The sequence below is a fragment of the Macrotis lagotis genome, chromosome 2, assembly GCF_037893015.1.
Source record: "Macrotis lagotis isolate mMagLag1 chromosome 2, bilby.v1.9.chrom.fasta, whole genome shotgun sequence".
In the NCBI taxonomy this organism is placed as follows: domain Eukaryota; kingdom Metazoa; phylum Chordata; class Mammalia; order Peramelemorphia; family Peramelidae; genus Macrotis; species Macrotis lagotis.
Genome location: NC_133659.1, coordinates 104,426,207 through 104,498,295, shown reverse-complemented (window position 1 = coordinate 104,498,295; position 72,089 = coordinate 104,426,207). Strand labels below are relative to the sequence as shown.

The 72,089-nt window shown below is 36.4% G+C and overlaps 1 protein-coding gene across 5 annotated transcripts; it reads right to left on the bottom strand.

The window, feature by feature from the left end:
* Positions 1-25,420: 25,420 nt before the first annotated feature.
* On the bottom strand, positions 25,421-64,364 carry MDM4 (MDM4 regulator of p53). Of its 5 annotated transcripts, none has more exons than XM_074222458.1 (11): positions 64,213-64,356; positions 58,562-58,668; positions 55,711-55,785; positions 46,732-46,865; positions 46,257-46,306; positions 43,256-43,323; positions 42,424-42,523; positions 39,224-39,384; positions 38,225-38,371; positions 34,000-34,080; positions 25,421-31,482 (listed from the first exon to the last, which is right to left on the bottom strand). In XM_074222458.1, exons 2-11 carry the CDS (start codon positions 58,634-58,636, stop codon positions 30,910-30,912), a joined length of 1,464 nt encoding a protein of 487 aa, XP_074078559.1. In that variant the 5' UTR covers positions 58,637-58,668; positions 64,213-64,356; the 3' UTR covers positions 25,421-30,909. The 5 variants fall into 5 exon arrangements, 4 of the variants coding, with proteins under 4 accessions (XP_074078559.1, XP_074078560.1, XP_074078561.1 ...); XM_074222459.1 differs by lacking the exon at positions 64,213-64,356 and adding an exon at positions 63,761-63,930; XM_074222460.1 differs by lacking the exon at positions 55,711-55,785.
* Positions 64,365-72,089: the final 7,725 nt, after the last annotated feature.

Below are 72,089 nucleotides of genomic sequence, written 5' to 3'. Positions count from 1 at the left end.
AAGCTGTTACTATTCTAAGTACCCACTATGCTAACATCCTTCTCTGATTCTTTAACTCAAAGATTGTACTAGTAAAGTATAAGGTCTTCATGCTCTATCATGATGAAAAGGTTTCAGATATGCAAGAAACTACTATATCTATTGCCCAAGCATCAGATTAGTTGAATTAGGAATCAAAATCAAGTAATCAAGAACTGTCAGGGACCCTGTAGGACCTGTGAACCAACCTGCACCTGACCAACAAATGGTCATTCAACCTGTATTTGAGGACCTCTACAGAGAAGAAACTTCCTCCTCCTCCTCCTCCTCCTCTTCCTCCTCTTCCTCTTCCTCTTCCTCTTCCTCTTCCACCTCCTCCACCACCTCCTCTTCCTCTTCCTTCTCCTCCTCCTCTTCCACCTCCCACTGCTGTTGCTTGTCCTACTGCTCCTGCTAGTCTACACTGCTACCATGCTGCTGTTTCTACTACTACTACTACTGCTGCTGCTGCTGCTGCTACTACTACTACTATTACTATTACTACTGCTGCTGCAGCTACTACTACTATTACTACTACTAATATTGCTACTGTTGCTGCTGCTGCTACTACTACTACTACTATTACTACCACTACTGCTACAACTACTATTTCTGTTGCTACTGCTCCTCCTGCTGCTCTTCCTGCTCCTTCTGCTATAGCTACTGATACTATTTATATTTTTATGCATTTTATTTGTTTCTGTTTCTGTCTGTTTATATAGCTCTTAAGGTCTGAAAATAACTTTACACATGTGATTTTATTGAATAGTTAGCTACTAATCATTTATTAAGTGCTCATTACACTGGGAATATAAAAAAAAAATATGCCTGCCCTCAAGAGGCTCACAGTCTAACAGATGAGACAACACATAAAAAGCAACTGAAAGTACGTGAAGAAGGGAAGGCAGCTAGTGAGGGTCATGAGCTCAGATGAGAAATTATCTGAAGAGTTACAAGTGTCAGAGTTGATTTCTTCTTGCTGAAAGATGAGTTTCTGGAGATTATGAAATCCAAGAGGTCAACAGAGTAGGGAATGATGAGATAAATTCTCTGAGTGTTCTTATTAAATGATAGACAATTAAGGATAATAATAAAAGTGATTATGTGATCTTTTCCTATGGCAGCCCATCTCATTTTTAGACAGCTTTCAGTGTTAAAAAGTTTTTCCTGACTTAAAATCTATATCTTTCTTTCTTTTTTGTTTTTGTGAGGGAATAGGTTTAAGTGGCTTATTCAAAGTCACACAACTAGTAAGTTGGTCAGATTTAAACTCAGGTCCTACTGAGTCCAGGCCTGGTGCTCTTTCCACTGCTCCACCTTGCTGTCCAAAACTATATTTTTCTATCATAGATTTTCTTTCCTCATTCTTTTTATGGCCAAGCAAAAAAGTCTAATAACTCTTTCATCTGACACCCCTTTGGATATTTAAAAACAACCATCAAGCTCCCCCAGACAAAACATGCCAGAATCCTTTAACCAATTTTCTCATGGCATAATTTCAAGGCATGTGGTCACTAGACTGATCACCTCTATCTAAATACTCTCAAACTTATCAATATTCTTTCAAAAAAAATGAGGTACCCAGAACTTAACATCAGCTGCCATGTTATACTATTGACTTGATTGAGTTCACAGTCCATTTATCTTGGGTTTCAACTATTAAACAGTTAAATAGCTAAATTTGTTTATTTATAAACACTGTGCTATAAGTTAACTATTACTATAAAGTTTATTAAAAACTAAAATGAGTTATTATATTATTGATAGATTTTGTATAAATATAATCAGTAAAGATATCAGTTAAATAAGAGTAAGAAAAGTGAATCAAATATTATCAATGGCAAATATATCCAAAATATATAGGGAATTGGCTTTTAAAAGTAATTTAGCATTAACAAAAGTCATTCCCTAATAAATTAATCAAGAAATATGAACATGTTCAGAAACTAACTAAAACTGTAGATGATTAAATAAAAATTTCTTACAAATCCATAATAATAAGAGTAACGCTAGACACCATGAGAATTGAAAAAAGTTATTAAAAAGGGGAAATGTTTGATGTTGAATGGGTTGGAGAAAGAAAATTTAGAGCTATATAAGAAAATCACATAAACCATCAATATCTATGATCTGATGCTCTACTTACTGGGCAAATATATATATATATATATATATGTGTGTGTGTGTGTGTGTGTGTGTGTGTGTGTCCAAAATTTCAGAGAATCAAAGCTACAATATAATCCAAATATTAATTTATATCACTTTTCGTAGTCAATGGATTGACTGAGGAAACAGTCTTCCTCTGCAACTGTCGCTTCCAGTTGATCCAATGCCTCATAAGAGAAATCTTTATTTAACAAGGTCTCTTTGCACTTAGTTGAAAAGGTTTTGATTGATTTGATTCAACTGAGATGCATTCCCACCTGGCTAAGGTTCTAAGGGACAGCCATTTATCACTTATTGTAGGTGAGGAAGGGGTAATTTGATTGATTTACTCAACAGGACACCCCCCCCTTATCCTTATATCAATCAATACATTGACAGCTAGTTTATTATTTAGTCTCTTCTGAGTTGTGGTATTTTTTAAGCATTAATCTACTTCCTAATAAAGCTTGGTCAACCTTGGGAAAACTGACAATTTTTCCAAAGCCATAAATCTAAGAATTAGATATTAAGTCCATGAGGACACCACAAGAAAATGTACATTCCTTCAGGTCTAGTCAGGAAACATACCAAACATTACTACCCTCCCAAAGGAAAATTATATTCTAGTTTCCCCAATGCAGCTGTCTTTCTTCAGTCCTTTACATTCTTCAAAATCTTACACAATTAATATGGACTAGCAATCACAACTACCTTTTCTTTGAGAATTCTGGGGTACAATTCATATTGACTTAATGACTTAAATTCATCATAAGAAAACTAGATGCTTTTTTATTTTCTCTCAATTCCAATTCATCTTGGGAATTGACTCCCTTTTAGTCATTTTTGTTCTATTCTTTCAAGTCCAAAAAAGTATTCTCCTTAATTGAGAAAATAAAATAAGCATTGAGCAGACCTATCTTCTTTGTGAGTCATCATCATCTTCCCATCCCTTTTTTTGTTGGCATTAATATTCATTTCAGCAACTGCTCATTTCTGAGCTTTAATGTTCATTATACTATTCTTGTAGGACTTGGACAGGCCTTTGTCCTAATCCTTTATCATGAGACCTTACATCTATATTCTGTATAACACTTTCAAAAATTCAAATTGGTCAAAGGTCTTCCTATGATCCTTCATTGTTTTCTTTAGAGAACGCCCCCTTTTTCCTCTTGTTTCTTTAGAATGACTGACTCTTCTTGGCTGACTTCCTATATAGAATTTCAGTTAACTTTTTTTAATCTCTTGGCATCTGCTCTCCAAAAATCACAGTACATGTCAAGATTATGTTTAGCTTTCCTCTTTCCCTACCACAAATTTTAAGATGACATGATCTCTTTCCCACCAAAGTTTCCATCATTTTTACTTCTGTAGTCATCTCCTCCCTTATTCATTAGAGTTATATGCAGAAAAGCAGGTCTCCCAATCACTTTCTCTATCTCTTATAGGATGAAAATATCATTAAAGCGAGTCAAGAAATTATTAGTTGCTCTGCTTTTGGAAGAAAGAGAAACAGAGAAAAGTAGAGAGGAGGGATGAGGGAAAGAGACAGAGAGAGAGGAGGAGGAGGAGAAGCAGAAGCAGAAGAAGCAGAAGAAAGGAGAGGAAGAAGAAGAAGAAAGGAGAAGAAGCAGAAGCAGAAGAAAGGAGGAGAAGAAAGGAGAAGAAGAAGAAAGGAGAAGGAGAAGAAGAAGAAGAAAGGAGAAGGAGAAGAAAAAGAAGAAAGGAGAAGAAAGAAGGAAGAAGAAGAAGAAAGGAGGAGAAGTAGAAAGGAGGAGAAGAAGTAGAAAGGAGAAGAAGGAGAAGCAGAAGCAGCAGAAGCAGAAGCAGAAAGAAGAAGAAGCAGGAGGAGAAGAAGAGAGGAGGAGGAGAGGAGAGGGGAGGGGAGGGGAGGAGAGAATGATGAAATAATGAAGTCACTAATCACTACTATATCACATGCCTCCATATCAGACTTTTAAAGTCTTCCCCAACTCATCATCCACTTTCTCCTTCTGACCCCATGGTCTGTAGTACACTATAATAACAGTATCACTGAGATTGAATAGATAGTGTTAAACTTAGCTTTTGGAAAACCTGAGTTCAAATGACCCAAGATACTGGCTAACTGTATTACCTTTAGAAAGTCCTTGAACCTCAACTTCTCATCAATAAAATTGGCCTAAAGCTCTAGGAAAAACCTACCTCACAGGTTTGTTGCAAAGCCTAAGAAAAATAATTTTTATAAAGAACTATAAATTTTCAGTACTCTATAAATTTTAATTATTCTTATTGTTACTTTTCATTTATTGATCTTTACTTAAGTGCTTAGAGCAACTAGGTGGTACAGTGAACATTCAGGCTCAGACACTAGGAGTGTATCCCTGGGCAAGTTACTTTAGCATGTTTGCCTCAGTTTCCTCATTTGTAAAATGAGCTGGAGAAGAAAATGGCCAACTAATCTAGTATTTTTGCAAGAAAACCTCAAATGGGATCATGGAAAATCTGTAACTGAACAACACTACCTAAGTATACTTTCCACCATTATATTCATCATGTTTTTTGTAGAAATACCAATTTTGTTTCATTGCAAGGGAAGGATGATAGCTTTTCTCATCAGATGGAGGTTATAAGTAATATATAGATATGGATGATATATAGATATCTTGAACAGTTCACAGAATTGGAAAATAACTTAGTCCAATTTAATTATTTTATAGGGGAGGAAACTAAAGTCCCAGGAGATAAGGTGATTTTCTTGGAGTCATCTAGCCAGGAGGTAGCCAAGCTAGAATTCAGTTCTCTATAATGCGTGGCTGAGTTCTCTTTTCCTTATACCATACTTCCACAGTATGAGTTGAGCTCAAAAGAGGAGTAGAGGAAGAACAGTAGAGTTTCTAACAAAATGATGTCATTGATCCTGATCTAGTTCTGATGGCCAACAGAAATTCTGTTCAGCAGGGGCTGAGTAGTGAGGATAGTTTCTTTTTTGTTTTTGTTTTTGTTTTAGGTTTTTGCAAGGCAAATGGGGTTAAGTGGCTTGCCCAAGGCCACACAGCTAGTTAATTATTGTATCTGAGACCGGATTTGAACCCAGGTACTCCTGACTCCAGGGCCAGTGCTCTATCCACTGTGCCACTTAGCCGCCCCGAGAAGGATAGTTTCTAGCCTACATGAAATTTCCCAATTGGACAAGATAGGTCGTCACGTTCCAGATTGGAGGTTGTTATCTCAGTGCTATCCTGGCTTTGAGGTCCTGCTCTGGGGACAGAAACTGGGAGTAAATGCAGTAGTCAGTGTTGGACTGTCTCATTCCATAGCTTCATGATCACTTGCTTCCCATATTTGCATGTGCCATATGTGGGCTTAATGGCAAATAACTAGTATTTCTATAGCATGGCCTGGGTCAACACAAGAGAAGACCCCGGGGTGGCTAGGTGGCGTAGTGGATAAAGCACCGGCCCTGGACTCAGGAGTACCTGAGTTCAAATCCGGTCTCAGACACTTAATAATTACCTAGCTGTGTGGCCTTGGGCAAGCCACTTAACCCCATTTGCCTTACAAAAACCTAAAAAAAACAAACAAACAAAAAAAAAACTCACTCCCCAGGGCCTGGTCCAGTCCCTTATTAGAGGGTGATGTCAAAAATCAATCCCTTTGGATGGTGCTGGATAGGAGGGGACATTATTAGGGGCAGCTAGGTGGCATAGTGGATAAAGCACCGGCCTTGGAGTCAGGAGTACTTGGGTTCAAATCCGGTCTCAGACGTTTAATTATTACCTAGCTGTGTGGCCTTGGGCACGCCACTTAACCCCATTTGCCTTGCAAAAACCTAAAAAAAAAAAGAGAAGACCCCAACTAACATTTAGGTGCTTTCTAACCTCTCCCAGACTCTTGCTCTTCTTTATTCCATTATCCCAACATCATGATTGGTTCATAAAAGGCATATTGTTATACCATAAGAAATTGACAAGATGGACAGTTTCAAAGAAAACTGGAAGAACCAGGAAAACAATTTATACAATATTAGAAAGAAAAACAACTTTGAAAGATTTGAAGGGGCAGCTAGGTAGCACAGTAAATAGAGCACCAGCCCTAGAGTCAGGAGGACCTGAGTTCAAATTTGACTTCAGATACTTAATAATTACCTAGCTGCGTGATCCTGGACAAGTCACTTAACTTCATTGCCTTGCAAAATCCAAAAAGAAAAAAAAAAGAAAGATTTGGACACTCAGATCAATGTAATGAAAAACTATAATCCCAAAGAACTGGAGATGAAGCATGCTGACAAGAAACATGTTAAAGTCAGGAGGCAAGTTGAGACAGACATTCTGGAATGGGGTCAATGCAACTATTTGCTTTGTTTGCCTATGAATATTTATTACAAGGATTCTGTTTGTTTATGCATTTGGGGAGGGAAAGAGATAAGAAGGGAGGAAAAAAATGTCTGTTGTAAAAAATAAAATTAATTTTTTAAAAAGATGTTACTGCCTCAGTCACAGGGACATGAAGCTTCCTTAAAAAAATAACCTCAAAATTGTTCCCTGATACACTCTAACCAGGAAAAAAAAAAGCATGACCAAGTTCTCTGAATTCTGAGCATTTCAGGGCTAAACCTGCCTGATTTATTGATGTGAGCTTCTTAGGGCTGGGAAATAAGACAAAGAATGATTCGATTCAATCCAATAAACATTTATTGAGCATCTACTGTATTGCGCAGCAGTGCTGGGAAACACAAAGATGAATTAGATTCCATCCCTGCCCCTTCCTGAGCAGCAAATAGTTTAGGAGAGGAGATGAGACACACAGATAACTATAATGCAATGTAAAATGTATTAAGGATATAACAAAGGGTTATAAAAGTTCAAAGGTTAGATAGAACACTTCAAGCCAGTAGGTCTTAGACTTCATGGAGGAAGTGATGGTTGAAATGTACTGTGGGGGCAGCTAGGTGGCACAGTGGATAGAGCACTGGCTCTGGAGTCAGGAATACCTGAGTTCAAATCCAGCCTCAGACACTTAATTACCTAGCTGTGTGGCCTTGGGCAAGCCACTTAACCCCATTGCCTTGCAAAAACAAAAAAAAAAAATGTACTGTGAAAGAATTTCCACTGGTAAAGATGTAGTCAGATGGAAGGAAGGGAGGAAGGAAGGAAGGAAGGAAGGAAGGAAGGAAGGAGGAAGGAAGGATTTATTAAGACTTACTATCAATGTGGGGGAGGGAAGTAAGATTACGGGAAAAATTGTAAAACTCAAAATAAATAAAATCGTTAATAAAAAAAGACTATCTGTAATGCACAGTGTTAAATAATAGATATATAAAAAGAAAAACAAGACAGCCTCTGCTTTTAAGGTGTTCACATTCAAACAGAAAAGATTTTAGCATCAAGTCAGATGGAGGGACCTTGTGGTCTTTGGGATGTAGCAGTAAAGCAGGTAGAAATGAATCTTTTTCTAAATGCTATTACAACTAATAAAACCATATGCATTTCTGCTATTCTGCTGTTTAGTCATTCAACAGTTTGTCAGAACTGAGGACTTCCTTTTCCAGATTTTGGGTCACAGTGACTACTGAGATTAAAGGAAAATCAAAGCTGCAATAAACATAATGACTACAACTTTATAAAGGAAAGCAACATTAACATTAAATATAACAATACTGAGAGAAAAAATATTGGGCAAGATTAACACAAACATAAAAAAACCACAGCTGTCTTTTCTTTAAAAAAAAAGTCATAAAAGCACTAAAACATAAGATTGCTGGTTCTAACAGTGGTAATCAATGTCTTCTGTTTTTTGACTCAATAGTGAAAGGGGTATGGATATATTCATTTTGGGAAACTACATTTCCCATGAGCCTATGGGGTCATTTAGCTATCTTCATCCTCCCCTCTTCTAAGGCTCCCCTGTTCCACTCAATCCCAACACCTGCTCACACCGGTCAGTCAGAACAAGTCTAGAATGGAGATTGGGGCAAGAAGGGTGAATGGGGGCAGAGGCATGGTGGCAATGGGAAGAAATATTCTCTAGAGACAGTCTGCAATTCCCTAGCCTGTAGTGACATTACAGACACTTGCATTCCATCAGTCTGCAATGCAGATGCAAATTGAACCTGAATGGCAGAGATGAGCAGATAGAACAGAACACCACTAACAGTCATGGAGCCAGTGGAGGAGGTCAATGGCTTGGGGTGTTTGGTCTATGCTGACCAGTGTTCTCTTCTTGTTCAGCCAAAAGTTAACAGCAGCCCGGGTTCCAAGCACTAGCACCTATCCATAAGTTAAATGCCTGTGTCCCTCTCTTGCTATATATATGAAATGCCCTGGATGATTAATCCAGAAAACCAATAAAGTGCCAGTAAAAGCAATGCAGCTGCTGCTGCTGCTGCAAATGCTAATCTAATACACCAGCCCAGCACCCTGCTATGAGTGACTTGTCAGTGCATTCATTGCTCCTGCTGTGATGTAAGGCAGCATGGGAGACTGGCACTCCCCTAGAGAAAAATGGCATGGGAAGGAGTTAGTCATTTGGGAAATGAGTGCTGAGAATTTTCCTGCTTGATTTAACCCTCGGGTTTTTTTTTTTTATTTCAAGTAAATATCCTCTGGTTGGACTGCTAAAAGGAATTAAGGTCAGGGCTTGCGGGCTATAAGTTTTTAAGCGAATGCTCACAGAAAGCAGCTTTCAGAGGCCCTATGACTGAAAACAAGTCCAAGCTATGACTATTTGAGAGATAATGCATCTCTTAAGGTTCAATTCTGAGTTTGTTGGGGTTTTCCTGAGATATGGCAAAAAATATTGAAGTGCATATATATATATATATATATATATATATATATATATATATATATATATATATATATATCTTACCTTCTTAGATACCCATAGCAGGGTTCAATCTCCCCAATTTATAGAGAAAATTCAGGGACAAGAGAGGTGAAATCATTTGCCAATGGAAGCAAAGCTGATTCATTAGAAACAGATATGGGTCAAGGACCCTTGAGCTTGGTTCAAACTGGGTTCTAGCACCCCAGTTCAGTATTCTTTCCAATATCAGAAGAAATGTTAAGCTCACAGATTTAGAACTGGATGTAATCATAAAGGCTATCTGGTCCCACTCTCATTTTACAGATGATAAAATTGAAGCCGAGAAATGTTAAGTGACTTGACCAAGATCCATAGGTAAAAAATGACAAAATTAGGTCCTCTGACTCCCAAACCAATGCTCAATCCATTATATTACCCTGCTTCCCAGAAAAGATTGTAGGGTGTTATTTCCCAGAGAGAACACAACAAGGAGGTATGAGACCAAAGGAAAATTAAGTAACTTGGGCCAGTCCTTGATCTGTGATGACCATTTTTCTTTAATTTTCTCACCAAAAAAAAAAGAGGAAAGGCAGGGAGGTGATACAGTGGTTAGGGCATGAGCCCTAAAGTTAGGATGACCTGAGTTCAAATCCAGCCTCAGATACTTATTAGCCATGTGACCCTGAGAACCCTGATCCCTTGCCCTTCTTAGCTGACACTGCCATCCAACTCTGTCCTAGAAAAGAGAAAAGAAAAATAACACTTTAAGAATTTCCTTCAAGACTTTTTGAAAATATTACTTTAGACCTGTCTGTTTATAAACACAAAAATGGGAGTAAGGAGAAAGACTGTCAACATTTTTCTGAGTTTTTTCCCTCCTCACTAGATTTTGGAGATGGTATAGGATGCTACAGAGCAGACTGGATTTGGAATCAAACAAGCTAAGTTCAAATTTGTCTTGAGATGATGCTTTTTGTAATGTACCTAGGAAATTTAGGGGGGCAGCTAGGTAGCACAGTGAATAGAGCACTGGCCCTAGAGTCAGGAGGATCTGAGTTCAAATTTAGCTTCAGACTCTTAATAATTGCCTGTGTGGCCTTGAGCAAGTCACTTAACCCCATTTCCTTCCCCCCCCCCAAAAAAGAAAATTTAACGGGAAATCCAGTGAAGGCTGACAATGTGTATATAGAGGAAAGAACACTAGATTTCGAATTAGATGTGGGTTAAAATCCTAGTTTATTAGTTTTGTGACCTTGGCAAAGGCCCTTGGTCTCACTATCTTAAAGTTGTCAGTGACTTGGCCTTGCCTCATCTCTAACTCTGAGTTGATATTGGTAACTGATGTCAATTATCTATCAAATATAATGAAGCTTTTCAACATGTTATAGTCCAAGATTATTACCCAAAAAAAAACTCCTCTCCCTTAAAAGGTTACTAACCAGGGCGGCTAGGTGGAGCAGTGGATAAAGCACTAGCCTTGGAGTCAGGACTACCTGGGTTCAAATCCGGGCTCAGACACTTAATAATTACCTAGCTGTGTGGCCTTGGGCAAGCCACTTAACCCCATTTGCCTTGCAAAATCCTAAAAAAAAAAAAAAAAAAAAAAAAAAAAAAAAAGGTTACTAACCCTTGATCTAAGGGATCTATCTCTAAGGTCCCTTTCAGTTTTATCATTCTATGATAGTTTCTCCTCTGGACTCACCCACTCTACCTGTCTCAAGGAGAAGAAAGTGTAGGGAATAATCATTTATTAATATCTGTTCTGAGACAGTGTTTTACAATTATTCTCTCATTTGATCCATGAAAACCATGTTGATTTCAATAATCCTGGGAAAAGATTCTCATTAGAAAAAGAGATCAATTCTTCTAATACCTGGCAAAATGGGAAAGAAAGAACAAAAGCTTTGTTACCTAGGTGGCTGGACTCTCTGATGCATGCTTTATGATAGAAGAGAGGTAGTTATTTCTATCATAAAAAGTCTTTATGGACTTGCAAAGGCCAAACTCTCTAAAGTCCGCTCACTCAATTTGACACACATGCTTGGGACTATGTCATTTAAACACAGAGAATATCTCTTTCACCCTGCCCTCCTGTGAACATGGAATTACAGACTTATATAGTTAGAGGGAACCTCAGAGACCACCCTAATATAACTTCCTGTGCTGAGCAGGAATACCTTTCATGTTTTCTTTGAAAGGCATTATCCAATTTCTCCTTGAATGACATAAAATTAATTAATGATATGATGATGTAAAATTAATTAATTAACCTGAATTTTTTTTAAATCACTGAACTGTGAGTGAGACCATTTCGGTTTTGTTATATAGTTGATCTTGAGCAAGAAGACCACTTTGATTTTCTGGATCTTAGTTTTGTGTGTGTGTGTTTGTGTGTAATGATGAGTATGATCCCTTCCAACTATGATGTTCTAGGAATCTACTTCCAAAGATAAGAAACTTGCTACCTTATAAGGCAGCTCACAATAGTTAATTGAACAAAAGCCCATGGGTGAAAAAAACAATAAAATTACATAATAAGAAGGGTTCTCAGAGTTCCTGGCATCCACTACTATCTTTTCCTTATCTAGTCCACCTCCTAACTGAAGCATTAATCCCCTTGACAACATCCCTAGTTGAAAGTTAACTAGATTCTGTATAAGAATACTTGACTGTCAGGGCAGCTAGGTGGTGCAGTGGATAGAGCACTGGCCTTGGAGTCAGGAGTACCTGAGTTCAAATCCAGCCTCAGACACTTAATAATTACCTAGCCGTGTGGCCTTGGGCAAGCCACTTAACCCCCTTGCCTTGCAAAAACTAAAAAGCAACAACAACAAAAAAGAATCCTTGACTGTCATGAAAAAATTAAATTTTCCTTTACATACATTATATATACACACACACATATATGCATTATATACACACACATATTATATATGCATATATATGAATGTATATATATATATATACACACACAAGTACATGTACACACAAACCTCTAAGTTATATGTATATACATATTTGTGACATATACATATATATATATATATATATAAATAAAATAGGTGTTCATATACATTCATACATTCTTTCTTTTTTGTCATTTACATCCTTAGGACAAATGCCTCTAGATGGACTGTCTGGGTCAAAAGATATGAACATTTACTAGGTTTCTCAGTATAATTCCAAATCACTCAATAATAGCAGGGAAAGACGGCATTCATGCACACATGACATGTAAGGGCAATGCTTTGGCTGAATTCAGAACCATCTTTAATGTAAAAATGGTTATTAAACAAGTCACCTTGGAAATGAGTGACAAACAAAAAAGACAGATGTTAGGTACTGACAAGTCCGTAAGGTTCAGGACCATGGACAGCAGCAGAGCAGTTCCATGTGAATGCAAGGAAAATCAAATTTTTGAAAAGGTTAAACAGTTATCAGAGAGCAGAGTAGGTAGGAAGGCAAATCAGAAAAAATCTTGCCACCTCCATCAATACAAAGCACTAACAATCAGAAGACTTGGGCGGAGGAGGGTTGTTTGTCACCCAGGCAATGTTCTAGATTGGCCTGGGGATTCTTAAATACTTCCTAATTGAAGGTGAACAACCCTAAGCTGACAGAAACATGAGAATGCCTAAGTGGAAGGGAGAACAAAGGGTTTCCCCACTCTTAACTGGCTTATGTTGGATTTAAGGATCTGAGGGGCCAACTTTGCCAGGGAGCAAAAAGGTAAGAAAACCTTGGGCTGGGAGCAGATGGATCAGACCTGGAAGCCAGGCCCAGAAGAGATAGATCAATGTTTTCAATCCAAGTTAAGCTATTTAAATGTCACAATACTGATTTTGAACCTGTAACTCATCTTATCTGGAGAGAGCTTGTACCTGCAAGTCCCTCAAGTGTAGCACTGTTGTTTACACACCTTATACAGACAACTGGAAACTGCACTTGTGGGTAATTCCCTTCAACAGATATTGAAGGGGAAGTAGCTGTGAGTACAAGGACCTCATGTTTGGACATGGGCTTCCTGAGCTCTCAGGAGGGGCAGCAGAAAGTGAGCAAATGACATGAAGGGGCTTGGGAGATTTTGACATAGAGGTTTTACTAAGTCCCATGTTCTATTACATTCTCTGATCAGAACTTTCCTCTAATTCAGGGGTTTTAAACCTAGGTCAATGAACTTGTTTGTTCATTTGTTTTTTAAGCTTACAGGATCTTTGTGAGGATCAAATGACTTAGTACACATAAAATGCTTTGCAAACCTTAAAACACAAGACAATAGGTCCCAAAAAGTCTTAGTGCAGTTTTAAGCTATATTATTTTCAAACTTAAAACTATAATATTTAAACTTCACTAAGACTTTTGGTACATCTTATGATATTAATATTTTGATTCATTTATGTCACTAACCTTTGGATTCCTTTGTGATCCTATGTATTTTATTTTTTGCACTTAAAAACATTATTCCAGAGTGTCCATTGGATTCATCATTGGGTCTATAACACACAAAAAGGGTTGAGGTAGAGCTATGGTCCTCCTAGGACAACTGAAGCTGACCTGAGCAAAGACTCCTGGGACAGAGGATCAGCAAGAGTGATGGCTCCATGCTATGGCCACTGAAACAACAACACACCCTGGGGGCAGCTGAGTTGGGAGGTAGCTTCAACCTCAGGGACAGGAATTCTCACATCACAGTGTGGGGGGATATCGGAACTAAGGAAGATAGAAGGATCCTGTGCTATTGAGGAACATAGTCCTGGGGCTGCAAGACGAAAGAAATGGAACCAGAACACACATGATGAGTGCAGAAACAGTGTGGGGGAGGGGGACTGCTACTGGTTACAAGCATCCAAGGGAGAACTGAGTTCTGGGTTTTGGTTCCAGACTAGATGGTAGAACTAAAGGCTGCCATCACTGGAGGGTCTGCAGGGGGCAAGAGCATTTCCAGAATAGTGTACCCAGAGATCATGTTCCCAGCACTCTAGCTGTGGTTTGGAGGGAAAAGGAGTGCCAAAGTTGGACCCTGGACAAAGCTCAAAAAAATAACAGAAAGACCAAAGTCAGAGGCACCATCCCCCATATCTCATGACTAGAGGTGGTTATAATAACAAGCTACTAAAAATAAATAAAAGTAAAAATGAATAAGCAAAAGAGAAAGAGTCCAACCATAGACTGTTAGCTTTTATGAGGATAGAAAAGACCTGGGTTCATTTTCAGAGGAAGATACTGAATTTTTAAAAAAAATTTTTAAAAAGCCTCTCCCCCAAAGAGTAGCATCAAATGTTTATATGCCCCAAAAGAGCTCTCAGAAGAACTTAAAAAAGAACTTTAAATCAAATAAGAGTTGAAGAAAAATTAGGGAAAAAATAAGAACAGTTCAAGAAAACCTAAGAAAATTATAAAAAGAAAGTCAACAAATTGGGAAAAGAGATCCAGAATCTTAAGGAAGAAAACAATTCTTTGAAAACTAGAATTGGGCAAGAGAAAGTAAATGACATTATAGGGATACCAAGAAGTAATAAAACAAATTTAAAAGAATGAAAAAATAGAAGAGAATGTGAAAAATCTCAAGAAAAATAAGTGATCTGAAAAAAATCAAAGAGAAAATACAAGAATTATTGAAGTATCTAAAAGTTATGATCAAACAAGGAATTCTGATACAATATTACAAGCAATAAAGAAAATTGCCCTTAAGTTTTAATACAAGTGGGGAAAATAGAAACAGAAGACACCCACTAATCATCACCAAAAAGAGATCCCAGGATGGAAACTTAATTGGAATATCATAACCAAATTTCAAAATCCCCAAGTTAAGGAGACAATATTATGAGCAACAAGAAAAAATACAATTCAAATACTAGAGGATCAATATTAGAATTACACAAGACCTAGCTGTTGATACACCAAATGATCACAAGTCCTGGAACACTAAATATCAAAAAGCCAAAAAATTGGGATTGTGGCCAAAAAGTTAAGAATAATCTTGAATGAGAAAAAAATGCTCATTTAATGAACTGACAGATTTTCAGATTTTTTTTCTCAAAAAGATCAAAATTTAATGGAAATTTTGATATATGAAATCCAGAAAAAATAAAAGATAAACATCAAAGACCAATTATAAGAAATTTAATAAGGTCAAACTGTCTACTTTTATATGCAGAAATGTAAATTGAATTATTAAGACTGTCATTAGTAATTGGGTAATTTGAAAGAAAGATTAGGGATGAGTTAAGTGTGGTGTAATGATTCTTAAAAAAAAGCAAAATTGTGTAGGAAAAGGCAAAAAACAGCAATTATCTCATACAAATAAAGTGAGAGGGGAAGAATTTATACAGAGGAATCAGGTGACAATGGAAGGCTGGTAGTATTGGAACCCTACTCTCATCTGATCTAGGTTAAAAAGGGAACAAAAAAAGGGCAAAGAAATTTTCTAAATTTATAAAGAAAAAAAGATGGTGAAAGAACAGGATGTAGGAGGGGGTTATTTAGAAGGGTATGTAGATTAAGATTTAGGAGGATTAGGATAGAAGAAAAGGGACCCTTAGAGGAGTTGGTAGAACAAGGAAAAGGGGGAAAGTGAGAGATTCTTTAAAGGGTTGTGGAATAGGGAGGTGGTTAAAAGAAATCATAGGAGGAATAGAGTAAAAAGAGAGATTGAGATAGACAATAATGAGGAAAAATAGGATGGAAGAAAATACACAAATAATAACTACAACTTTAAATGTGAATGGGATGAATTCACCCATAAAATGGAAATGCAGAGAGGAACAGATTAAACATCAGACTTCAACAATATGCTGTTTAGAAGAAACACATTTGAAAATGAGAGACAAACAGAGTTAAAATAAAAAGTTGAGGGGTGGCTAGGTGGCACAGTGGATAAAGCACCAGCCCTGCAGTCAGGTCTCAGACACTGGTCTCAGACACTTAATAATTACCTAGCTGTGTGGCCTTGGGCAAGCCACTTAACCCCATTTGCATTGCAAAAACCTAAAAATACAAATAAAAATAAAAAAATAAAAAGTTGAGGTAGAGTGTCTTATGCCTTAGTCAATGCAAAACAAAAAACTAAACCAAAAATGAGGAGTAGCAATCATATCAGACAAAATCAAAGCTAAAATAGATTTAATTAAAAGAGATAAAAAGGGAAACTGCATTTGATAAAGTACAACACTAAATTTTATTAAAAACACTTGAAAGTAAAGGCATCAGTGAACTTCGCCTTAAATTGATAAGAAGTATTTATCTAAAACCATAAGCAAACATTATTTATAATGGGGATAAGCTAGAAGCCTTCCTACTAAGATCAGGAATGAAACAAGGATGCCCACTGTCACCAATATTATTCAGTATTGTATTAGAAATGCTAGCAAATAGCAATAAGAGAAGAAAAATAAATTGAATCAGAATAGGGAATGGGTCATAAAACTCTCTCTTTTTGCAGAGAGATGATGATCTACTTGAAAAATCCCAAAGATTCAACTAAAAAATTGAAATAATTAATAATTTCAGTAAAGTAGCAGGATATAAAGTAAAGCCACATAAACCAACAGGATACTATAGGAAAAGATAGCTAGAAATATCCCATTTAAAATAACTTTAGACAACATAAAATACCTGGAAAAACACCTACCAAAATCTAGGATCTATATGAACAAAAATATAAGAAAAAATATTTTAAAACCATATTTAAATAGAGAAATATTTGTTCATATGTAGGCAGGATCAATATAATAAAAATGTCAATTTGACCAAAATTAATCTATATTTTCAAAGCTCTCCTAATTAAATTACCAAAAAAGTATTGTATTGTATGGAGCTAGAAAAATAACAAAATTCATTTGGAAGAACAAATGATCAGGAATATCAAAGGATTAATGGAAAAATGTAAAGAAAGATGGTTTAGTAATACCAGATCTTAAACTATATTATAAGGCAGCAATTATAAAAACTATCTAATTTTGGCTAAGAAATAGAAAGATGGGGACAGCTAGATGGAGTAGTGGGTAGAGTACCAGCCCTGGAGTCATGAGGACCTGAATTCAAATCCAGCCTCAGATGCTTAATAATTACCTGGCTGTGTAGCTGTGTAACCTTGAGCAAGTCATTTAACCCCGTTACCTTGCAAAAAAAAGAAGAAATAGAAAGGTAGATCAGTGGAACAGAGTAATTACACAATCTACAGCAGCAAACCCCATATAAGTTCATATATATATATATATATTACATATCCCCCCAGCATTTTACAAAGTGTAAAATTTGGGGAAAAGAATTCATTATTTGGTAAAAAATTATTGGGAAAGCTAGAAAGCAATCTGGCAAAAATTGGGCATTGACTAATATCTTACACCATTTACCAACATAAGGTCAAAATGGATTCATGACCTAGCTATAGATATAACAAATTTTGAAGACTATGGAATGTATTACCTATCAGATTTATAGATAGGTCAATCATTTCTGAATAAATAAGAGCTAGACAATGTTGTGAGATGTAAAACAGATAATTTTCACTACATTAAATTAAAAGGGTTTTATACTAATAAACCAAATGTAGCCAAAACCATAATAAAAGAAGAAAACTGTGGGGGGAGGGGGGAATTTAATCGACAGTTCCCTCAAATAAAAGTCTCATATCTCAAATATATAAAAAACTGTCCAATTTATCAGAACACATCATTTGCCAATTGATGAATGTTCAAAGGACATGAACAGGCAGTTTTCTAATGAAGAAATCAAAACAATTTATAATCATAAAAAATATTCTAAATCACTGACTAGAAAAATGCAAATTAAAGTAATATTGGAATTTCATTTTACACTTATCAGACTGGCAAAATGATAAAAGGGGAAAGTGCTAAATGATGGAAGGATATGGAAAAATTGAGACTTTAATTCATTGTTGATGAAATCTGTAACCTGTTCCCACCATTTTGGAGAAAGAGTTAGTAATTCCAAAGAATTTGGTTGACACCCAAAGAGTTATTAAACTGCCTATATTTTTGATCCAACAATACCACTCTTAGGTCTGTTTCCCAAAATGATTAGGGAAAATAGAAAATAATCTACATGTTCTAAAATATTTATAGCTGCTCTCTTTGTGGTGGCAAAGAAATGGAAATTACAGGGATGTCATCAGCTGGAAAACATCTAAACAAATTGTGGTATGTATTCATGATGGAATATTATTCCGCTATAAGAAATGATGAGCTCAATGTAAGATATCTATGAGAAAAAGAAGAGCAAAATGAGCAAAACAAAGAGAACATTCTATGCAGTGAGCTTTAATTGCTTTAAGAACAGTTTGAGCAACCATGTCATTGTCTATTATAATACTCAAATTACCTGCAAAAATCCTATGAAGATGCTGTCTGAATCCAGAAAAAGAAATGACATAAAATATGTGTATATATATATATATGTATGTACGTATATTATATACATATACATATATGTGTATAATATATGCACATATACATTTATATGTATATATGTATGTGAATGTGAATATATAGATCCAAATAAATTTGTCTAATGGTAGCCATTTCAAACTTCTGAGTGGGGAGAAGGGGAAAAAATAAAGGTTACATGATAACATTTTAAATTATATATTTGAAAATGCAAGTTGTACACAATTTATTTGCAATTTTTTTCTCTCCCACTTTGTTATGGAAATGCTTGTTTTACTTAAGTTCAGAATAAAATAAATAATTTTTAAAAAATAAGTAAAATCTATGATTTTTTTGAACACTGTGAATTAACCATAACTAACAATATTACTATTTCCCCACTTTGCAGAGAAAGGCAGTAAGACTCAGAGGGGAAGTGACTTGCCCAAGGTCAAAAAGTTCACTTTTAGTCCAATCTTTTTTCTTTTAAATTAGTTTTCAGTGTTGATTCTGGAAGATCAGGGATTTCAAAATTCTTTGGGGGGGAAGGGGGGGAGGTGAAGAAAGAGAGAAATCAAAGCACAATTCCCCTAAAGGGACCATGTTCCCAGTATTGCCTCTCCCTCCCTTCCCAGCAAACCACCACCCGCACTGAATCTTTAATTAAAGGAATGGGCCCACAGCAGCATGGGGGGGGGGACCAGTTTGGTGGTAAATATTTAATCTATGCCAGTGACTACCCCTTTGAGAACAGCCAAGGCAGATCAAAGCAGCCCCTATAGAGTACTCACATAGAACACAGGGACCCAGGGGAGCCAGCAGCCAGGAAAGAGATTTGTTAGGTTCACTTTTCTTCCTATGTAAAGTCAATTAAACAAAAACAATCATGGTGACAAAAGAAGATGAGGAAAGATGAGAGTATGGAAAAGGTGTCGCCTATGAATTGTGGTGAAGATGCTAGTTTTCAAAGCAGATCCTTTGTTTTCTGACCCCTGGATTCCCCTGCATCTTGTTTTGTCCAGTGACATTTCAGCAGAGCTGCTCTCAGCTTAGAGGTCATTCTAACCAGGACCTGCCTTCATACAGCTAGGGTCCAGTTTTGAAACCTCCCTGTAGAAGAAAATGGCAAAGTCTCCCTCTATTTCTGGTCTAGTTCTAGCTATAGCAATTTCCTCCATTTGTTTAAACACACACTTTTCTTCCTATGTAAAGTCGATTAAACAAAAACCATCATGGCGACAAAGAGATGAGGAAAGATGAAAGTATGGGAAAGGTGTTGCCAATGAATTACTGGAGCAGTGAAGAACACACAAACAGACACACAGACAGACACACACACACTGTTTACACTATTCTCTACACATGAAATGCTCTCCCTCCTGGCTTTCTTCAAGATTCTCCTCCAATCTCATTCTTGTACAGGAGGAAATTCCAGATTCTCCCTCATCCCCCTTTCTCCTTTGCTATGTTTTCCCTGCTAAGATGACTTCTCAGTTGTTCTAAACATCTGTGTGCAATTTTTTGCATATTGTCTCCCCTTTTAGAATGGGAGCTCCCCAAAGGCAGGTGTACTGCATTTTGGGGTTGATTTTTGCCTTTCATTGTATCCTGGGCTGAACATATACAATTCCTGGTCCCATTAGTGGTTAATAAATTATTATTGACTAACATGCCTAGATTCTTAGGAATCAGAATCCAGGTTCTGACACTTCCTTCCTATTTGACCAAAGACGTCTCACTTGGTCCTGTTGCTTCATTAACCAACCCTATGATTTCCCAAACCAAAACACCCTACCCTGGCTACCAAATTCCTAAATAATGTTGCCTTTCTCTATTAGAATGTAAACTCTTTGAAGGTAGAATCTGCCTCACTTTTATTTTCCCAGTTCTTTAGCACAATGGGAACACTGTAATCATTTAATAATTGCTTTTTTATTCATTCATTTATTCAAGCATCTTCAAATGTAGTCCCTGATTAGGTCAGGACAAAAATCCCACTTTTTCCTCTATGGTTTCCTCTATGAATTAACCTATATGTCTTTGTAAGGCATAGGCTGTATTCTTACCCTTCCAATTCTTACTTGCAATGTCAGATTGGTTCCCCAGTATGTAGCTATTTACTTCTCCCTGGCAAGATTCTGGAAGGAACTGTGAGAATTTTCTTTTTGGTGGAGAGATGCTTTTCTGGTACTATTACTCACAAATTCCAATATGATATGTTTCTCTCCATATCAACTGTCAATTATTGTCTCCAAAATTAATGTGACCAGTTGATCTCTCCTTAATATCAATTCACCAATATTCTTCCCCACCAACCTAACTCCTGACAAGTCACTTAGTTGATTGCAGGACAGATGTTTTGGGCTGCTAAGTCAATTCACTATTGCACAGGATTGAGGAGGTTCCTCTTTAGGACTAGCTCCTCACTAAACTTGGCTACTACAGCTACAAGGCAAGGCAACTCAATCTTGTAAGGCCACAAGGTCTTAGTTTGTTCCATCTTTGATACTCATTCATTTGAGCACGAGTGAACAAAACCAATAAGGAACAAAGGACTTCATGGTTGAACAAAGGACACCCAGGGTTCAGGACCACAAGGCAACCAGGTGAGAGGCTCCAAAGCTACTTGCTCACCCAGGTCCTTAGCAGTTGTTGCTTTGGTGAACAGAGATCTCGTCTGATCCTTTTGTATATACAGTTCTGACTCAGCAATCAATTGAAAGACTTATTACAACTTAATAAGCTGATGGCAAAGCATTAATGTACCAGCATAGGATGACTCCTTCTTGCATGAATTTCAAAAAGCAAGCCTCCCTATGGGTTGCTAGCAGGGAGAGCATGTTGTGCAAGCTCTAAGGACTGAGCCCTCATTGACCAGTCCTTATTCCCCTTTCACTCATATTATCTCACCAAGTCCAACCTTCTCCTTTAGAACCTGACTCAGTGAGGTAAGCTGACTTGTCTAGGATCACACTGACTCAAGCAACAAATCTGCCAACTTTGGGGCTAGTGGTCTTTCCCCTCCATCACAAGCAAGTTGGCCTGATTGTTTAGCTGACAAGGCTGCTAATAAAGGGTGAGAACAGGATTTTTTTTTTTGGGGGGGGGGGTGGAGGGTGGGGAGGGAAGTAACCATTTGTTGGCAAGGCCAACACAGAGCTCTCCTCAAGCTCCCTGAGGTTTGCATCCAGGACAAGAACACAGAGACTTTGGAGCCAAAGGCTGAATATGCAACAGGATTGAAGAGACCTGCTTCCTTTTGCCTCTTTGCAGGCATGTTAAGGTTTAACATTTGTGGCAAATTTTTCAGCTCAGATTTCTCGGCTCCTCGACATCAAAGGCTTGGTTTGCAAAGCCCAGATCCCCTCCCCCATGTTTGACAATCCCACTGCCATAAGCGAGAGATCAAAGGCACTATTTTTAAAGTTGCAGAGCTTTACCAGTCCAGACAACTAAAAGGATCTGCAAATGCGAAGTTCCAAGGGGTGCAGGTAGATTAGGTTGCCTTCTTATGCACAAGCAGAGGGTTCCAAAGGGTGAGGCGCGATGGCCTGGCTCGCTGAGGAGTGTGTTCTGGCATTCTACCTGGAATCTGCTAGCTCAGGGTACCAAGCTTCAGCTAAGATTTTAAAGGGGCGGAGATTGGGAGGAGGTTGCCTGAAAGCTTCCTCAAAGATTTCTAAGGAATGCACATTTAAACTAAAATCAGTGTGCTTGAACAGCTGGGTTGGAAAATTGGTTGTTTTAGCACTGGAGATATAGGCAAGGTCCCCACTGGCTGTTAAGAGACTAAACTCAAGTTAGATTTTGTCAATGGCCGGGAGCCAGAACACGGCAAGGGGCCTTCAGGGAACCAGCAGATGTACCATCTTCTCCCAATTTCTATGTATCTGGGCTAAAGAATGTGACTCTTTAAAAAAAGGGGTACAAGGGATTCATTTTTGGTTATCATAAGGGCTTAAGAATCCAGCAATCTTTCCACAATTCTGCTTTCATAGACTCTCAAGCATAAGAGACCTTAGAGGTGATCCAAAACTGCCAACCATTGCAGGGAGCATCTATACAGTAGCCATGACAGAAGCTATTGCTTAAATTTTTGGTGATGGAAAACACTACATCCCAAGGCAGTCAAGTGTTTATTATGAGGAGGCAAGGTAGCCAGATATACTGCTGGCTTAGAGGTCACTGGTCATGTGGTGCAAATCATTAACCTCTCAGTGCCAATTCTCCGAGACTAAAAATGTTGAGGAAGTTTCCTCATATGAAGAAAAAATTTTGAACATTGAAAGGTTTTTTTCAAGTCCACTCAATAAGGGGTGGAGGGATAGAGGATACCTAGTGGAGATGGAAGGATTTAGTGAAGTTCAAAGGATGGAGGCATGAGGGAAGAAGGCAACACTGAAGATTAGAGAAATAGCATTTTGTTTTACATCTTTTTTGTCAACACTTGTGTGTCCCTCTACTTCTGCCCATCTTTCATTCTCAAAAATAGAAACAAATTAGAAAAGATATCTGAAGGCTGTTTCTTACCTTTCTCAAATTACCTAAAGGGAAATTCAATTATGAAAAGAAAGCAGTGTGGCATAATGGAGACCTAACTTCAACAGCAGGAAAACTTGGTCCAAGTCCCATGTCAGACACATTAGGCAACCTCTTCTCTAGTAGTTCTAGGCAACCAACCACATTGGCAGACAGTTCTCACATAGGAATTCTCCATTCCAGTGAAATCACAGGGCAAGTCCCTAGTCTATTCTTTTTTTATTCTACTCTTGTAAGCTTATACCAGGAATTCAGTTAAATGCTTACTTACCAGACACTGATAGGTGCTGGGAGTGCAACACTGCATACAAGTATCAACAAGTATGCTGTTTTGGCCAGAATGTTCTATGTGAGCCATCAAAAGGTGAAATGTCTGGGAAGGTAGGTTGGAAAGAGGGTTTGTTTCCTTCTACAGGCCACTGAGAGACACTGAAGCCTTTTAAACTGGGCTGGACTCCAACTTGTGCTATAGAAATACTTGGATTTGAACAGATAGGCTGGAAAGACCACTTAGAAAGTTCCTGAAGTACTGCAGCAAAAGGCGAGAAGGATCTAAACTCGGGTATTGGTAGGCTGACTGGTATGGTACTGGTTCAATGGCTAGCAGCTTTTCTGGACTAACTTACGTAGTGTTTAATAGTTATGTGTATCTGTGGATGCAAGCTAATGAATTATATACTGCCTTTCGTGTTTCTCTCGACTTGGTCATCATTTCCAGATACAAAATGTTGAAAGCCACTGCTTTTCCCTTCCTAGTAGTTGAGGAAATTATAAGAAACTACATACACACAATATCCTACATGCAACATTTTCACTCAAACTTTTAATGAAAAAGGCTACAGGTGACATAAAGATGAATGGTACTTGCATGTGATATATGTCTTCCACAACCTTTCAGAAGTGCTTGTAATAGGGCTAAACCTTTTCTATTTTTTTGAATTCTTGATAGTGCTGAAGTCTCTCAAAATGGTTTTAAATGTATAAAATACATGGAATTACAAAGGAAATAAATGATATTGATAAAGTTTTTAAAAACTAGTTCACAGACCCCAGAAATCCATCCTCAAGGGGTTCACTAACACCAGGTTAAGAGCACTTGCCTACCTTCATTTGGAAAGGAAAATGGATTCTATCTTAAAGAATAACCACTTTATAAGATATTCACCAATCAGAATGACAGATTTCCCCCAAAAAAGACAATTTTACATGAGACATGGCTTATAGAGTTTGCAATGACTGCAAGCACTGACTGAAATAGGTTCTTTTCTCCACCAACCCTTCTGGCAAGAGGGAAAATGTGTGAAAGGAAGCAAAGGAAACTGTAGAGCAGTACTACTCATCTGCCTAAGCCAAGGGGAAAGGAACTGAAATATTCAGGGTTATAATTTTTAAAAATAGCTATGCCAAGTTGACTAGATAAATAAGAAATGGACTTTAATAGTATGGAAGCTTCACAAACAAGATTTTTCATAGTACAGGGAATAACAACATTTAAATAGTCAGGAGTCGTGAGAAGTGTAACACATAAATAACTCTGGATTGATTAAATAGACTACTTATTTGGACTTAGTTAACTATCTCTTTCTCAAATGTTATTCAAAAAGTGAGATACTGTTGCCCCCTGGTGGAAAACTGTTGCATCGATTTGTTAAAAGATGACAAGGGTTGGGATTTTAATTTGGCAGAGCCAAGTGTCTTCTGTGTGGCAATAGTGGCCCAAGGAAAGATTTGTTTCTTCAATCTAATCAACCTGTAGCCCAAAGAACTTTTGCAGCTTCTCCCCCTCTAAAACTCTTATCAGTGACTCTCCCTTGCCCTAAGTGCCATTTCTAGAGTTAGTGTACTCTGCCCTCCAAGTTAAAGGAAGAAAAAAAAATCAAATTAAAACAATCAGAAAAACTAAAGGTAAAAAGTTAGTGTTAAAGTATGGTGTCACGTTTAGTAAATGTTTAATGAAAAAAATTACTAAGTGGAAAAGCCAATGATTATCATTTGCATGTGTGAATGCCCCTTTGGAAAAATTAATTTGATGAGCAAAAGTTCAATTACTATATCCCTTAAAAACGAGCTTGTACAATAGTGGAGAGGGCAATAGACCAGGAAGTTGAAATTATGTGGGATCAAATCCCACTTCATGTTTATTAGTGATCCTGAGCAACTCATAAGACAATCACTGTGCCTCTCAGTTTTCTAATTTGCAAAATGGAGGAAGAGCTGCACTACTTTTTCTCAATTTATGACCCTGAGGCAAGGATTTTCATTTTGGTGATAATAATTTAGCCCTCTTGAATTGTACCTCTGGGGTTTAGTGGGAAAAAGACAGAAAAAAACAGAAAAGAGTTTGTTTTCCATAATACTTAGAAGCCTAAAGGAGACAGCTCATCACTTTGACTACCTAATATTTTATGGATGTTTCTGCTGAAAGTGATGACTCCTCAACTTCAGGAGAGCTCTCTTCCTAAAGTCGTACAAAGATTGTTATTACCTGAAACTGATAAGTAAACTCATAAGTAAAACTATTTACCTTTCCAATAATGACATTACAAGGATAAAATTAAAGATCTATTTAATATGAACAGGCAAAATACAACTCCAGTACTTATTCAAAAGCATTAAATATTGCATACCCCAAATATACACAGGTGCTGCAGAATTAAGAAAACTTGGTTAAGAACAAAAATACATTTTTCTCATATCTGAACATGCCATGTCATTGAACTTAGTCAATTCCTAACAACTCTTTCTTCCTAAACCAAATATAAAAATTCTTGTTTCAGCACTTCTGCAAAAAATCTAACAGAAGCTGCATGCATATTGGCACACTGGCAGTGATTTCTGTACCAACTACACAAGTGCAAAGAACAAGAGAACTTTTGTGTTCCCAAATAAAAGTGTGGCAGTTACATGCTGGAAACTACAACCTGAAGCTACATAATGTTCCACAAAGTCATTATCCTGACAGAAATAAATTGGTCCTCTGCAGCAGCCACACAGCAAGAGCTGGTGAGAGTTGTTTGGACAGGAAAGTTTAATACTATCACAATCAGCTCATTGCCATATACGGAGCCCTGTGAATTTTGGGGCCCCATTTTCTAAATATGAGTACCTGAAACATCTGCCCAAGAGCTGTCTATCACCCTAACACTACCAATTACTTCTATTATGTAGCAGGTAGAATGTCCTTATAAGCTTTAGGGTTTTTTAAAGCACACGATACTCAAAACAAGCCTCGAAGTAGGCAGGGCAGAATATTATTATTCTTATTTACAGAGGAAGAAATTAAGGTTCAGAGGTTGTGACTTGCCCAAGGGTCAAACAACAACTTAGTGGTGGGTGGCAGGACAGATTTTGATACATCTCTCTTGACAGAGCAGACAGCTTAGAGGTGCAGAATGAAGAGAGATATACTCAGCAAAATGAGTTTCTTATTTTTGACCATACTTACTCTTACAAGAGGAGGCTTAATACAAAAAAAAGATATACAGAGCATCAACAGTTAAAAATACATAGGGAAAAAAAGTACATTAGAGGACACACAATTCTGCTACTTTGGTATGAAATGTAATCCATATTTTTAAAAAATGCACCTAACAAAAGTTCAGAGGGTTCACATACAATGTTTGTGTCAAGATCACCAAAGAAAAGAACATTTAAGTAACAGGGATTTGTCAAAGACTCTTGGCTCCTAGAGGGGTGCTACTTCCACTCCATTCTCCCCACAAGCTTCTTTGGCAGAGCAGAGTACTTTATATACTAAAGTCAAAACCTGGTGCTTCCAAGGGTCCTCATCCCAATTCAGACCTACCCTGACTGGCTGCTGGCTCTCTCTGCTCATACCTGATATTTCCCCTCTACCACTAATCCCAAAGACTAAAAGAAGGCACACTAGTGTTTAGGCACTTCATTTAAAGGAATTTTTCAAATCCCTCCAAATTTTCAGTGACTTATTAAAGAAATTAAGCAAAAGAAACTTTGGTTCTTACCAAAAAGTAAACTAACCTAAGTGGCTAAAATCAGGACAAGAAAAAAAAGCTTGCCCCAGAAGGATAAGCCTTGTTTCAGAGTGCTCAGTCAAAGAGGCTAACCAGAGGGCTTCTTCAAGAAAAGCAGCCCAGGAAGCCTCTGGTTACTCAATTTGAGATTTGCTGTCCCATCTTTCCTGTTCACACAGTAAACCCAGCATCAATAGTTAAATGCCAAAAATTAATTGTTGAGAACTAAATAAACTAGTGGTGAGTGTGCAAAGGGGACTTGTACATACTGGTTTCAAGTACAGAAGCACTGCCCTAAAATCCAATGGTCTCAGACTGGGCAGAAATCAAACATAAAAAGTAAGACTTAAAGGACTGAGCTGGGGATTCTGATCTAACATCAGTAGTGCTCATTTCCCAGAAAGGTTTGATACAAAGAATTAAATAGCTGCTTTTAGTGGTGAAACGTTGTACTTTTATGCGGCACTGCCTTTTGCGTAGCCGATCCAGAACAGGGAAATGATAGCACCAGACATCCAAGAAGCAATAAATTACTAGCATTATTACATAAACAGAAACAGAGATAGCACTCTGAACTTCAGATAACCCTGAGTATGCCTTTCACAAATTATTTTGCCATTTGACATTTTGTAGTTCCTCAAAAAGACTCTTACTAGAAACCTACCTCTACATTTAAATACATAAGCAAGACCTTCTTGAACAAGCCCTGATTAGAAGGGATCATTCTCAACAATGTTCTGCTCTGAGCATCAGAACACCTCATTCGCATGTTATTTCTGGAAGCCCCAACACAAGGAACAGAGCTTTGATTACAAAAAAACAGGTAGGTTTATAATGTGAAAAGGGAGTTATACCAGTACTCATGAAAAATGAGGCCACAGTAACAAGGTTCCTACCTCCCCTCCCCCATCAATCTCCAGTTGAACCATCTTGTTTTGTCTTCAGTCTCTGACCTGTATTATGCATCCCTCCAATCAAAGGTGCTTCTGAAGAAATCTAGTACCACGTGTTGGTAGCATCTCTAGTGGCAGTGAAATTAGAAGAGTTATCCCCTTTGACAATGGGGATGATATTTCTTCAGTGATTTCAAGGTGCAGAGTCCATGTCACTAAGTTCCCGTTCTACAATTCTTCATATTCAGTTTAAAATTATTATTCTTCTACTGACAAAACTTAGAAGTGAGTTTTCATATTTATGAACAGTTCTTACTATTACAAATGGGACTGAACAATTTGAAAAGATGACAAACTAAATGGAAAAAAAAAAGATTCACAGTATCCAAACCATGTGCTTCTTCCATGTACAGAGTTCACTAGAAGAAAAATTAGCTGGTTAAATATCTTCTAAAGTAGGAAACAAAGGCAAAGAGTGAATGACATCCAAAAATACTCTTAAGTCCATGAACTAAGGTGCACTAGCTTCATACAAATGACTCTCCAATGAGAAGTCAATATTGCAGTGATTAGGAGTGACCAAAATCATGAGGCAAACCAAAGTGATTAAAAAAAAAACCAATCATAAATTCAGAGTACTTCCCTCAAAAAAAACAAAACAATATCATAACACATACAACTCTTATTTACAAATATACATATACCCAGACACAAAGCACACATACATATGCACGCACACTCACACAATTACATCCAGAACAATCTGCTACTGTCAGAGTAGCAGGGAACAAAGTTAATTTCATCTTTTAGGAAATACACACTAGTATGTATGGATAAACTATATGAATTTGCTTCTGTGGTGGAGGGGGGGAGGAAGGGAGGAAAAATGTTAACTCAAAACCTTACCAACAAATGACTATTGAAAATTATCTTTTCATGTAGTTGGAAAAATAAATAAAATATTTTTAAGAGATTTGAGATTGAGGAGAAAACATTCTAGTCCTTTTAACATAGAAATTTAAAAATCTTTCAATATATTACTAAGAAATGATACTATCAATAGTTAAACTTGACCTTTTGATGCTTATTAAAGTATAAAGACTAGAAGAAGTCTTAAATACTTGTACAAAACTGTTAAGTATACTAAACACGAAGTTAATACGGTCAGGAAATCTCTTCAGACAAAACTTGGAAATTCACTAACTTTCTAAGTCCTTTTAACTCATTTGTTTTTATAAAACACACAAATACACGTATACACATTATCTGATGATTCAATGCTCACAAAAGAAATGTATGAAAGAACAATAAAAGGAAGACAGACAAATGGGTCACTTTTACTGAAATATACTTTTCAAATTTTTTCAAAATCAAGAGTAGAGTCTAGGAGATTGTAAAACTATAGGCTTATAACTATGGGCTGTTTGTTCTAGCTTTAGTCTGTCTAGATAAGGCCTTCCCTTTCCCTCTCTAGACTCCATGCTACAGTCCCATCATAACAGGGCTACAGCATGACTCATTTTACTAGCAATAAGAAAAAGAAAATAATCAAAATCAGATTCTGGTGACCGGTCTTCAAAGGAAGGACCCAAGAGCAATCAGGCTAGGGTTGCCTGTATTAGGTTCTTCAAGAGAACAATACTTGGCCCAGACAGGACAAACAAAAAACAAAGGATAAAGTAAAAGACAAGTTGAATATTTAGGAGGTGAAAAGATTTACAGAAATCAAATACTATATTAAATTTGTAGACTATACATATGTTCTCATTGCTGTTGGAATTTAAGCCTTCCTGAATATATAAGCTTTCTCATTACTACATCAATATATATTTTTTCTCCCTAAATTCTTTTAATTTGCACTCTATAAAAATATAACTTTACAAAACTTCGAGGGCAGGGATTTGAGTCCTTACATAGCCCCAGGACCTAGTACAGTGCCTTGTATATAAAAGATGGTTAATAAATGGCTGCAAAATTGAAGTTGTTACGTAACTGGTACAAGAAGCACAAATCCCTAAGCATATACTTTTAATAAACCAGTCTACTCTCAAAAGCAACCTTCTGATATGCCAAAAGAAAAAAGAAAAAAAAAAACTAGAGGCTGCTTAAATTATGGGACATTTTCATGAAGAATATAGAGAATAAACATGTTTAAGAGCTCTCTCAGAACTATCACAACATGTTTAGGTAATTAGTGTTAAAGATCAAAATTTACCACTTGATGGTAGGATCTTACTGTAATCTTTGAATGGTGACTCTTCAAAATATTTCAGTATAATATGGAATTTCAATCAAATGCACAATTTAAATATTTCTATTTCGTGTAGTCCAGGATCCTGGTCCTAATTCTGTCACAAGTTGTGTAGGTAAATGACAGGATCTCTAAACTTTACTTTTTTCATTTGAAACATGAAAGTCAGTACTGTTAGATCTTAGAGATCATTGTTCTAAGGTTCTCTGAAAATGTTATTTCAGGAATATTGTTTTGTGTACAAGTCCATGGCTTCTTGTGTGGCCTAGAACTTTAATGGGGGAAGGTCCAGAAAACAGAACAACTCAGTCTTGGGAACAATGAAAAGTATCAGTGGCTATTCTGCTTTGCTCAAGGCTTTTATCTATCTTACAACTGAGCAGAGAGATCTACTGGACTGCAATAAGCTGAGAGAATAATGTTACGATTAATATTTGTGTTTTCAAATTACCAGCTTTGGTTTTTTTCTCCCGAATCAAACTGGGTTTTAGAAACTCTTATCAACAATATGAATTTCCCAGGAACTTGAAATTTCTAACAGTTTAGAAAAGAAGGTTCATATTTACAACATGCTCAGTTAGTACTCTCCTTTCTCTCAACCACTCTATCTACCTCAAACAGTGAAAGACAGGAGGACAATTGTCCTGTGTATTTTTCATTCAGGTGAGTAATTTCTGAAAAACTGTTAACCACTGACAGGCTCAAAAGAGACTCTTTAGAAAAAAACTATCTAGTCCCAAAGATGACCTGCTCAAACTCCAGGTGACTTCACCAGGAATGGAACACAAGCAAGAGGGGACATATGTGCTAAGATTATACTTGAAGTGTAGATGTTCACACTGATGTCTGGAACCCTGATATGGCTGGTTATCAGGTCTATAAAACTCAAGTGAGCTAAAAAGCTATGCCACAAAGATTTTGATGACCATCTGAATTGATTTCTTACAAATAGGACATGGAGCCTTGGTCTTCTTCAATCTTTTGGCACAGCGAAAACAAACCACCAAGTGAGCAGTCCTCCCATGAATTATGTTCCCATCTCGTGGCCTTTTCTCACACAATTTGCATGGCTTAAAAAGATTTTTGCAATTTTCCATAGCTGCTGTATCTGTATTCTGTTCATAAGGATTCTCTGACTGCTCCCCTAGGCTTGAAATGGTCTCCTGGCTTTCAGAACTCTGGGCCAAATCCAAGAATTCCACTGAGCTGCAAGGGTCCAGGAGTTTGGGCTTTTCTTCTGCCTTAAATGGTTCTTTGGGTCGGACAAGGGGGTCAGAGATGGTTCTTCGGCAATCAGGGACATCAATTCCTTGGTCATCTTTCTTTGATGGCATGGCAGGGATATTGGACACAGAAAGGGAATGGGATAGCTTAGGACAATCTGAATACCAATCTTTTCTTAATGCCCAACATCGAAAACAGTACCTTTTGCTTGGAGAGTTAAACTTCTTACACTTGGAACATTGCCATTCACCCTATAGAATCAACAGATTTCAGGTTAATCAACTTGAGTATAATTCTGCATAAGAAGGAACAAGCAGAAAACATGAAATTTCCTTAAACCACTCAGGAGATGCCTTCATATTCCCTGATATGAGGAGCTATGACTTTATTAGCATGTATATTTTCATGTATTGCTAAGGGCAGAAAAACCCTGCATCTCAGAGTGGTTCACCTTTGGGTAACGAGCCTTTTGAAGTAAAGAGACAAATTTGTTCAATCTCCAAGCTCAAGCAGGAAGATGTTTTAGCGTGGCAGCATCTGCCAGAGCTTCCACTATGCACAGCCTACAAGAACCCAGGGTTACTTTTTAAACAAGTTGATGTAGCAAAAGTAGGACTTGAAAGAAGGGCACTGCCTGAGAGTATTGTCAATATTCAAAATAAGGCTTTTCTGAAGAAAGTTATTGTAATAATTTTGGGATTAATCAGGTTGTTGATAACAAGTCCTATATTACTCATTCCTTTCTCCTTTTTATATTATGTCTTGTCCAATCAACACTCCCTGAAACAGAAGTTCAAGAACATTCAAACTTCTTACCTAATTATACTAATACTCAGATATGGCAAATATTTGCCAGTGGAGTAGTAGATGGAGTTCCTGGCCTGGAGTAAGGAAAACTTGAATTCCAATCAACTTTGGACACTCTCTAGCTATGTGACCCTGGGAAAGCCACTTGACCTCTGTTTATTTGTTTCTCTATTTGTAAAGTAGTGAAAATACTACTTAATACCTGGGCTATATAAATGTTAAGCTATTATTATCCATTAGATTGTAAACTCCTAGAGGGCAAAGGCCTGTTTCTCTTAATATCCCTAGCACTCTGCACAGGGCCTGGTACTTATGTAGTAAATACTATGTAAATGTTAAGCTATTATTGATGATATAAAACCCAAGCATTCATGCTGTCTGTTTTCATCAACAGCAATGATGAGGAGACTGGCTCTATATCAAAGGATTCCTAACACTTGAAGATTATCTAGGTCTCTATGTGTTAGTTTTTTAGTCCCTTTTTTCCCCTTCACATGGCAATCAGGAAATACCGGGTGACAATTTCAAATACCTTCCTATAAGGGTAGCAAGAACAAGTCCAAAGTATTTAATAAAGAAAATTGACAGTCAATTATTTGACAGGTGTTCCCTTGATTACCTTCTGGCCAAAACCAACTCTTACACAAGAGCCACAATTCAGTTCCCTATGAACTGAAGCAATCCCAATGATTAACAGAATGTTCTTTAGACAGTAAAGTACAAAACATTTGAATCTGCTAGTTTATGAGAGCTTTCCTAAAACAGTCTCCCAAAAGTTAAGACACAATAGTTTAACACTGCACTGTGACTTCTGGGATATCCTATATGTATATCCTCAAAAGAAATTCTACAGAATGTCAAAATTAGAGCTACAAACTTCTAGACAAAAATATTACGAATTCCTCAAAAATGGTAAAATCTGTCAAATTTTAGAAACTTAAACTAAGGAAACATTTTGCAAGCTATTCTCTCTCAATCATTAATATGTGATTTGGACCCAAGTTCCCAACAGAAGTCTAACTAGGATACATATGGCCATGGTAAGTTTATTCAAAAGAGTTAAGACCTCTTAACTGGACTAAAAGGGTTCACATTACTTATTCCCTAGATATGGAAACTGCTAATGATGTGAGTTAAACTCAATGGTCCAATCAGATAAATGAAATTCCCAGGCAATTTTCAAATACCCTTTATTTACTGATTTTTTTTCTCTCTTCTACTGTCCTATATAAACTATACATAGAACAGCATATTGGAGTACTATGAAATCTACTTTGGCATACTTTCTCCTCAGTCCTGCTTTCCTCTCCCATCTTCAGAGGTACAGGCTAAAGAGAAGTAAGGTTTATATATGATCCTGAATTATGAAGAGGTGATGGAAACCAACCCCCCCCCCCCCCGGAAAGAATCCCATCCCAAAATTTCATTCATAGTTTTCCTCATGTTTTTGAAAAACATAATTTTCCATTTGAACATTCTTGATCATATTTGCTTCTACTTCTACTCATTAGAAAAACATTTAATATTTTAAGTGATGTCTGTTCTAAGGAAAAAATTGCCCAGTGACTATATGATAAAGAAGTCTCTCTCCAGAGTTATACAGAGATAGTACTTAGGCTGAATGGCTCTTTATGACTTTGAAATATCTTAGAGTTTGTATCTTATCTAAGATGACCTCAGAAAAAAAGAAATAGAAGTAATAGAGGTACAGGGCCTTCATATACATAACTATGTAAGAAGATAATAGAGTGAAAATCCATTCCCTTATTTTCACAAATATTAATACAAATTTCATACAGTACTTAAAGAAACACCAGTAACTCTTGACTCGTTTTATAAATATTCAGGCAGAAATAAGGAAAAGAGAATCATCTATATTCTTCAACCAAAACCAACTGCTGGAATTGTTCTTTGAAAATACAGACTACACAAATAGATGTTTTCAATAAAAAGTATCCTACCTCAGAGGTAACTTCTGTATCTGTGTCATCACTTAAACACTGAGAGTCCTCAAGTTCATCAAATATTCTAACTTCAATCAACTGGGAATTAAAAAAAAACCTCATTAGCAAGTTTTGCACAATTATTAGCTCATGGCATAGAACAGAATGACATCTAAATTGCACATACTGTTTTCATCACTACCACTACTAGCAGGAACAGCTCGGATGGGGGCTCTAATTACCCCCTGCTGGCTTCTCAACAATTCAAAAGGAGCCAGATATTACCCTAGAATCCAAGGAAGGCAACAAGTCTGTCCCTTTACAGAAAATGTAAAGAGGCAGCTTAACGTTCACTAATATGACCTGCAATTTCAAAAGGCAAGGGACAACACTTTTATTCTGAACTTTGAGGAACTATTTGTAAAAAGTGAGAAAAAAAACCAAAATAAAGGAGTTGTTTTCTTTAATTTATTTTTCATATAGAAACCCTAACACATCTTCGGTATTCTGGCTTTCTTATGGAAAGATATTCATAACAACCTGGTAACAGCAAAAAGGTCATAAAAGCATCATTATTCATTCCACTGCACAGATATAAAAAGGTGAAAAGGACCTATCCATACAAAAATATTTATAATGGAGAAAAAAATTTACAATTAAAAAACTACAGCAACTATATAAATCTAGTCAACTAAAGAATGGCTTAAAATTTAAGAGTAAATAGGGGCAGTTAGGCGGTGCAACACACAGAGCACCAGCCCTGGAGTAAGGAGGACCTGAGATTCAGCCTCAGACACCTAATACTTACTTAGCTGTGTAACCTTGGGCAAGTCACTTAACCCCATTTGCCTTAAAAAAATCTAAGTAAATTAATGTAATATTATCACTAAAAATGTCAGAAGAAACATGCAGATTTATATGATAGATTTGGAAGAGGATTTAAGAGGAAGATAAGAGTATAGGAAGAAATGATTTCAAATCTTGTCTTGGATGTTTTTTAGCTGTATGACCCTGGGTAAGTTACCTAACCTCTCTCAGGCTTAGTTTCCTTATCTGTAAAATGGAGATAATAATAGTACCTACCTCCCAGGGCTGTCGGAGGAGCAAATGCAATAAAGCGTTTTACAGATCTTAAAGCATTAAATGAGAACTGATATTATCATTCAAATCTAAATTTAAAGCCAGACAGAATCTGGGGAGGGTAAGTAATAAATTATAGAACTGCAATTATACTTCATCAGTAAATCAACCGGCAAGCATCACATAAACCTCTATGTCTTAGAGGAACTGTGCTAAGAAAAAGAGAAATAGTCCTTGACCTCAAGAAGTCTGCAGTGGATTGGGGGGAGGGGATGGGGTCAAAGGGAAGACAGGATTTATATACAGAAGCGTGTAACAATGACCTAGTAATTTGGAAGAAGGTTCTGGTAGCTGAGATTAAGTGGAAGAATTGAGCAGACATTGAAGTTGGGATTCTGGAATACCAAAGTCAGAACAGCCAGAACAGAGGATAGCCAGCCTTCATAAAGTCAGGAAAATGGGAGCTGAGAGAGTCATAGATGAGGAACAATACAAAGTTCAGCTTGGTTGTACCATAGAATAAAGAGATGTAATGTGCAATCAGGTTGAAAGATCCTAAATATCAATGAAAGGAGTCTACATTTTATCCCAGAGATACAGGGAGCTACTAGAGTTCACTGAGTAGAGGAGGGACAGGCTCAGATATTTCCATAAGGAAATTCAGTTTAGTAGCTCTAAGATAGATTGATAGGACTGGGGGGGGGGGGGGGGGGAAGTATGGAGGGAAGGCCCAGGAGTGCAGAAGAAGAGAAAGAGAGAAGTTCTGTTTTGGATATGTTGAGTTGAAGATGACTATTTACATCCCATTTGAAATTTATTTTGGCATTTGGTAATGTGTGCCTGGAACTCAAGAAAATACATGCTGCAAATCATGATCTAGGAGTCACTTGTAAGGAAATGATGAGGAGAGAGTATAAAGACAGAAGAGAAGGGACCTAGGACACCATTAGGAAAACAGGATAGGGATGATGAGCCAGCCTAGGAGAAGGAAAAGAGGACAAATCCCCAAAAGGACAGAGTTTCTGGGAAGATACAATGTTAGAAGCACTAAATGCTGCAGAGTTCAGGAAGGAGGAGGATTGAAGATGGACCAACAGGTATAGCAATTCTTTTGCCAAATTTAAAAGAAATCACTAGGGGCGGCTAGGTGGCGCAATGGATAGAGCACTGGTCTTGGAGTCAGGAGTACCTGAGTTCAATTCCGGCCTCAGACACTTAATAATTCCCTAGCTGTGTGGCCTTGGGCAAGCCACTTAACCCCATTGCCTTGCAAAAACTAAAAAACAAAAAGAAATCACTGGTAACTTTGAAGAAAACAGTCTTAGGAAAGAGATGAGGTAAATAAGTCAGACTGAAAGAATTTGAGAAATAAAAGAATAATAGATGTAACATGTAAAGAACAACTTTTTCTAAGAATTAAGACTTCAAAAAGGAGGAAAGATGTAAGAAGTTAATGAAAGGGATTGGCTGAACTTGTGAGGCTTTTTGTTTTTCTAAGAATGTGTAAGACTTGGCTATGTTTACAGGCAGCAGAGAAGGAACCAATAGATATGGAAAGACTTAAATACTAGAGAAAGGAGGATGATTATGGGAGTACTCTCTGCTGGAGACAGATGATGAAGGGGAAAGGATCCAGGATGCATGGAAAGGGATTTATTTACCTTGGAGGTAAGGAGAAAAGCCACCTCTTCAATAGACTGGAGGAAAAGAAGGAAATGAGGAGTATATCAAGAATTTGAGAAATAAAAAAGAGAAAAGAATTCAAGATGAATAGCCTCAATTTTTTCAATAAACTAAAAGAAAGACTTTGAACTAGGACAGTGATAGGAGGGACTGGTGGTGAGATTTGAAGAGAGAAGGGAAGCTACAGTTTCTGTGAAAAAAAAAGGGAATAGAGAAAAATTAGGGGGAAGTAAAAAGTCCAGTTTAGATTAAATAACTAATTTGTAGTATATCCAGGCAACACTGTTTGCCTGACTTTAATTCCACTCAATAGCACATTAGAAGGAACAAAGGTAAAGGATGATGAAGAATAATTCAGGATTGGTCTTGAAAGGATTCAAGAGAGGAGAGAGGAGAGCTGAACTAGTGAATAATGGTGAAGACTGGGAAAGAAAGGAAAGTAAAACTCTTAACAGGGGCTGTAATAAAGGTTAAGAAGGAAAAGGAAAATGGCGAGATGGAATAATAGATTATAAAAATAAAGAAGTTCAAAACTATGTTCATTTGATTCTAAATCCAGAGCTTTTCACTTTACCCCAAAACCTGAATGGCAAAAAAAGTCAAATTCAAAGAAGGCACAGATTTGTTTATAATACATAAATATCTGTGTGTGTGTGTGTGTATAAATTAAGGAAAAAAATATGCTGTCAACAAAATTATACTTTTCTCCCTACAGACTGAATTTATCTAAAAAAGTTTCTATTAAATGAAAAATAATATAGTTTATGGCACAGTAAGCAGAAGAGCTTAAATTTGGAGTTCATAGATATTAGAATGTCAATGTTAGGAATACTTTTCCAAAAAAAGACAAAAACTATCAAAACTTGTACTTAAACCACATTTGTCAATGATAATTCTCTATTCCTATCTAAGTAGTTCTATGTCCTTTTGCAGCTTTCCATTTTTACTAGACTCAGAACAACTGTCTACAAAAATGACTATCTTCCACAAAACTGAATTCCCATGAAAATAATTTTCAAAAGGAAATAAATAAAAGTTACAAACTTAAAAGTTTATTGGAAGCATGATTTTCCTGCTTTTTTGAGATAATTTTTTAAATTTTATTTAAGGCAGTGGGATTAAATGACTTGCCCAAGGTCACACAGTTGGGCAATTATTAAGTGTCTGGGGGCCTGGATTTGAACTCAGGTCTTTCTGACTCCAGAGCTGGTGCTCTATCCACTGCACCACCTAGCCACCCCTGTAGAAGGTTATAGTAAAAAGAAAATGGATAAATTATGAAAAATTTTAGAAAGCTTAACTTTGGATGGGAGAGAAGATGAGAGGGCTTTGTGTGAGTAAGCCAGCAAGAACAGTTTGTTATGGACTTACTCAGTATAAGACACTGGAGGAGCTTCCTTACAAAATGTGTATGTGCGTGCATGCGTGTGTGTGTGTGTGTGTGTGTACATGATTATCAAGCAAGTCTTTTAAGACAAACCTTTTTATCAGCCTCTTTCCCTCCTTCATTTGTTTGTTCAGTATCAGGAGCTTCAACTTTTACTGCAACATTCAGATGCTCTGATCCTGACTCGTTCAAGAACCACAAGTCATCTGTAGTATCCGAAACAATGGCAGTATCTATGTCCTAAAGAAGAAGGTAAGAGCAGATGAAAGGATGAGGATGACATCAGAAGTCTATCAGTGAGGCTGCTGCCACCTAACTTGAACTACAACTTTTCCCACTGAAGGAGGACCTGGCTTTACTCATCAACCATTCATTCAACAAATGAATTAGCTAAGTATCCTTTATTAGCCAAAGCAAGTATTCAAAGGATGAGGGGCCACAAATTCTACATGGTAACATAAGTCCTCAATTCTCACACTGAGAGGCACTGGCTAAATTCTGTGATGACACTGTCCTGTGGAACAATCCTAAGTGAGCTGAGACTGCAGCTATAAGACAAGGCAAACAATTTTCAAAGGTTGCAACTCACAGATTTGCTCAACAAAAACTCCCTCACAGAAATAGAACTTCAAAGAAAAAACTGAAATCATTTTACTGACTTTAGTACTTTTATCCCTTTAATGATCAATTAAGTTTACTGATGAAATATTGAGAAGTAAATAATGAGAGCTCCCAAAACCCTCTGTCCTGCTACTTTTTTTGAACTCCTGGAGGATAGGATGATGAATATAAATAATCTAATTCTCCAAACCAAATTAAATATCTAACTTTCTCTGTGGAGTACTTCATTTCTGTATCAATCTACTGATGTTCTGACTTATTCTTTCCCCAGAACCCTTTGAGAAGCACTTTGCTAAAGAGGTTAATACATCTAGACATTTGAACTACTGTACTCTGCAACAGAATATAAAAAATATGTACTGCTGTCAAAAGCAAGATAGAAACAAATTGATTCTCACTTGAAGAAAAAAAAAAACCCTGAAATTACAAAAAAGAAAAAGCACAACCCCTACAAATTTGCTCAGCATTTACCTGATTTGTCTGTAAGTCAGTTGAGCCATTACTTCTAGGTGTGTAGTTGTTTCTCAAGTTTCCTAAGAACCACCAAGGCAGGCCAGCTACATCCCATTCCTCGAACATAAGGTCTAGCCTAGGTGACTTGTTTGGGGTTAAATTTTCTATCAAGTCTTCATCTATAGAAGCCGAATGAAAATGACAATAAATATACCATCTATGTACATGAAACTGAAGAACCTATATTCTTTACTAAACCCCACAACTTCTATATAAGGTAGGTTAGAAACAGGAATATTATTCTTCCTACTATTTGGATAAGATACTCATGAAATGATCTGTACTCAATCATCACTAATTTAATAATGGAAGAAAGAATATTCTGTAGTGCTTCTAACTCCATGTTCACTGTCTTAACCTCTAAGTCAGCTGTAAACAATTTAGAGTATTCAACATGCTTAACTTCTTTCTTTACCTTCCCCCTCCAAATTTTTATACCATTCTTTAAAAAAAAAAAAGACCAAACAAAACATCTCCCTTCCTTTGTTCCCTTTACCCTTGCCAATACCCTAAGATGCTTAAAGCACCCATAGGGGATTCCTAAGCCTTTGCTAGCACTCCTAGACCTCCCTAGGTAGTTCGTGGGAGAGCTAATGTGACTCATTCAAATGTTAGAATGCTTGAATTCAAGTCTTGTCTCTACCATGTCCTTGAGTAAATTAAAGATCTCTTGAGCTTTTATTTTTTTTTTGAAATAAAATAAGACAAAAATTCACAAGTTATGAGATTAAGAGATTACAAATTAATAATATACAGTTGAAAGCACACTACAACTCTGAAACATTACATAAATATAAATTATTCATTTAACAATGACACCCAATAGATAAGTCCCTAATGAAGCAAGGTAGACCCTCTTATTTTTAAAGCAATTTTTATGTACTATGATTGGAAATGGGGAAGGGAAGAAAGCAGGATGGGGCTGCTGTATGCCCCTCGAAGAAGCCAGTTCAAGGACATGTGAGAGCTGGGGACAGAGAAGCAAGAGCAAGAGGAGGAATCAGCAGGGGTTGGGGACAGACAGGGAATCAAGAAGACGACATGGGGAGATAAGACACATAGGGGCTGGACACAGAAGCAGACTGGTGACATGAAAGGCCTGGGGCCAGACATGCAGTACCCAGACTCCATAGGACAGAAGACAAACATACAGGAATCAGGTACATGGATTTGTAGGGTAAAAGTCTCCTCTCTTGGCTTAGAGGTCTCAAGGTAAACCCCCATCAGGCACTGTGGAGGTCTTTATGTTTAGGTTTGGTTTTGGATTTTTTGGTGAATGAGGCCATGAACTGAGGGGCAGGAATGGAGAGAGGGAGAGAGAGAGAATACAATATTGTAATGTAATCAAAGTTGTTATTTTTAGAATGCAGATTTCTTTCGGATTTACAATGTCAAATTTGTGAAATGTGAATATACATAAAATAAGAACTGTCTGTACTTAGAAATCATGTTGGTCATCGTATGTTAGTTAAAAGACATCAATGGGAGGGGCAGCTAGGTGGCACAGTGTATAAAGCACCAGCCCTGGAGTCAGAAGTACCTGAGTTTCAAATCCAGTCTCAGACTTAATAATTACCTAGCTGTGTGGCCTTGGGCAAGCCACTTAACCCCATTTGCCTTGCAAAAAAAAAAAAAAGACATCAATGGACCTAAAAATTCCTGAGTTTGGTTGCTTCTTAGAAATTTCTACTTGTTGCACCGGCTCTGGAGTCTGGAGGGCCTGAGGTCAAATCTGGTCTCAGGCACTTGATATTTATCAGCTAGGTGACTTTGGGCAAGTCACTTAACCCCAATGCCTAGGGGGGAGGGGGAGAAAAAAGAAAAAATTGCCATTTTCTCCAAGTATCTATATTAGGAACCATGTATATTACAAAATATCTTTCCATCTATATTTATGATTCTGTAAATCTTTGCTCAAAAAAATTATGACTCAAAGATTATTTAGTATAATGGAGATTGTATTTGATTTCATAGTTAACTCAACCTGGATTTTTTCAATCATATATATAATATTGTGGTAATACCATTTGGTTATTTATTTGGTTGTTTGCTTATAATAAACAAAGGCCAGAGAAATAGAAATCTTAGTCCCAACCTTTGTTAAGCTCCACAACCTTATTCTCCCTGGAAAACTGACCTTCCCCTTCATCAGGAAGGTTAAAGCCCCAACTCTAACCTGACAGGGAGTGAGTGCAAACAGAAGGTTAATTCCGAAGAGAATTTAACTTCAATGGGGCAGCTAAGTGGCGCAATGGATAGAGCAATACAACCTGAGTTCAAATCTGACCTCAGACACTTAATAATTACCCAGCTGTGTGACCTTGGGCAAGTCACTTAACCCCACTGCCTTGAAAAAACAAAGAGGGAGAGAGAGAGAGAGAGAATGAGAATTTAAATGGCTGGAGAATCTCTTAAGCCACAAGGAGAGAAAATTCATTTGATAACTCATGAGTTAGTAAGTGGAAGACTGCTATCTGCATGATGACATTTCTTCTCCCATCATCCCAAAGTCCTCATAAAAGTCAATTTAAAAAAAGACAAAATACCCTGCCCCTTCTAGAAAATGCAACTATATCTAGACTAAAAAAAGTTTAAAAGAAAATTATTTCAAAGATAAAAAAAAATATGATATATTCTTCCAACTAGAGCATTCTGGGAAGACTATATTAATAAAGCACTTAGAAACACCCAGATGAAAACTTCTAAAATAATAGTATTAATTCATTACAGTAAATGTCTTATTTTATAGAGGAACTTTATTTTAGTTTTTCTATTTGAATGATTCATAAATCTAGGATGTGATTAGTAGAGGTACAACTCTTCAATGAAGCAAACTACAAGCACTTTGTGACTTAGCCAATGGTCTTCAAGAACTATTATGGTTAAAAAATTTCTCAACTTGTTGCAAAACTGGTGATAAGATTTTCAAGACTTATCTTAGGTCATTCTCTAAATAAGAGACCCAGTCTGTCAAGAGTTATATATTCAGAATCTTTCCATTTTGGTAATATCTGCCAAACTTATGTTTTGTTAACACATTCTTCCAGAGCCCAGAGTCACATCACAATGCCATATAAGGTAATGTATAAAGATTTGATCAAAGGATTATTTTTATAACCTACAACAAAGAATATCCATTACTTTAGTTCAATCCTCACCTGATCTTGGATTTTTGCATTTGCGTTGTGAGGTAGACAAAGCAGGAGCACCACCTTCTTCAGGTTCATTCCTAGGGTCAGAACTTCCCTCTGCACCTTGCTAAATGGAAGAAAGGAGAAAACCATCCAATGAATGTGGTAGACAAGACTGGGCCAAGGGGATGTAGCAGTTCCATTCTGAGTCACCAGTAAAAGTGCAACACAATGGGTTATGCACAAGAAAGTGAAAACTGAAGTAAACAACACTCATTTAAATTCATAAAGTCAGTTTTATCTTCTCTAACCCACCATGAGTGGAGCTGGAAAATTCCAAACCTGAGGAAAATCTCAGCTGAACAAGAGGCCAAAAATTGTCATTTTGAACAATGTTGTCAGCACCTGGCCTTCTTTCTAGCCAGTACTAAAATAAAGGAAGCATCTCTGAGGAAATAGATTCAATGAACATAAAATCAAGATAATGCTAACAGTTTCTGTAGGTTTGGGCAAACTACAAGAAACTGATTGGTACTTACTTGCCTATTAAGATGTTTCAATTCCAGTAAAGCAGTTTGCTCAAAACACATGCGCATACACACATACACAAACTCAAAAGAAAGTGTAAACTGGAAGAAGTAAAGATAAGAAGTGCTACATCCCAAGAAAGACTCAGAGACTGGAACTCTGTTATGGGCAGAACAGAGAAGGTTCACTCTGTCCTTGGTCTGTAGACTCCCAAGAACTTTTCCTGTCAAGTCTGACTACAAAGAGGAAAGGTTTTGGGAGCCCAAGATCCAGAGGTACAGAGAAGGGGCCACTCTGTACAACAAAAGAAGTCACCAGATGGTGATTTTACCTTCAGTTGATCTCGGCTTGGAATATCCATACTCTGATCCTGTGCGAGTGCGAAAGTCTGTGCAGCATCTAGATGGTAAGTAAAACAAAAGGAAAAAAACCTTCCCTGGTAATAACCATTCTTTCCACACAACAAGGATCTCAGCAAGCAATCCTGGAACCAGACCTGGCCTCTATAAGTGCAGGATCCAAGGTGACTGCATAACACTCACAAGAGCAGTCAGAGAGGAATCAAAGACAAGGAAGCTAGGTCAAGACAGACCTAGTTAAAAATGAAGTGACAAAAGTATAATTTGGAGGAAAGGGAGAGGGGAAGGATGAGGAGATGAAAAAAAGTCCCTTTACTTAAGATGGCTGTCTACACTAAGTTTCCAAATTTGTTTAAGAAATTTTGAAAACAAGGCTACAATAAAGAAACAGAACTCTTTAAATAAGATGTGGTAGGGAAATCTTTTAGAAGCTTCTTCACATGTTGTTTCATCGTATTTTTTTATCCAACTGTCAAATCTGTAAAGGTCTACAAGAAATATGAAAACAGAAAACTGTCCACTTACTACTTCATTACCAACTACTTCAGTACCAATAATACTATGAGTATCAGATGGCTATTTGACAACTATATTAGATAAGCCTCATGACTTGATTATATAAGATTATAAATGCCTACAACAAAGCATCAATTATCCTAGTTACTATGTAAATTCGAAAAAGTGGCAGAGTAGGTAGATGAAAGATTTTATATCAAGGTGAATAAATTATGATAACCTTAGTGAGACTCCTATTTGGAAACTAAATCATTCCAAAGTAGAAATGTATTTCAAAAACTCTGCCACTTAGAAATTTTGCAAGCACAAATGGATATGGAAATAAAATCTGGGCAAAATAAGTACAGAGGAAAGGCATCATCAAGGAAATAACATTGGTTCTAAAGTCAAAAGTCCTAGGTTCAGATCTCATTTCTATTGCTTACATACTACTGTATAAATTAGTCAAATCTTTTCATGTCCTCATCTGTAAAATGAAGTGGGGAGGCCAGTCTAAATGGTCTCTGTGGCCACTACTGTCTCTAGAGTTATATTCCTATGGAGAACATACAGGAGTATGTTATGCATGCATACATTCATATGTGTGTGTATATATTTTATATATATATATATATATATACATATATATATATATATATATATATATAAAATGTATACATATACAATATATATAAAATAAAATATACCTGAGTTAGAATGAGAATGGTACTCAGCTTGGTCATATCTATCCTCCACAATTTCACTCATAACACAATCAATGACAACCTTATTTAAGGATTTACTTAAATACTAAATTTTTCAATTTTAACTCAGCTAACACTACAGCTATTTCGTACAAAGCAGAACACTCCAAAATTAAAGTTTGATAATTTTTTTTGATAACAGAAATGCTTTTTAAGTTAAAAAAATGTTTAAAGACAGAAGATGAAGGGATCAAAACAAGTGACTTTCTTCTGAGAAAAGCTTTGCTAACATATACTGTCCTTTTACAAAAAGTTCAAATTAGGATACCATGCAGATGACAAGCTGGTTAGACAGTTACTGTAATGTGTAGCTTCAAAATAGCTACTTATTTCAATATGTTAAAGCAACTGACAGAACAAAACAATATAGAAATCATTTCTAGGAAAATTAATATGCAAAGAGGGAAGGTATCAAATAAATGTTCAGATGTGCTGCACCCATTTCCTCTTATTATCCTACTCAAACACACAATTTAATGGAACAAATTTCTTTAAATTAATAGCATTCCCTTCAATCAAAACAAAAGATATATCTCCCAGGAGATGAAATGTGCTTCATAACCGCTATGGAGTTAAAGGATGGAAGATATTTTCTTTCATTTCCTTTACTAATGGAAAATGCAAAAACCAATATATGTAAGTTAACAGAAATAACTAAAGAAATGTTCATTCACAAAAGTGCAATTGAAATTAGAGGGGCAATTACAAAACATTTTAGGATAAATTCTGTCACCAGAAAATTATATATTGAGAGCATTTATGGCAAGCTAACTCCTGAAAAATTAGTATGAAAATAACAAATGAAGTAAAGAAAGAGGGGGACTTTAAACACAAATAATATATGTGTATGCATATAGAGAAAGATTGAGAGATAGTTATGCTATATTGTTATAATACAATTAGACACAGTTTATTGATTTCCTGGGTATCTGCTGAAATATCAGGAATTTATTGCTATATTTCCTTCCTTTAGTGCTCAAAGAAATATAGATTCTATAGTTAGAGAAGATAAATTTTTCTATAATAATTAAATTTCAATAATATGGCCATTTCATTTAAAGACCCTTCCTGAAATCTGATCTGAGAATTACCCAAGTACAAAAAGATCCCAAAGTTTATCTATATAAAAAGAATTAAAATTCACACATTTGGATTTGAAAAAATTCAAAGTGTTTTATCTTATTTCAAGGCAAGCACAATTATTGGGGATGGATGACCACCAATTTACTATTAAGCTATCAAAACAACACAATATTTCAAGGATTGACACAACTGGGCTATATTGCTTAAAGTCAAGTCCCAAAAATCTTCAGACTTTCCTAATTTGAGACCAGCTCAAATAGCAGTAAAGGGCTAACAAAATGTTTTGTAAATTTTACATCCCCTAGAAAAGACAAAATGCATGGATCCAGTTTGTCAATCAACCCTAGGACATCACACCTTGACATATATAGTCAAGACGGACACACACACACACTCTCCATTTCCTGAAAATACTTCATCAACTACATTGAAAGAGTAAATACATCATAATCAAGAAAAAAGTAAATGAAGCTTGAATACATGGCAATAACATTTTTAAAAGTGTTATATCCTTTCTAATCATTCCCATATATATATCATCGATATTCCTCCTTTCCTATTACTTGCCCTAATCAAATCATTGCTGCACTATGTATATATGTGTATATTCTAACAAAAGAGGATGGCATACCTGTAAGAGTTGCAGTAACCAGGTTCTTTCTTAGCATGTCATAAAGGGGGCTGTTAAGAGATGAAGGAAAAAATTAAACAGGAAAAAAAATTGTTACTCAGATTTCTGTAGTTCTTCTAAGCACTCTCATTGATCTCATTGATTTTTGATAATCCTATTATTTCTCTCCATGAGGTAAAGACATGATGCTTCATTATATTCCTATTTTTAAGTGAAGAAGAAATATCTATGAGAGAGAAACTAATAGGTCCTAATCCTGTGAGTTTGACAACCTTAATAAAAATAATTTCATGAAAGAATCAATTCTTGCCTTCTAGTTTTAAATTTTAATTAAGAAAATATCCTCATTACACTTCTAAGATGGATTCAGAAAAGAGCATGGACTTCTCAATTACTGTTGGCCTGTGGACACAGGACCATGTATCACACAAGGTTGTGGGCAAACCGCAGGAAAGCAAACCTTGAGTCTTCTTACCTTGGATCTTTCACAGAGAAGCTTTGAAGTCCTAAGAGCTCTCCTAGAAGATCTCCATCACAATATACTATGTGTTGTTCTTGCTGATCATAAAGCTGCTTCACCATTATATACTGGCCTAAATAATGCATGACCTGCATGGAGATAAAACAGTAAAATAGCATTATGTCGATTACTACCTGCAACTCAATATTTTTATAGGAGATAAGAGATAGCTATTGAACAACGTCAAAGTATTTTCAAGGACCTCAATAATATAAAATCTGAGGGCATCAGGACATGGTTCAATAAAATGAGAGATCATCTGCAAAGGAGAATACCATCTGTATTCAGAGAAAGAACTATGGAGTCTGAACAAAGACCAAGGACTATTACATTTAATTTAGGGAAAAAAAACCCTGATATCCTATTGTCTGATCTTGCTATCTCTTATACTTTATAGATATGATTTCCTTAAGGATATTTCTCTCTCATCACATTCAATTTGGATCAACATATACCATGGAAACAATGTAAAGATTGACAAATTGCCTTCTGTGGGGGGGGGGGGAGTAAGATTCAGGGAAAAATTGTAAAACTCAAAGTAAATAAAATCTTTAATAGAGAGCAAAATAAAATAAAATAAAATGATAGCACCATGAGGACAGGATTGGTTTCATTTTCCTCCTTGTTACCCATAACTAGTATAGCACTACTTTGCACACTGTAGTCAACCTCAGCAACTTTACCATTCCTTCCACCACACTGACAATCCCTGAGGCCTGGAAAGTTGCTTCTTTTCATCCATTGGAATCAAGCCTCAGCTCCTACATTACCTTCTGCAAGTCTTCTCTGCACCACCACTTGTTGGTGCATTCTTCCCCAAGGTCATCTGGTACTTGCTATATTAGTTAAATATGTTTCTAATCATGAATCCTTTGGGACAGTCTTAAGATTTTTTTTATTGCTTAGAATAACTAAATCATTCACTACATCACACACACTATTGCTATTAGCGTATACAACATTCTCCTGGATATGTCACTTTACATCAGTTCATACAAATTTTTCCAGGTTTTTCTAAAATGATTTGTAACTTCTTATAGCACAATAATATTCTATTGTAATCATATTGTCCAGTCATTCCTCAGTTGATGGCCATCCCTTTGATTTCCAACTCTTAGCCACCACAAAGAGCTGCTATAAACATTTTTGTACAACTAGGATCTTTTCTCTTTTTTTGAATGTCTTTGGGATACAGACCTAGCATGTACTACCTCTTTTATTTATTTTTTAATTTTTTGCAAGGCAATAAGGTTAAGTGGCTTGCCCAAGGTCACACAGCTAGGTAATTACTAAGCATCTGAGGCCAGACTTGAACTCAGGTACTCCTGACTCCAGGGCCGGTGCTCTATCCACTGCACCACCTAGGCTGTCCCTACTCCCCCTTTTAGAAAGATTAAGAGAGCTTTTTTTTCTCCACCTTCTAGCCCCTAAAGCCTTTGGACAAATCTAGATTAAAAACTCTTATCCTCCGAAACAAAGCCCTATACTGAAATCTTTTTACATCTTTCTTATAGAGGGCCTAACTGGTTACAATCCATCCTTCCTAAAGTGATCTAAAAATCTTTGAATCAAAAGAAGGAAGTCTCTTCAGTTTACTTCTGATCAAGTAGAAACAAGAATCCTCAGAACAATTCTTCTGCCTTTTTTTTTTGTGTTGCTCCCTTTGAAAGGCTAGTGAAACCTAAAGACCTCTTCTCAGAATAATGTTCTTAAAAGAATAAAATACATGACTACAAAATAACCCAACTACATTGAAATAAAACTGTCAAAATAGTTTAAGAAACAAGTTCTAGAACCCAATCCTGCCTCAGAAGTAGACAAAGAGACTGAATAATTTTAGAAAAACTATTCAGAATACACCAATATTTAAGTTACAATTGTTCTGGGACTTTTATCTAAATTTTGAATTTTTACTTAATCCCAAATGTGGAATTTTACTGGAGATTATAAAAATATAATACTAAAATGATTCAGTATTAGAAATTTCCAAATTTCTAATATGGGCACATAAGGAACATTCTTCCCATTTCTGGACTTCTATTTCTCCCTCTAATATTTAGAATTTGTTTAATCTAAATGAACAAAAATTGCTTCTAGTGGTTTTGTGCCTAAAATATATATTGCAGAATTTTTTTCTCCAGATGGATCAACTTATTTTAGTAAGCATGTTATCACAGTACTTAGATATAGCACATCATCTAGACCAGTACCTTCACTGTACAATAATTGCAATAAAATGAAAAGAGGGAAGACTACAAAAAAAAGAAACACTTTAGCTAAAAGAAATCTGAAGTTTAGAAACTTATACAGGGGAACTCCCATCATTTTTTCCTGGAACTGATATATTACATAATTACCTCAGTCACACCAAAACCACTTTCTTGGAGCTGACAAATTCAATGATCTTCCAAATAAAGGGGTACATATAAGGGAACCTTATTCAGAAGGTCTTTCCTCTAGAGTCTCAACTTCACTTTTGATACCTAACTTAGAGAAGACAAATTTATCTCAAACATATGGAGATTACTTTAATGGCATCATCTTCCTTTAAATAATAGCATTCCTTTTAAGCAAAAAAAAAAAAAATCTTTTGAATTACTTAAAAATTCAGTCTATTTTGTAGCATTTCACCTGAGCAATAAAATGAGAGGAAAACAGACAAATACATTAACTATGATCGAAAGTTTCAAAAACAATTTTTAAAAATCCTGACTTGAGAGAAATGACAAATGTCTCTTTTAGAAGGAGGTTTACATTGTCTGGCATGATCCATGTAATGATACATTCTGCTTAACTGAACTTTTTTTGGTACCTGAAAGGATTCTTTAATAGGATGGGAGACACTGTTTGGTGAACAATATTTTTAAAAAGAGCATCAATAAAAATACTTTAAAATTACAAGAAAAAAACTCTATATACTCCCACACTGTGTGTTTGTCTCTCTCTACATATATATGTATATGTGTGTGTGTATTTATATATATTTATATAAATACACACATACACACATTCTCACTTTGCATTTTAGCTTGGTGCTGCTTTATTTTACAGATTTAGCTTACATTTATAAATCAGTTAACATAAAATTAAAGCAATTAAAAATTAAATGATTTGTCCAGGTATCGGGCAAAAAAAACCCCAACAAAACTAAAAAACCAGCAAAAACAATGCTTCATTAATTGAGTCCATTTATGTCCTCAGCTAGTTAGAATTTTCCTTCTATCACAATTCAATCATAAACAGAGAAGTATGTGTTATAAATCATTTATGCCCATACACCTCTCCAACTTATTTAGTTGTGCCTAGGGGAACCAAATAATTATCTCATTATTATGTTGGACATCTATACAGACAATCCCCTAAGGCTATTCTCATTATAGTGAATAAATGATTACACTGAATATGTGCCCTTTTCCAAGACATGTGCTCCATGTACTAATATAAACAGTTACTAAATAGCCTGAGAAATGAGAAAGGGGAAAATGAATAACTAAAGAAAGAAACCCAGTGACAAATAAACACGTTATCAAACCTTAAGAGATTTGTTCAGAACACCAAGTAGAATTATCTAATAATATTACTATAAAATGTATACTTTTATTGAAGTTAAATAAACCATATTTCAATCTCAAAAAAAAAGAAATTTATACTTTTCCATATATTGTTTCCTTAACTTTATTTGATTTTGACAACACTCCTTTGAATTATGTAGGTCGAGTAATATTAACCTTATTGCAAAGAATAGAAACTGGGGTGCAAAGTGATACACTCTTCTATCTGAGAAAAAGGAGAATGGTTTTCTACACAGAAGTGGTCTTATGAATCACTAAGTCCTTCTCTCCTATACAGACTGTGTGACTGTGAACAAACTCCTCCATCTAATTTTGCTCCTCATTCAGAAAATGATAATACAATCTGTAGTACTTTTAGCATTGTTATGAAGTTCAAATTAAATACTATGCCTAAAGCACTTTGCAAACTTTAAAGTGACATATAAATGCCATACAATAAGCTGATGACAGAACTGGAACTAGAACACAAGTATACAGACAATGCAGAGCTTGACTCTATATCCTGTTGCCTCAGTGTATTCACAATTACATGTACTAATAGGACATTCTAAGAAACCATTAAGTGTTGATGAACTAATAATAATTTCAAATGGGACTTAAAGATAGGCCTAATGTCTAGCACAATGACTGACACATAAATGGAGCTCAATTGTTGCCTGCTGAAGGACTAACTGAATGAAAATAAAAAGATCATGTATGAATGAATTTTGTGTTGGAGCTAAATAGAAATCAAAGTAACAATGCTGGTCTAAAGGCTATGGCCACAGCCTCTGTGTTGGGATCCACCATCCTAGGATTTTTATTGTTTGCTGTCTTAGTCTTAATGAGAAAATTATTTGGACAAGATTGGTGGAAGGTTGCTGAGAAGACCTTGTTATTCTTTTTGTTTTTTGGTTCTTTAAAATTTTTATTATAAAGTGCAATTTGGCTGGAATAGTTTAGAGATGTTTCAAGAGGAGTAAGACCAATTAAAAAGGAAAAATAAGAAAATACTGTCTCAACATACTTCTTAAACCTTCATATTCTACACCAATGTTGCTTCACTATTACTTCTGCTAAAGAATTTTCAACTAAATATGAAAGAAATTTGATAGGTTCACAGAGCTACCATGGTAGCATAGTGAATAGAGCACCAGCCCTGGAGTCAGGAGTACCTGAGTTCAAATCTGGCCTCAGACACTTGATAATTACTTAGCTGTATGGTCTTGGGCAAGCCACTTAACCTCATTGCCTTGCAAAACAAAAAAAAATCTCAAAAACACAATCTTAGAATTTTGGAAGTAGTATAAAATAGTTAGTTCAAAATCTATCCATTTGGAAGGCAATTATTTCAAACTGCAAATACCTTCACAGACCTAAAAACTGGTAAGATTAGGAGAGGAGAAAAAGAGACTGATAATCAATACAATCTAAAAGCCATCATGGAAAAAAAAGTGACTTTCTCTCAAGAGCAAACAGGACAATGAGAAGTTATTTCCAAATGGTCTTCTAAAAAAACAAAAATAGACCTCTACCATCTAAAAACTTTGGTCAAAACTATCAATCAACAACAGGAAAGGAAACATTGGAATGAAAGAGGAAAATGTCTCCCACACAAGAAAAATGCATACTGAAATACTGAGCTTAAGTCTGGGGAAAGGGGGGGAGAAATTTTCACAGAATTAATTTTCAAGTACTCCATTTAAGAAACCCAGAACTCGGCAAAAAACCTTTAAAATGCAAACACATACACTTGGTACACCAAAAATTGCAACATCATCCAAATTACTCTATAGATTTAGTTCTTTATTAATCAAAGTACCAAAGTAATTTCACAATTTTTAAAAGATTTGGAAGAATAAAAGATTAAGAATATATAAAGAAATAATGGAAAAAAGTAGTAAGGCTTCATCTTCCACTACACAAAGAAAGCAGCATGCAAGTAGCTTTTGATAAATCCACAAACTTCAGAGAAAAAGTTCTTTATTAGATAAGATTAAAAATGATAGTATATAAATTGTGCAAAATAGGTTTACAAAGTGCTTTACATATATAAATTCATTTGATTCTCACAATAATCCAGTGAGGTTCTACTGGGTCTCTACCCTGAAGAGATCATGAAAAAGGGTAAAAACATCACTCGTACAAAAATATTCATAGCAGCCCTGTTTGTGGTGGCAAAGAATTGGAAATTGAGTGAATGTCCATCAATTGGGGAATGGCTAAAAATTATGGTATATGTATGTTATGGAACACTATTTTCTATTAGAAACCAAGAGATGGGAATTCAGAGAAACCTGTAAGGATTTGCATGAACTGATGCTAAGCGAGATGAACAGAACCAGAAAAACATTATACACCCTAACAGCCACATGGGGGTGATGATCAACCTTAATAGACTTGCTCAGTTCATCAGTGCAATAATCAGGGACAATTTTAGGGTTTCTGCAATGGAGAAGACCATCTGTATCCAAATAAAGAATTGTAGAGTTTAATCAAAGACCAAAGATTATCACCTTTATTTTTTTAAAAAAAAGTTATCTTATTATGTAAGTTTGCTATCTCTTGTATTTTATTTTTTCCTTAAGGATATGATTTTTCTCTCAGAACATTCAATTTTGACCAATGTATAGCATGGAAACAATGTAAAGACCATCAGCCTGCATTCTATGGGGGCGGGGGAGGGGGGAGCGAGATTGGGGTAAAAATTGTAAAACTCAAAAACAACCAAAAGAAAAAAAACCAGTGAGGTAGATGATTATTTTTTTCATTGTGAGACAGAGAAGTTTTAAGTTATTAGCTGAGGGTCACAGAGGATTATGTCTATAGGAATATTGAACTCATGTCTTCCATGCTTCCCAGCTGCATATATAACTACTGATAATATAGAAGCTTAACACATAGCACATGCTGTTCATAGAGTCATGATGAACTGGTTCAGTCATTTTGAAAAGCAATTTGGATTGTGCCTAAAAAAATTAAAATGGTTTTCTATGTACTAAAATAATTATAGCACTTCTTTTTGTAGAGAAAGTAAGTACCCATCAATTGCAGAATAGCATATGAACCCAATAGACCTGGAAAGACTTGTATACAGAACACATAAAGGGAACAGTAAAAACAATACTTTGAAAAAAACCTCTTGATCAACACCATGAAACCAGAGGACCTGTGATGAAGCATGCTACTACTCACCTATTGACAAATATTCAGGGATGTGGATTGAGACACCTTTTTAGACACGGCCAAGGCAAAAATGCATTTTATCTGACTATATTTGTTACAAGAGTTTTTTTTTCTTTTTTTCCAAAGGAGAAGAGGTAGCATGGGAGGTGGAAAAGAAAATAAAACATTGCTCATTGATAAAAAACTTTTTCAATTAAAATTTTTTTTTCAATTTTAAATCAGTATTTTATATCTTCTACCACAACAAACTCCAGATGGATAAATAGATGAATGTGAAATGTCATGTAATTTAAAGAAAAAAAAGATGAAGAAAATAGAAAGCTCAGGGCGGCTAGGTGGCGCAGTGGATAAAGCACCGACCCTGGAGTCAGGAGTACCTGGGTTCAAATCCGGTCTCAGACACTTAATAATTACCTAGCCGTGTGGCCTGGGGCAAGCCACTTAACTCCCTTTGCCTTGGGGGGGGGGGGGGAAGAGAGCTCTTTCACAACTCCATAATCACAGATGAAACTTTCTATTTTTGACTAATTTCTACTATTTTTCCACTAGGGATGAAAAGCATAATCAAACAGGATACAAAACATTAAATATAAAATAATCATATAAAACTAAAAAGCTTTTAAACAAATAAAAATTGATCCCTCTAACATTGAAGAAAAATGTAAATGAGGAAAATTACATTAAAAACCTCTAATAAAGTTTGATAGCTAAAAACTATAGGGAATGACACAAATGTATGACTAAGCCATTCCCTAGTCAACAGTCAGATACTAATAATTTTTATCTCTTCATTTGAAGAAAAACCTCAAGCATTTTTCTAAATACTCATTTCAAGAAAAACATACTAAAAAATCCTGAAGTATTAATCCCCTATCCTATTTGGAAACTATCAAGTTAGCAAACACACTAAAAGACTGGAAAACTCATTGTTGAAAACCATGCCTGCTGATTCACTGGGTTAAGTAGGTTTATCTTTGAATTGGTTCAATCCTGAAAAATAATCTGGAATTATACAACTAAAGTTACTAATTTGTTCATATTCTACAAGATTCCTGTATTGAAATCCTAACATGAAAGTTAAGTTGCAGAAAGTTAAGAATCCTACATATATACATGATAATAATAGAATTACCTGTGATAACAAAAAGTCCCAACTTGGAAAATGCTTTACAAATTAAGTATGTGAATGAAATGGAGTATTACTGAAACATTAGGAATAATGAAAAATTTGGAGGAAAACCTGGAAAAACCTACAAAAGGATACATTAAATGAAGTTACTAGAACCAAAAGAAGAGTATATTTAGATAGTTGTTTAATATATCTATAGCTATCTCTCTCTCTCCACATACACCATAGTGAGCTTGTGTGTGTGTGCACACATGCACACACATGCAAGGAGAAATGACAAAAAAATACAAGAGTCAATATTAAAGAACATTCTGTCAAAAGTTAAATGACATGTCTCCTCTAGATTAACATTAGGCAAATTAACTTTCTCCAAAAATGTATTCTGTAAGACAATTTGTTCAAAACTATTTGCTGTGCCAAAATAAAATGTTTCAATAAATTAGAGACTTTTTTTCCCATTCAATAGGAAGATCTTTACTATGCTACATGTGGGCTGCTAACACTGATTAACATTTTAACACTAAGCCCTCAACCACTTAAAAGGATTCAATTTGTTTTGGCAAAAAAATTTTAGAAGCTAAATAAGTTATTTAAATGCATAAGTGTTTAAAATAAGTCATAGGAATCGGCAGGAATATCTGACACGTTTATAATGAAAAACTACTGCATTTAATTCCTGGCTGGCAGGATACCCTGTAAATCAGTGACAGTGTCATTTTTTAATCTTGCACACACTTTGCATTTTAATCTTAAAATAATTGAATTCAGCAAATCTTTTATTTAGCTGACAACACACTTCAAAAAGAACTCCAGAGAAAAAAATTTATAATCAAATACAACTTGAACTTAAGTATTTAAAAGACAGAAATTGCTACTCCAAGGTCTCAAAAGTAGAACTCTTGATTTAAATAAATCTCCCTTTCTCATGAGTACAGATGAGCTTCTAAGAAAATTAGACACTACTTCATTTCCTTGCTTACATTGTTGAAGTATTCTTAAACTGTGTAAGGGAAGTAACTGACTTCTATTTGACTCTAAAAGTTAAAAAGTCTACAATGATGTACTTACTTCTTTCATGGTGAACATTTCACCTTGTGCACCTGCTGCTTGCAAAATTTTTAGCAGTGGCAGTTTCGGTCGTACCTAATACAGACATAAATATAAACTGCTAATTATATTTTAACTAAAATTTCATATAGATATAGATAGATAGATAGATATATCCTGAAAGACAAACACGGATATGACTATGCCTAAAAATGCCCAAAGACACAGGTGGTTATTTCTTGCACATAGATCATTACATTTGCTGACAAAAATATTTATTCGAGAGTATAAAATACTTTTGTTCTAGTAGCTTCCTTTTGGAAATTTATATTCTCCATCTATAACATAATATTCATTTATTAAGACATTTAATCATACATTTAAAAATAACTTTAGGAATTTAAGTACATGCATCATTCAACACTTCTCAGAAACCAGTCTCTTGAATAAATAAATAACACTACTGGGTCTAAACCCTGAAGAGATGATGAAAAAGGGTAAAAACATCACTTGTACAAAAATATTCATAGCAGCTCTGTTTGTGGTGGCAAAGAATTGGAAATCAAGTAAATGTCCTTCAATTGAGGAATAGTTTAGCAATAGTTTATATGTATGTCATGGAACACTATGGTTCTATTAGAAACCAAGAGGGATGGGAATTTAGGGAAGCCTGGAGGGATTTGCATGAACTGATGCTAAGTGAGATGAGCAGAACCAGAAAAACACTGTACACCCCAACAGCAACATGGAGGTGATGATCAACTTTGATGGACTTGCTCATTCCATCAGTGCAACAATCAGGGACAATTTGGAGCTGTCTGCAATGGAGAATACCATCTGTATCCAAAGAAAGAACTATTACCTTTAATTTAGGAAAAGAAAACCTGATAACTTATTGTCTGATCTTACTATCTCTTTTACTTTATGTTTCTTCCTTAAGGTTATGATTTCTCTCTCATCATATTCAATTTGGATCAATGTATACCATGGAAACAATGTAAAGACTGGCAAATTGCCTTCTGTGGGGGATGGGAAAGGGAAGTAAGATTCTTCGGGGAAAAATTGTAAAACTCAAAATAACTAAAATCTTAAAAAAAAGACTGCCAGCCAATTGCACACTTAAAATTAAGGAAGGAGAGTAGTGTGATACAGAAGATAAGAGAGTCAACCAAACTCTTGGAAAAACAAAGGTTCAAATCTGATATATAGTGAGTAGCTGACCATGTCAAGACCCTTAACTTCTCAAGAGTCTCCAGAAACATCAGCAAGTTTAAATTGCAAAGCAGAGACCAATCTAAATAAGTTGAAGTTTCCAATATCAATGAAATCACAGATATAATACAAAAATAAAAATTAATTTTAAAAATTAGTTACAAAACATTTCCTAAATTGAGTTAAAATTAAAAATATCAGTAAGGGTTATTTTTGGTTGATCTTCTGAATATCATGCTGGTTTAATAACATCTCATTGTACAGTATTTCTTATCATGATCTCATCTAATCTTCACAACAACCCTATGAAATTGGTAGTATAAATTTAACGTTTACAAAGAAAGAAAGGCTCAGAAAAAATCCCTCAAAGTCTCTGCTACATTCCAAATCTAGCATTCTTCCCACTAAACCAAGTTGACTACTCTTCTGTACTGCTTGGGTCAGAAAGCGCTCAAGATTGGGATCACTTTTCAGTGTTTCCCACCAGTGTTTTAGGGATACCAAAGTCCAAATTTTCTCTAACTTTATTAGGTCATTTACTTTTGAAATTTTTTTTATCTTTCACATCTGCACAATACAATCTGAGAGTTCATCAATTTTCTAAGTATGCCCTGATCAGGTGTTATTAAATTCCAGGACAGGAAGAAATAAGAATAGTACAGTTTCTACCATAAGTATTCAGCATTCAGTATTAAGATAGGTTTCCTACAATCTCCTATCTGATTTCCTTCTAGCCTAATACTTTGTTTTTTCTTTTAAATGAATGACAAACACAGTTACTGATGGATGTACCAAAGACAGAACATTCTTCTTCCACTAGTTCCTTCTGCCACTAGGAAATATACTCTGAGGTAAAAAAAATTGTAAAACAAGCTTTATTACTATCATAATGTCCCTAAGTGGGAGATTCAAATTGTGATATAGTAAGCCCATAAATTTTCAAGTGTTTAATTTGTCCTAGCTAAAACTGTCATTTAAAATTTACTCTGAATTTCTTTTTATTGTTAAATTATAACTAATCAAGATTTACTATACTAAGTCATAGAAGAGGAAAAAGACAATAGCCAGAAATAGCTGTGATAGTAGGATAGCATACCACACTATAAATTTCTGCCAAACCAGTTTGACTTACTGATCAGTACAACCCTAATTTTTCTGATAACTAATTTCTGTGCCTTCAAAGTGTATATTTATGATGGCAGAATAGAAAGACATATCCCCCAAAATAAATCCCACTAGAGTTTTCTATTAAACTTTAATTACCAAATTTAAAAGAATGCATGATTAATGTCTTTAAAACACTAATTTTATTAAGAACTGAATACTTATTTCACTAAGGTACTAATAAAAAAAAAAGGATCTGGAGATGGAAAAAAAGTAAAAATGCTGAATGACCACAGAAGACTGTCTTATCATACCAGCACAATCCTCACACTCACAAATGATCAACCTTCAAATTATTTGCTTCTTTAGTATTCAAAATATTTTTACTTAGTAGTCAGCTGAAGGTTAGGAGAGCCTAGAAAAACTGATCATGGTCTCCAGAAGATATGTTTCTAAAGCAGTTCTATAGAGAAGTCTATTGTCTGGAAATTAAATCAGCAGTGTAATTTCCATCTCTGAGTGGATGTTTTCTTAAAAAAAGAAAAAGGCAGGTTACCTGATTGACTTGTCCTGGTGAAATCCTGCAAGCATGTTCAGATGCCGAACAATCTGCAGTAGAAGACAATGACATTTTGGCAGTGAAGTTGCAATCTGTAGGCTTAACTAAAAAGAAGAAAAAAAGAAAGTTACTCAAAGATAAAATGTTTATTAGTTACATAATTTTTTTTCAAAATATAACAAAAGACAAACACCAACATCATTCTAAAATAATGGTAATTTCAACTTAAAGTCAGTGTATTTTATTCTGTTCAATAAGCAAATCATCATCACACCTCCCCTCAGGTGATTTTATTTGAAGCAAAAAACAAGTTCCCATATAATCTGATCTCCATAGAACATTTTAAAACTGAACTCATTTACTTTCAAGTACAACTTACAAATCATTCCTTCTTCCCTGAACTTCTCCCCTCTCTTTACTTGCCTTATCTCTCCAAGCTCCAGAGCACTGTTCTATGGGCATTACTTTGATAAGGATGCTAGTAGTCCTTAAAAAGAAATCTCCAGAGACAAGTTAGGACAAGTCCTGGAAACAGTCATGAGAAATGTGAGTCAAAATAGTTACTAACAGCTTAGTCAACCTTTAAGAACAATGTGAAATCTAGTCATTAGTAAAGGTCACAAAATAAATGAGTCACCAAAGACTGAGGTACAGTCAACTCTTGATTTTTCATGAAGAAAAATTGCAATTGCTCCCAAATTTTTATTTTTCTAAGAGTAGATAATTCAGCTTTAAAAGTCTGCCTTGAGGTCAGCTAGGTAGTGCAGTGGATAGAGCACACCTAGCTGTGTGGTCTTGGGCAAGCCACTTAACCCCATTGCCTAGCAAAAACCTAAAAAAAAAAAAAAAGTCTGCCTTAGGAGTGGATAGAGCACCAACCCTGACTTCAGGAGTATCTGAGTTCAAATTCGGCCTCAGACACTTAATAATTATCTGTATGGCCTTGGACAAACCACTTAACTTCATCTGCCTTGCAAAAACCTTTAAAAAAAAGTCTGCTTTAAGTTCATTGTCTAACAAAGGTACCATTCTATCAAGTACATATTTTAAGAGTCAGCAGAGAAATGTTAGACAGTCTATCACCAAAAAAAAAAAAATCAAGAAATCAGTTAGCATAAACAAAGGACATATTTTTAAGAGTCAGCAGAGAAATGTTAGACAGTCTTATCACCAAAAAAAAAAATCAAGAATCAGTTACTATAAACAATAGCTATTTTAATGAACTATGCTTAACACCAACTTGCAAAATAGAAAGGACCTTTAAAATGGTCTTGGGATGAAACTAAAGATAAATGATATGTGCAAAAAGCACATTTATTTCTTAATATAATAAATAAAACACAAATTCACTGTCATATATTACTATATTAAGTGCCAAAATATAAATAAGGAAATAAATAGAAATTAAGTAGATTGAGAACTAATAATGAGAGGGAATACAGAAAACCTTTGCATATGAGGTGGTACCTGAAGTAGAGGTGAGCAGGGATTGTACTGCAGTTTCCATAAATAACCAGTGCAATGGAATGCAATATATAAAATGTGAGTTTTGGAAGTAGCACATGGACTGTATCCAGAGAAAGAACTATAGAGTTTAAACAGAAACCAAAGACTATTAACTTCATTTTTTAAAAAAAGTTCTTATGTACTACATAATTTTGCTATCTCTAATATTCTATTTTTTTCCTCAAGGATGTGATTCTTCTCAACACCTTCAATTTTTATCAATGTATAGCATGGTGAAGTCATGATCTGGTCCAGTCATTTTGGAAAGAAATTTGGAACTATGTGCTTCATTTTGAACCACAGACACCAATAATAGAACTGTACCCTAAATACATCACAGAAAAAGGAAAAGGATTCATAAGGGAAAATATTAGCAGTATCTTGTGGAAATAAGAAAAAAAACCTGAAAACTAAGGAGGAACTCATCTTTAAGACACTGCTAAACATATCATGGTATATGAATGTAAGAGAATATTATTACAGCATAAGTAAATGAAGATAATGTACCCAATTGACAAAAGGTAAAAGGATATGCAAAGGCAATTTACAGATGAGAAAATTAAACTATGCACAGTAATGAAAAACTGCTCTAAATCATTACTGTTTAGAGAAAGGCAAATTATAGTATCTCTCAGGAACCACCTCACACCTCTCAGATTGGTCAATATGATCAGAAAGGACAGTGATAGATGCTGGAAGGGATGTGGAAAATTCTGGGACACTAAAACATTGTTGGTGGAGCTATGAACTCATCCAACATTTCTAGAGAGCAATTTGGAATTACAAGTAAAAGATAACAAAAATGTGCATACCCTTTGATCCAGCAATACCACTACTGGGTCTGTACCCTGAAGAGATCATGAAAAAGGGTAAAAACATCACTTGAATAAAAATATTCATAGAAGCTCTGTTTGTGGTGACAAAGAATTGGATATCAAGTGAATGCCCATCAACTGGGGAATGGCTGAACAAATTGTGGTAAATATATGTTTTTGTTTTTTTGTTTGGTTTTTTAGGTTTTTGCTAGACAATGGGGTTAAGTGGCTTGCCCAAGGCCACACAGCTTGGTAATTATTAAGTGTCTGAGACCAGATTTGAACCCAGGTACTCCTGACTCCAGGGCATGTGCTTTATCCAGTAAATATGTTATGGAACATTACTATTCTATTAGAAACCAGTAGGGATGGGAATTCAGAGAAGCTTGGAAAGACTTGCATGAACTAATGTTGAGAGAGATGAGCAGAACTAGAAGAACACTGTACACCCTAACAGCAACATGGGGGTGATGATCAACCTTAATGGACTTGCTCATTCCATCAGTGCAATAATCAGGGACAATTTTAGGGTTATCTGCAACAGAGAATACCATGTGTATCCAGAAAAAGAACTGTGGAATTTAAACAGAGACTAAAGACTATTTCCATCAATTAAAAAAAAAGTTTTTCGGGGCAGCTAGGTGGCGCAGTGAATAGAGCACTGGCCCTGGAGTCAAGAGTACCAGAGTGCAAATTTGACCTCAGGCACTTAATAATTACCTAGCTGTGTGGCCTTGGGCAAGCCACTTAACCCCATTGCCTTGCAAAAAAAAAAACCCAAAAAACAATTTTTTTATGTACTACATAATTTTGCTATCTCTAATATTTTACTTTTTTCCTTAAGGATATGATTATTTTTTCTCAATACAACATGGAAACAACATAAAAATTATCAAATTGCCTTCTATGGGGGGGTGGGGGGAGGAAAATGTGCACAATTCAAAACCTTATCAAAAATGATAGGTAGAAACTACTATTGTATATAATTAAAAACAAAATATATTAAAAATGAAAATGAAAAAATGAAAAAAGAAAAAGAAATGAAGGTGGCACAGAGATAGTCAGGAGGAACTGAGTTCAAATCTGCCTTCAGACACTCAATACTTAGCTGTTATCACCTTAGGCAAGCCATGAAATGCCATCCCCTTGTAAAAACAAAGAGAGAAAAAATTATGAAATGGACAGCTTCAGAGAAAATTGGGAAGGCCTGTATAATCTAATCCAGAGTGAAATGAGTAGCATATCACCCAAAGAAAAATTTATATAAAATAAAACATTACAAAGAAAAATAACTGAAAAATTTGGGCAGTTTGAGTAATGCAAGGCAATAAGAAACCATATCCACAAAGGACTGAATCATTATCACCCAAAAGGGAATAATGGGATCAATGAGACATACATTTTCAAGCATATTCAATGCAGAAATTTAATATTAATTATGAGGGGTTTTTTTATCCTTTTTTGTTTCAACTAGAGGAAGATAGTAATGATAGAAAATAAATATTTGTTAATTTTTTAAAAAGAAAATATGAAAAAAATATCACCAAGGTTATAAAACTGGGAGACTGGAAGAAAAGTTGAGAGTTGGCCCAGTGGACAGAGCACCAGCCCTGGAGTCAGGAGTACCTGAGTTCAAATCTGACCTCAGACACTTAATAATTACTTAGCTGTGTGGCCTTGGGCAAGCCACTTAATCCCATTGCCTTGTAAAAAAAAAAAAACTAAAAAAAAAGTTGTTGAGAGAGGTTTGAGATGGGTGAGAAGAGAATGATATCTGGCATGTTGAGTTTGAGATGCACAATAGACTGAGTGAGCTCAGGAGAGAAAATAGGACTAGCTAAATGGGACCTGAGACTTTTCTGCACTGAGATGATAATTTAATCCTTGAAAACTGATAAAGTCGCCAAAGGAAAGAGAAGAGGGATCACAGCAGGTCCTATACAGTTGATCTAGCAAAACAAAATCGACAAGTGTTCATTGAGAAGGAAAAAAATTGTCAAAAAAACCCTCCAGGAGAAATTGTTCAGCAATGTCACATGAGAATTGGGAAGAGTATCTGATTTGGCAATTGTGGTATCATTGGAAATTTAGAAAACTGTATCTGTTAAATAATGAGGGTGGAAAAAAGACTGAAAAGGACTGACAAGTGGGATGAAATAAAAGGAATCAGTTTTTCTTAGGAATTTGGCTGAAAGGATAAAGATACATAGATCTCTATACATCCATGCACATGTGTACATATACACACAGTGGATGTGAGTAAGCTAGAAATGATAGTAGAGACTAATGAAGTTCTTTTAAAGGAAAGGGGAAAGAGGAGAGAGAGGGCAGAAAGAAAAACAAGCAGAATAAAATGAAAAAAATAAAAGCTTAGAAAGGATTGTTGAGTAAGGAACACACTGAAGTCAGGAGGGAAGAAAATCAAGGGCACATGAAGAAGGAATGATTTAACAAGGAAACAGCCACTTCATTATCAGAAAATAGAGAAAAAGAAGAGACAGTTGGGGATCATTGAAGGTGTTTTGAAAAAAAACAGAAAAAAGTTCATACAATGATTGGCCTGAATTTTCTAGAAACTGATCCTCCACTGAGCAAATAGTGAGAGATGAGAGATCCGGGGGGAGGGGGGTGAAATCAGAAAAGTTTCTAACAACTTCTGTGAGAAGGGAATTAATTAGGTTGAAGAAGTCAAACTGCTGCGGGCCAGGGGAGAATAGAAAACAAGGCAGCAGGGTTCCCATTTGGGCGCCTTCCTCTAGCTAACACCAGCAACAGCAGAGTACAAGGGGGGGAATTACAGTCAAAGTAATGGGGGGCAGAGCACCGGCCCTGGACTCAGGAGGACCTGGGTTCAAATGCGGCCTCAGACACTTACTACCGAGCTGCGTGGCCCTGGCCAAGCCACTTCACCCCCTCTGCCTCGCAAAAACACTTCTCTACGCCTTCCCCTTTCCTTTTCCCTGGGCTTCGGGTCCGGAGTCGGCCAGACCCGAGTTCCAATCGTGCCTGAGATAGCAGTCACGTCATGACTGTGGGATTCGCCGGTCCCCGCGGCCTCCCCGGCCTGCTCCGAGGGCCGCACCGGGTCTATGGCAGGCCTCGGCCTCCACGCGCCTGCGCCGGCTTCGCCCCGGGATCGCGCCTGCGCGGCTCCGCCCTCCCTCAGGACCGCAACGCGCCTGCGCGGCCTCCCCCCACCCCAGGCTCCGGGAGAGTAGCGCCCCGTCTCCCCTCCCCCCCGGCCTTGCCCTCCCGCAGCCGCCGCGTCTTCCCCTCGGACTTGCCCACACGCCCCGGGAGCCGGGAGGGCCTTCAGACGCCACCTACCCTATAGCAGCTCCATGGGTTGTCGTCCCAAGCGGACAGGCCCCTGCCCCTCCCGGGCGCCGGAGGTTCGGTCAGAGGCCCCGCGGCCTCCGCTTCATCTCGCCTGGGCGAGGGAAGAAGACGCCACTTCCTCCCTTCCCCCTCCAAATATGGCTGCCGCAGCACTTCCTCCGCAGGCGGAAGTCGGGGACCATAGAGCGGCGCTGTGAGGCTGCTAGAGCGGCCGCCGTCCTCCGAGCTCCGCCCCTCCCCCACCCCGGCGCAGGGCATCTAAGTGATCAAAATGGAAAGAAAGAAAAGGGTGGATTGGGCCATTAACACCTCAAAGCAGGAGGCATTAAAATGATCTTAATGTCTTAAAAAATATCTTAAAAAAATAGAAAACTATCAATACACCATAGTGAATGGGATAAAGTCTGAGATGTCTTCAGTAGCATATGACAGATCAGAAATAGTTAAAGCTGTGTGTTATGTCCCTTCTGCTCCTCCTCCCCTGACTAGCAATTTTATGTTCCCTTGACCAGAATGCAAAGAGTCAACTGACCCTGTCTTATCAGGACAAGTCCAGATGGTTCTACATTCCTTGTCCTGGAGGGGGGAGAACCTGTCTCTGTTTGAATTATACCTTATTCTTTAGAATAATTTACACTTCTGGATTGTGAAGGCCACATTCCTCACTAGAGGATGGGTCAATGGGGGGGGGGGGGGAGTTGGATAAATGAATCTTGGATTTCCTGCTTTTTACCCCCTTTTCCCTCTCCATGTTTAAGTTGGAGCAAAGAGGTCCAATTCTCGAGAATTGAATAAAACTTTCCCCTTCATACCTTGAGAAATCTCTTGAGTTTTATTTAAGCGGGTAAACTCATCCCACATAATCCAGAAGCAATTAAACATAGAAATCCAAGGACACAAACTGCTGGGGTAAGGACTTAGTATTCATCAAAACCTACTTTGGAAAACTGGAAAGCAATCTTGAAGAAATGTTATGATGCCTGATACATGTAAGCTCAAAATGGATATATAATCTAGATGTAATACTAACTTTACCAGTTAAAGTTGTAGTAATGATGAAGATACTGTTCACAGATATGGAAAGAGTTCTTGTCCAAGCCACAGATAGATATGATCACAGGTGATCAAATGAAGGATTTTTATTACTGACTATTAAGTTTTTGCACAAACAAAACCATTGAACTTAGAATGGAAATAGTTACCTGAGAAAAGATCTATGCAGAAAATTTCTCTGATAAGAACAGGAGCTATTCGCCAAGAAGGAAATGGCCAAGGAATATAAGCAGACAGTTTTCATGTAAAAAAGTTTAAGCTACCAATCATGAGAAATTATCCCCTGTGAACCCCACATTTATCCTTAAGCTCTCTTTCCTAAACCTCATTGCCTTCATATTCAGTGGCTTCAAGAGCCTATTTTAAGAGGGAGGTAGTAAGAAATAATTGCTCTCTTTAGGACAGACATACCTGGATAACAAGCATTAAGGCATCTGGAGTGAGATACAGTGAGATACACTAATAATGAGATGCAAATTAAAATAATTCTGAGGTTCCTCTTAACATCAAAACAGGCAAAAAATAGGAAAATGATAGTAGTTAGAAGTACTGTTTTCAGAACATGACTAATTTGAAAATTTGTTTCATATGACTTTATATTTGTAATGGACCTTGCATTTTTTAGGGAGGAGGAAAAAGAGAATTTGGAATTAAAAATACAATAAAATTGAGTTACCAAAAAAAAGTGGAATGTGACCTCCCTAAAAAGGGGAATGCAGTGAATTATAGAACTAAAAAAGATAGGGGGAGAAAACCCATCTAAAAAAATATAGTTCTACTTTTTGCTATAACTGCAACTGTAAACAATGTGGATGATCATTAAACAATGAATGACTGAACAAATTATGGTATATATATGAATGTAATATAATGTTATCACTCTATTGGAAAAGGAATGACCTGAAATTCAAATCTAACTTTAGACACCTAGTAGCTCTATGACCCCGGACAAGTCATTTAAACACGTTTGCCCCAGTTTCCTCAACTGTAAAATGGAGACAATAATAACAGCAGGGTTATCGTGAAGATTCATTGAGATAATATTTGGGAAACACTTAGCACAGTACCAAGCAAATGGTAGGGGCTTAAAAAATGTTTTGTTCCATCCTTGCTTCCATATGCAATTATAAAAGAGAAAGATTTGGGGAAACCTGGAAAGATTTGTATGAATTGATACAGAGTGCAGTGAAGAGAACATAAGAATTATCTTTATGATGACCCCCTCCAGCCCCAAGCCTGGGTCCTTTTCCTGAAGGACATCCCTGTGATGCTGAGTGTTGTCTGTGTGGAGAGAGAGTTTCAGATGGGAACTGAGAGTCCTCTGCTCCAGGACATTATGTACAGGATTTGTAAGTTGTGAGGTACAGGATCTTGAAAAGCAGAGTTGAAAAAAGACAAAGACGGAAACTTTATAACTGTGTACAGGAAACTTTTCCAGAGATTCAGCTGTGTGGGGAGACTTGAGTCCCTTCAAGTTGTTCTCTTGATTCATGGTCCCCCTACACCTCCAGTGACTGCTATGAACAGGCTTTCCAAAGAGATGGTTTAAATTAAAATTACATTTCCCTTCTGGAGAGCCCATTTACTCCTATATTCTTTCATCTACTCTAATTTGTATAACTTCCCCATTTTTCTTTGCACTATTTACTTAGGTAAATAGGTTTGCCTACTTTTCCAAATTCTTTTCCCATGCCAGGGGCTTTTTGAGAAACTGCAAAGCTGGGAAGAGTAAAGTATAGGATTCTTTATCATGACAATCTGTCTGGTAAATGGTGACAGGTGTTACCACACCCTTTGGAGCAATCAGGAAAAGTGACTTTTATACTGACCTCTAAAAGAAAGCATTAGACTCCTAATCTACAAATATTTGAGAAAAAAACATTTAAGCATCTATCAGTATGCAAAGAGCTGGAGATGCAAATAGAAAAACAAGATAATCTTGTTCAAGAAATTCTCATTCCAAATAGGGAGACAATGCATATGTCTGTTTGACACTCCCAAGGACTAACAATGTGGAAATCCCCCAACTTTCCAGGGAAACCCAATGTTAGAGAGTCCCTAAACCCTATGCAAAAATAGGTAAAGAATAGCATCCACTGATGTAATAACTACTCCCTACCTTGATAAATGATGCTTTTTTTGTCTGAAAGGACAATTTTTACCATTGCAAAACTATTTAATCTCTTCTTGTAGTCTTATTCTGATAATAAATCCTGTTCCTTTCATTCTAAATATTCCCCTTTTCTCCTCTTTTTCTCCTTTGGAAACATTTAGCATTTCTATCCTAAGTAGCTGAATAGTTACTGATTATGCTTTCTAAATGGACCTGAAAGTTTACAAAAACCAAATCTGAACTTCAGGAATCTGAATTTGCATCACTAAGAGTAAATTCCTTAGTAAATATCTTAATTTTCAGTTTGACACTATCTTAGATTCACAGTAATAGGATTCCCCTACCCCATTTAATCCCTCCCCACTTTTCCTACTCCTCCCTAGATTCAAGCTGATAGGTAGTATGCCTCTAAGAATAATGAATGATGCCCCTATAAAAATATATTTATTTCTGTACCCCAAAGACAAGGTAAGTGGAAAGGTCACTGGTCACCTAAAGGAAGTTACCTGGTAATTCAGCTTGTCTTAAAGATGAAGCTTGTCTTAAATAGTGCTATTCTTAATTTCCATCAAGAGAACTACCTCTCCACCCCACCCCTCTGCTTTGTGAGGATCTTTTAGATAACTGCTAAACTCAAAGTTTTTTTGAAGTTAATGAAATTATTGAGGACAATCCCAGAGCCTTCCATCCCTCATTCATATGGTCTTAATGGACTTGATCAAACCACAATTCTTCCTCACCCCACCTACAGAAGATCCCTCCCTCAGACTCTGCTTCTAGAATATATATGTCCCCCCCCCCCCCCAAGAAATAGGCTTTCTTCAACTTCATCTTATGGAACTCCTTTTCCTGGATGATGGATCTGCAGGCCTAAGTGAATAAATACATAGTCTTAACCTAATTTTGTTTCTCTTTTATTAGCTAAACTTCAGGATCTTCTTTCTTCACCTCTAAGAAGTTGAGAGAATTCCCTAACACCTCCTGTGTCTCATTCCAGATGCTTTAATGCTTGTTACCCAGGTATGTCTGTCCTAAAGAGAGCAATTATTTCTCACTACCTCCCTCTTAAGATAGGCTCTTGAAGCCACTGAAGATGAAGCCACTGAAGATGAAGGCAATGGGGTTTAGGAAAGAGGGCTTAAGGATAAAGGTGGGATTCACAGGGGATAAGTAGTAGAGAAGAACAAAAGGGGGTTGAGGATTATACTACCCAAGAATGAGCTAGCTTCAAGAAAGACAGAATAAGTAGTATACAAGATAAGGAGTATAGAAGGGCAAAAGGCCAGGAGAGTTTGGGGGATGACACTCCTCCCCCAGATCTGGCTGCCCTTCAAATGAAACAGCTCTTCCTCATTTTGCAAGGAAGAAACTGAGACCCTAAGAGAACTGATTTAGCTAAATTAATCTAAATAATATCCAGAATCTAATAATGTTTCCCTTTGGATTTCACACAGGACTTTGTTTTGCAGTTCAATTACCACATAATTTTGGGGTCAGACTTACTTATTTTTGTCTTATAATCTTACTGGACTGTGAGCTAGACAAGGAGGGTAAACACTCGTTTGTCTCCCAGTGCCAAGCACAGTATTCTGCACACCCTACCCTTATTTATTTATTCTATAATAACTGACTGGAAATCTCAGATTTGTAATTCAGAGAGAGATAAATATTCTTTCTTCTGCTCAGAGAGTAATGTGGAATCTCAAGCTCTCTGAATTTGAAGGTGGACTTGAGACACCTGGATGTCTTTTTTTAAAGAAAGATTTTATTTATTTTAAGTTTTATAATTTTTCCCCCATTCTTGCTTCCCTCCTCCCACCCCCCACATAAGGCATTCTGTTAGTATTTACACTGATTCCATGTTCTACATTGATCTCAGTTGAATGTGATGACAGAGAAATCACATCCTTAAGGAAGAAAAATAAATTATGAGATAGTAAAATTACATAATATAGCACTTTTTTTCTTAATTTGACAGTTATAGTCTTTGGTCTTTGTTCAAAGTCCATAATTCTTTCTCAGGATACAGATGTTATTCTCCATTGCACATAGCCCAAAATTGTCCCTGGTTGTTGCACTGAAGGGATGAGCAAGTCCATTAAGATTGATCATCAGTCCCATGTTGCTGTTAGGACATACAATGTTCTTCTAGTTCTGCTCATCTCGCTCAGCATCAATTCATGCAAATCTTTCCAGGCTTCCCTGAATTCCCATCCCTCCTGGTTTCTAATAGAATAATAGTGTTCCATGACATACATATACCACAGTTTAAACCATTCCCCAATTGAAGGACACTCACTTAATTTCCAATTTTTTGCCACCACAAACAGGGCTGCTATAAATATTTTTGAACAAGTGATGTTTTTTACCCTTTTTCATCATCTCTTCAGTGTATAGACCCAGAAGTGGTATTGCTGGGTCAAAGGGTATGCACATTTTTGTTGCCTTTTGGGCATAATCCCAAATTGCTCTCCAGAAAGGATGGATGAGTTCACAGCTCCACCAACAATGTATTAGTGTCCCAGATTTCCAGCATCCCTTCCAACATTCATCATTATCCTTTCTGGTCAAATTGTCCGGTTTGAGAGGTGTGAGGTGGTACCATGTCTTTTAAAGGGATATATAGATTTGATTATTAAATTACTTATATAAATCAATCTGGAACTTCCCAGTCTCTGTCTTCAGAATTGGACTGGATCCTTTCCAGACCTTGAAAATACCACTGTGGGAAGTAGGGAGGATTTGGGGGCAACATATTATCTTTTCTTGGTATCATTTTTTTCTTCTATTTATCACTTTATTTTATTTTCACAATCTACCAGCATTTATTTCAACATTAATTTTTGTAAAATGTTTTCCCTTCCTTCTCTGCCCCCTCCCCATGTGAGCAGATAATCTTATATAGGCTCTACCTGAAAAATCATGGAAAATATATTTGAATATTAGCTAGGTTGTTAAAGAAGATATCAGTACAAAAGGGGAAACCATGAGAAAGAAAAAACAAAAACATATTTGAAAAGTAAAAATAGTATGCTTGGATTTACATTCAGATTCCATAGTTCTTTTTCCTAGATGTGGATAGCATTTTTCAGCATTAGTTCTTTGGAATTGTCTTTGATCACTATATTGCTAAAAAGAGCTAAGTCAATCATCACACAATGTTGCTGTTATTGTATGTTCTGGCTCTGCTCACTTCACTCAGTATCAGTTCATATAAGTCTTTTCAGATTTTTATGAAATCTGCTTGCTCAATATTTCTTATAGAACAATAGTGTTCCATTGCATTTATTAGCCACATATTTAAAAAAAAGTTGTTGAAGTACAAATATTAGGGAAATATTCTTCTTTGCATTTCCTGAAATGTTAAGGAAACATTTGTGGTTGGCAGCTTCTGTGGGCCTCTGACTTCTTCCCCATCATTCAACCTAACCCTCTTCAAAAATGTAAATTCACGGACCGGCTAGGTGGCATAGTGGATAGAGCACAGGCCCTGGAGTCAGGAGTACCTGAGTTCAAATCCAGCCTCCCACTTAAGAATCACCTAGCTGTGTGGCCTTGGGCAAGCCACTTAACCCCATTACCTTGCAAAAAAAAACTAAAAAAAAAAAGTAAATTCACTAAAATAATAGAAGGAACCTCAGCCCCATCCCTCCTTTACCAGTCTAGCACATAGTTTTCCAAGGTGTATGTCTGACTCCAGTCATGGACTGGTGGGTCATTCCTTAACCACTCCCTGCAGAGGAGGTGGGCTAAGCACCCTTTAAAGGGTCTGCCCCCTCTCTACCAAGATGCTAGCTCTTAACCCAACAATTCAATTATCTTTTTTTTTTTTTGCAAAGCAAATGGAGTTAAGTGGCTTGCCCAAGGCCACACAGCTGGGTAATTATTAAGTGTCTGAGACTGGATTTGAAACCCAGGTACTCCTGACTCCAGGGCCAGTGCTTTATCCACTACGCCACCTAGCTGCCCAAACCCAACAATTATCTTGTGTCTATAACCATTTTTTCTTCTTCTCCCCTTCCCCTTTACCATTTCTTAACTATCTTTGATATTCTCACCAGCCCAAGTAGCTGTTTTTTCATTGTTTAACTTCATTGTCTCTATCAAAACTCACTTTCTTTACCTTTCTACCTCCTTAAAGAATTCTGTGAATTAATTTGTAACTTTTTACAGTAACCTATGAATTAAATTTTATGGTTTTTCTTACCTTCCTGAGTCAGAGTACCTTGTAATTTCTTCACTGATAACTGAACCCCACTAACCCTTATAAGCTCATTCCCCATCTTCAAAGTGACTCCTTAAATTCCCAGAGGAATAGGAAGAATTGAGAACTGACTATCTAACCCAAGCCTTCCCAGATAAACTCAATCAATTCTGTAACAAACTCCCATTTGTATGTTGAATATTTGCTAAATATTTAAAAGAACTCAGACAGTTGGGTTAAGGTGGAAGCATAAACCTAAAGAAATTAAGAAAATCTAGTTCAGAGAGAAAGGACCAAAAAACATGAAAAAAAGATAAATAGTGAAGGCCAGGTTTGTTTACATTTCCTCTCTACCAGGTTTTTCCAGTTCCCTTAAGAGGGCTGGGGTATCTAATCTTTTCGATTAGCTCAAACCCCCACCAATTGTGTGCCCTTAATTTTAGACCCTGTACCCTAATTTCATGTAATCACCTAACAGTCAGAGTAATTTTTTCA

Coding starts and splice junctions, on each gene's coding strand:
- MDM4 (XM_074222458.1), bottom strand. CDS start 58,636: ATGTCATTGTCTTCTACTGCAGATTGTTCGGCATCTGAACATGCTTGC. Junction 46,866..55,710: donor AAATGTTCACCATGAAAGAA/GTAAGTACATCA, acceptor ATCTCCATGCAG/GTCATGCATTATTTAGGCCA. Junction 38,372..39,223: donor CTGACTTACAGACAAATCAG/GTAAATGCTGAG, acceptor CTTCTTCTTTAG/GACATAGATACTGCCATTGT.